At 58.6% G+C, this 56,967-nt stretch overlaps 1 protein-coding gene across 4 annotated transcripts; it reads right to left on the minus strand.

The window, feature by feature from the left end:
• Positions 1-11,804: 11,804 nt before the first annotated feature.
• HTRA3 (HtrA serine peptidase 3) lies at positions 11,805-43,677 on the minus strand. 4 transcript variants are annotated; one of them, XM_036992577.2, is made up of 10 exons: positions 43,289-43,677; positions 32,725-32,824; positions 29,775-29,997; positions 27,170-27,364; positions 26,390-26,422; positions 24,608-24,722; positions 21,802-21,837; positions 16,022-16,070; positions 14,331-14,426; positions 11,805-12,893 (listed from the first exon to the last, which is right to left on the minus strand). In XM_036992577.2, the coding sequence occupies exons 1-10, from the start codon at positions 43,671-43,673 to the stop codon at positions 12,728-12,730; spliced, it is 1,398 nt and encodes a 465-aa protein (XP_036848472.2). In that variant the 5' UTR covers positions 43,674-43,677; the 3' UTR covers positions 11,805-12,727. The 4 variants fall into 4 exon arrangements, with proteins under 4 accessions (XP_036848472.2, XP_017497465.3, XP_036848473.2 ...); XM_017641976.3 differs by having other exon boundaries at positions 27,170-27,367; XM_036992578.2 differs by lacking the exon at positions 21,802-21,837.
• Between the last annotated feature and the right edge of the window lie 13,290 nt (positions 43,678-56,967).

Raw genomic sequence — 56,967 nt, forward strand, 5'->3', positions numbered from 1 at the left:
CACTCCCACCACAGACAGATGGAGGCAGTCCTTGGCTGGAGGGGCAGGATGGTCTGCAGGTGATCTGGTCAAGGGCTGGGGCTGGGGCTGGGGCCCCACTGCCCCTGCTCCTGTGGCCTCAGGCAGCCAGGACCCCCGAGGCCTCCCCCACAGCCTGCCCGGAAGTGCATTAGGTGAGCACCACGTGTCCAGGACCCAGGGAGGCTGCCTGACTCTTCCCCAGGCCCCGCTCCCCTGGGACCCTGAGCAAGTGATGAGGAAAACAGAGAGAACGGGGGTCCGAGCCGGCTCTGACCCAGCCCTGGGGAGGGGACAAAGCCCTGACTCACCGTCAGCCCCGAACCTGCCTGGCCCTGTCACCGAGGCTGGTAGTGGCCCAGGAACTCTTATTAGAGGCGGACTCTCAGTCCCTGTAAAACAGGCAAAGGCCCAGGCTTGAGGCGGGTCGCGACTCTGCAGGCAGATGCTCACAGCTTGACCCCGAAATCAGACAGACCCGGGCTCGTGTCTCAGCTCTGCCCCCTCCGTGCTGCGTGGCCGACTCACAGCTCTAAACCTCTGAGCACGCCCCATGTCTTCTTATTTGCAAAAGTGGGAAACAAGTCCAGTGACAAGGTCATCAGAGGATTTGATGACATCCCAGCCATGGAGTGCTGGGAATGGAGCCTGCTGCGCGGTGAGGGGTCAGCATGTGCCTCCGTGGCGGCAGGCAGGGCGACGGGGCGCTCCCTGCCCAGGGTTTGCGCCTGAGAGCAGAGGGTGCCAGGTGCCCCCCCTTCAAAAGCAGGAGCCAGAGCCTCTCTGAAGGGGTGACTGGGAGTGGTCAGAGTGACTAAGGGGTGCTGGATACCAACCACTTGGGGAATGAGATCGAGAGAGACTAGAGGGAGGTGGGGGAGGTGTGCGGCCACCAAGCCAGGTGAGGGGCTCGGAGAGAACCGCTCACGCACTGTCTCTCAGAGACACGGCACCAGCAAGCCTGCCGGAGGGGAGGACACAGCACAGTGCTGGCCCTGGGGCAGGGGGTCGTAGGGGGAGCCCTGGCCCCTGTGGAGCACGGGAGCAAAACACCATATTCCAGTGTGGCCGCCAGGCTGGGGCCTGCCCAAGAGCCTTCCTGCCAGGGCAGGTGGCCCCAGGGCGGGGGTCTAGGTGGGGTGACCTGCCAGAGGCTGGACTTGGGGAGGCAGCAATAGTTTTCTCAAGGTCTCACCCTCACCTGAGATTTGAAGTGTCTGCAATTCCCACGCTGTGAATTCTCCCCTGTATCTCTGTCAAGCTACTGATGTGACTCCAGTGACCACGGAGTTGGGAGGAGATGCACCTTGTCACGTCTGGTGGGTTCCACCCTGAGGCCTCTTGCTGGCCTCAGCCACCCTGGTGCAGCTGTTCCTGCTTCAGGAACCATCAGAGCAGCAGCTGGGCAGCTGGCACCTAATGCCAAGGTGGGCTCTCCTGGGGCTCGGCAGGTGTCCTCTCAAACAAGGGGCTTTGACTTGCATGGGGCTTCCTGTGGAGGGGGGGGCACCCTAGCTGGGTGGGTTTGTCTCAGGCCATCCTGGGCCTGCTGCACTGTGTGGCCAAGACCAGCCGTGACCATCCTTGGAGAGTCACGGAAAAACCTTCTCAGGCCGCTTTCCTCAGAGGAGCTCCATGAACACCAGCTTCCCCCTGCCTGTCACACATCCTCCCAAAGCCCCCAGGATAGATGGTTTCCTCATTTTACAGGTGAGGGAACAGGCACAGAGGGTCTTGCAAGTGCTCCCCCCACATTCTCAGCTGGAGCCCCGTCCTGAGCCCCAAACCTGCTGCTGGCCACACAGAATACCAGTCTGGGCAGCCACCTCTCCCAGACCTATTTTTGGACCCAGTTCAGCTCCAAATGCAAACACACTGTCAAAATAGTGGCCAACTTGGACCCCGTCCATGAGCAGGCCCTCTCGAGACACCGAAACAGAAAACGGCCCTACTTGTGGATGACACGGTCTGTAGGCAGAGACAGAGGCTTCCAGGGGATGGAGGCCGGATTGCGGACCAGCCCTCGGACGACCTGACACATCGCTGCTTCCGCCCCAAACACAGCATAAAAACGCACATAGAAGCATCTTGAAGTTACTCTCGCAAAAAAGGCAACTTTGTACTGTGGCAGACCATGGTGCCAGGGAGAGAGAAGGCAGATCCGACTCGCTGGAGTGAGTGTGCCCGGGATAGTTTGTTATTGTTGTCACTACTTCTCTGAGCTAGAAAGGCATTGGCTGTGGAGTTGGGAGGACCGCTGGGACCATCTTAGTAACGCAGGAACCGTACTAGCCCCACGTCGCTCGCCGTGTGCTCGCTGTGGGCGGGGCAGTGCTATTCACCTGCGTCCTCTCCTGCTCTCCAGAACCACCTCAGGAGATGGACGCACTAGTGTCTCATTTCACAGATGAGGCTCACAGAGGCCAGGTTATTTGCCCTGCCAGCTAATAAGGAGGAAACCTTGCATTTGAATTTAAGTCTGTTGAACCCCAAAGACTAGAGATTTAATTTCTCCATGACCTTATTCTACCTCTTGCAGAACTTCCTCCTCCCATTCATCTCCCCACCGGCCAGCTCCGATGCCCCCTCGTCTGGGAGGCACGCTCTGCTCGCCAGGCCATGCCGGGTGCTTCCTCTCTCAGAGCAGTGATAACACCGAGACGCCTTCTCTGCCTGACGGAGAGTCCCTTGAGGCCAGGGACCACTGTGGTGGTCATCTCTATGATTTCTTAGGCCCATCTAGACAACTCACTCAGGAGAGACTGGGTATGCAGTGAATGAATAAAGCTTTTCATCCTCCGGGGGAAACTGAGGCCCAGGGGGGCTGGACAATGTGGTAGTCAGGCCTTAGGTTCCAGGGTCAGAGGCCGGGACATAATTCTCACGCTGCCACGTTTGATGGGGAGCCGGGCGGTCCATGCACGTCCAGGGATGAGGCCAGTGCGCCCATCCAGGGTCACTGCGAGCAGCACACCGAAGCCCAGGCGGCTCACGCCCCCACCCATGGCTGGAGGTGGCCAGGGCTCCGCACACGACTGTCTTTACTGACGTCAGAAAGCAGAGCACAGTGCCACACCCACCAGGGGCAAACAGATGGGTCTTGTTTTCCTGCACAAAGGCTGTGCCAATGTGCCCAGAAGAGTTCCCTTTTAAAAGTGGGACAAACACACATAACATAAAGTTTACCATTTTTACAATTAAGATTTTTTTATTATGGTAAAGTACATAAAATGTGCCGTCTTAACCATTTTTAAGTGCCTGGGTAAGTGGCACTGAGTACGCTCACATCTCTGTGCAGCCACCCTGCCTTCCCTCCCGAGAAGTCTTTCCATCTTCCCCACCTGAAACGCTGCACCCGTTAGATGCCAGTCCCCACCCCGGCCCAGCCCAACATGCACCGCCCTCCTTCCTGTCTGTCCTCAGCAGCTCCTCTAGGGGCCTGTGTCAGTGGGGCCGCATGGTCTGTCCATCGGGCACTGGCTCATGTCACCCAGCATCCTGTCCTGCAGGCTCACCTGTGTTGAGGCCTGGGTGAGAATCTCCTTCCTTTTTAAGGTTGTATATATCCCGCTGTGCAGACAGACCCCATCTGGTCTATCTGTCCCTCCGTGCATGGACATTGGGGCTGTTTCCAGGATATGGTTCTGTGAACCTCTCAGGGAATCAGCAAGTCCATGGAAAGGTCATGACAAGCGACTCCTGAGATGAGCCTGCCAGTGAGCCTGGGCCTGGAGCTGCCGGAGGAAGCCAGTTGTGTGCAGGTGAGGGGCCTCAGCAGGCAGCAGGGGCCAGGCCCAGCGGTGGTGCCGGGCCTGGGGCTGACTGCGGAGTGGATTTGTCCAAAGCCGCTCAGACACGCAGTCACCCAGGTGCCCGGTGGGCCTGCATGGGGAGCAGGGGAGGCTGGCCCAGAAGTCTGGGGAGGAGCAGCCCCAGAGGGATGCTCCTCAGCACCCGAGTCACCGCTGTAGAGCTGGGCAGGCAGGAGGGTGGCAAACAAACCGATTCCTCAGTCACATGGTGATTTGGGTCAAGGACCTTCTATTTATCTAAAAGACCATCTTTACTGCTTTATTTCAGTGAGCACAAAAATATACAAAGGGCCTCTCTCCGCCCCCTTGCCTGCAGTGGCCTGCAGCTTGCTGGGCTTGGGCTCTTCATGTTTGTGTCCCTAGGTGGGGGGTGTGCGCAGAGCTCAGCCCAGGAAGGTGGGGGGAGCGTCTGTGGGCACGTTCCCCACGTGTATGAGTGTATCTGCATGTAGCGGGGAACTGCCACTCAGAGACTCCCAGCCCAGCCTGCGGGAACGGTTCCCCATGCCTACGTGAGGGCTAGGAACCCTGGGAAAGCTGTCAGCCGAAGGAGAACCGAGGAACAGAGGGTCCACCTAGAAAGAATTTATCTTCTGAACCAGGAGTGGGGACGCAGAGCTCTGGGGTGCCTGCTGTGAGCTGGAGCCTAGCGCCCATCTGTGCACTATGTCGCAGCACATGGCCCACAGCTGGACGGTGCGACTCATACTCCAGGTCCGAGTAGATCTGTGTATCTATGACTGTAATTCCTGGGAAATGGCAGGAAAGGGTCTTAAGGAATGAGCGGCTTCTTCTAACTTCACCAAGATCTGCTCTGGGTAGAGGAAGGGTGGTCGGGTCGCTGTTGCAACAGCTCTGTGAGACGCATACCAAAAGCCCCCACCCACTGAGGCTCAGAGAGCTCACCACCCTTGACAGAGCCAGGGTTTGGACTAGGTCCTCCCGGGAGTCCGTGCCCCCCCCCTGCCCTGTGCCTTCTCCCATGGTGTCCGGCAGATCCTCGGGGGGCCTCCAGTGAGACATCTAGAAATAAAACTAAATGCCTTCTTATTTAAGAGGCCATCCTGGCGTGCGTGTGTGCCTCCCTCCCCTCCCCTCTCCCTGTCCCACAGACGGGGCAGCAGGGAGGTGCCTGGGGAAAGGATACGCAGAGCTGCTCGGGCCTGAAGGGGGTGCACAGACGGACAGGAGATGCTGACACTCTGCGAGTCACTGGAAGGCAAACTCAGCTGGGCGTGGAGGGGCCGCAGCCGACGGAAAGCAGAAGAGGAGCCGAGGTGCCAGGAGGGCCGGCCCCCCGCAGGGCCACCTGGGGCTGCAGGTTTGGGGCCGCAAGAGCGGGATGAATCCAGGGGACGGGCCCGACCCCTGCTGGCTGCTGACCCGAGCCAGCCAGGCGTGTGGAGAAGCCGTCCAGCAGCTCTGGGGACGCCGACCGGCTGCCGCTGCGGGAGGGACTGGCACTCCGCAGGGAGGTAGGTGCTCCGCATTTTGTCTCCAGGCCGAGGAAGGCAGCTCTCTGCCGCGCCCCCCTGCACACCCTCAGGGAAGCCTGCCAGTGGACGCCTCTGCCCTGCACCCACAGATCGAGGTCAGCTTCACTTTCCCGGAGAGGCTGGAGCTGGCAGAGGAGACCCATGTGGTGTGATGTAGCCACGTGAGTTAGTGCAGCCGCCACAGCACATGTTCCGGCAGACAAACAGGGCCAAGCGGAGGGGAAGCGGCCAGGCCAGGGGAGGGCCGGGCCGGGCGAGCAGCTGACCCGCAGGGAACCGAGCTCAGTGCTGTCAGGCCGGCTTAGGGGCACTGATCGTGAGCCCCACAGATCTGGCATCCAGACCACAAAGACGGGTTACTACAAAAACAGCAAAAGGAGGGGCAGCCTGAGAATAAGATTTTATGGAAAAGATACACAGAATGAATGGGACGAGTCAAGGAAACCATCCCTAAGTTCTGAGGCCAAAGGCAAAGAAGCTGGGAACCAGGGATTAATAGGCCACAGCTGATGACGTATTTTGAGTGTGCATCATATGCCAGGCACCGTTTAAAGTGTTTTGCTAATCAATTCCCAGGTGGGAATTATGATTATCTCCGCTTACAAAGAAAACTCCATTAATACATGTCTGTTCTTAAATTCTACGAACATTTAAGAGAAATGATACCAATCTTATGCTAACTTTCCAAGAAAACAGAAAGGGTAGGCACTGAGCAACTCATTTTATGAGATCAGAATAATCTTGAGGACAAACGTCAATGTGATCATTAGGAAAAAGGAAAATTACAGATCTGTTGCACTTACGAGCCCAAAAATCTCAAACAAAATATTAACAAGAATATAAAAAAAGATAATACAGCATAACAAAATTACATTTTGTCCAGTAACTCGTTTGTTAAAATATTCCAAAATCAATGTATGTCATTATATTAACAGAACAAACGAGGAAATCATTTAGTCATTTTAGTAAAAGCTGAAAAGTCTTCTGTTAAAATTCAAAATTCATGCATAGCAAAGCTCTTAGCAAATCAGGAATAAAAGGGGCCTTTCTTAAGCTGATAAAGGGTAACTAGAAAAAACCTACAGCAACCATTATGCTTAATGATGAAATATTGAAAGCTTTCTTTTGAGATCAGGAACAAATTTAAGATATCCGCTCTCATTTTTACGTGACACTGAGCTAGAGGTTTTAGCCAGCGCACTAAGGCAAGAAAAAGCAGTAAAAGGCATTAAGCTTGGAAAGGATTAAATAAAACTTATTATTTATAGATGATGTGATTGAGTATGCAGAAAATACAAAATAATCTATAGATAAATTGTAAGAATTAACAAATGATGTTGGCAAGGTTGCGGGATATAAGGCCAAGTGTTAAAAAAAATCATAGAAGAAGAAGAAATCACAAAAACAAGTCTACATATCAGCAATAGAAACTTACAAAATTCAAAAGATACTGTTTATAAATCAAACATAAGCTATCTACACAAGGAACTATACAACATTATTGGGAGAAATGAATGAAAATTTAAATAAGTGGGGGAATACCCACGTTCATGTATTAGAAACCTGAATATCATAAACGTTACCTCTCTCTGAAATGATGTATAGATTCAATGCCATTATAGTCAAGTTCATAAGAGGTGGGACTTGATGAACTTATTCTGAAATATATGAGGAACAAAAAAGAGTCAAGAATAGCTAAGCACCCTTGAAGGAAAACCACCACGTGGATGGTTTCCCTGTACTCGATAAACAAATCATGTCCCACAGCTGAAGTGATTAGGACTGTGTGGCCTTGGGGCAGGGACAGAGAGAAGGTTGAGTAGGAAATAGGAAAAACGAGTCCAGAAACGGACCAACACATATATGGGGGCTTGGAGGAAAGAACTGCCTTTTATATAATGGTTTATGGATAGTTAAATAGCCATACGTCCACAGGGGAAAATAAAACAACCTCTCCTTTGCACCACTCGCAGAAGTCAAATCCAGTGGACTGTATATGTAAATGTAAAATGTTAAAGAATAAAGGCTTCCGGAAGGTAACAGGGAGGCAGGGTCCTAAGGCAGGAAGGCACTCTTTAAGTCAGACATGAAAAGCACTAGGTATAAAGGAAATGATTGGTAAACCGGGCTATAAAACAAATGTTTCTATTCACCAAAGGACACCATCTGGAGAGACAATGCAAGCTTCCTGGAGGGAGAGGTATTTTCAGCACATTAAACTGAAAAGTGGGCATTCCTACCACAAGTAGAGAAACTACCACCGAATTTTTAAAAAGGCAAATCAAGAGAGTAACAGGCAAGACTTGGAAGGAACTGCACAAGAGATCTCAGTGACAATAAATATTTGAAAAGGTTCCCGACCTCACAGTAGTCATGGAACTGCAAACTGAAATCAAGAGCCGTGGCTCCATGCCCGTGGAACCCTGGACTCCAGGCTGACCACAGGAAGTGCCGGGAGGGCTCGGGGCCGTGGGAAGTCTCGTGCGCTGCTGGGGGGCGTGCAAACTAGTACAACCACTTCACAGAGCTTCTATTTCTGCCAAAATGGAGTAGACATGCACCCAATGACTCAGCTGTTTCACTCCTAGAAATACACCCACGGAAATGAGCACAAGTCACTGGAGACACATACGCAGCTGCTCACATCTGCACAGAGGCCACCACCCCAAGCTGGAAACAGCTGGATGTCTGTCTGTGGGGGACAGGCGGTGCGTGGACCGGATGTTACACAGAGATGGGAGTCGTCAGACAACAGCCACACTCGGCGATGCTTCCCACGGGCACAACATTCAGCCCAAGAAGCTGACACAAAGGAGCCCATTACACTTGTCAGCTGGTGCCCAGAGGTGCAGGCGCGGGCGGCTAACCGTGAGGCGTGGGGCAGTGGTTTCTGCAGTGAGGCAGTTGGTGACCTCACAGGAGGGCTGGGGGCATCTGGGCCCCGTCAGCCGTGTGTTTCCCGACTTGGGGCCGTGATGGGGCTGCTTTCTAACACGTGCAGCTGGTCAGTTTGGACACCTCTGTGTATGTGTGTCACACTTCACAATAAAAAGGACTGTCAAAAAGTAAAGATGCCTCCAGCATGTCAGCTCTCCGTTCACACCCCTGTGCCCCATTGAAAACATTTACTTGAGGAAACATTTCAGACAAAATGAGAAAGAAATTTATAAACAAGGAAGACGTTGTACCCAAGAAAAGTGGGTGTAGCCCTGACTTACGGAAAGAAAAATGTTGACAAGGACCCATGTGTGCAGCATATACACTTGTGCGTGTGTGCATGCTCCAGGGTGCGGTGTGTGTGTGCACATGTGTGTGTGCTATCATATCCTGGGTACACTTATACCTGGGCTTGGAGGGGCCAGGGCTGCAGTCTGGGGGATTCGCACAGGTCAGCTGGGCATTCTACAGCTGGCCAGCCTCTGACCTCTCCGCTGGGCCTGACGAGGTAGAGGGAGCTGTCTGGGGACAGCTCGTGACCCCCTGCAGTTTGTGTCCACTGTGTGAGGGCATCAGAGTCAGTGCCACTGGCTAGAGGCGAAGTGTGGGCAGAGCCGGCCCCTCCTGGATGCCCCGGGGGGACCACTTCCTCCCCTTTCCAGGGCCCTGCTCTTCAGTCCTTCCCTCCTGTCTGCCCAGCTGTGGCTGCCACTGTGAGCAAGCATCTGGCCCTCCCACCTTCCTCCGATAAGGGTCCACTGGGCCGCCCAGGAGAGCCCATCTCAGGATCCTTTGTGTGATTACGGCTGCAACGTCCCTTTGGCCACGTGAGGTGACATTCTCAGTCCTGGGTGTTATGCTGTGGATGGTCAGTGGGAAGACAGCCGGTGCTGGGCCGGGGGGTGCTCCAGGCAGAGGAAGCGGGTGGCACAGGGGTGGGGCTGCAGAAGACAAGTGGTGGGGGGGCAGCCTGGAGCCTGAAGACCCGCTGGGCACTGGACGTGGGCCCAGAGCAGGCGGCCTCAGGGCGGTCACTTCTCCATGGGCGCGGAGCTGGGGCACTGTGGGTGGGCCCAGGCTCCCCAGGGCACGGCTGGAGGCTGGCATCATGGTGCTAGGGGCCCTGCTGCTTCTCGCAAGTCTAACCCACTCCAGAATGCCCTCTTGGGTCCCCGTGCTCTGGATCCAGCCATCCCCCGGGGGCAGCGAGGGACTCCGGAAGGTAGATGCCATGGCTCGCAGGCCTGCCACCCTAGGGTGACTCCCCTCCTGCAGCTCCTGGCTGGGCCCCAGGCGCTCGGGCAGCACACAGCTGTCCGCGCCAGCCCAGCCTGCTCCCCAGGAGGCCGGCCACCGGCTCCCACGTGACCCCCAGTTTCCAGTCTGGGCCTCAGCTCCCGCCTCTGTCCTGTGGGGCGTTTGGACTCCAGCACGTGTGAGGCTCCTTCCTGCCCCGTCCCAGGGCCCCAGTTGTTTATGGAGAGACCTCCCAGCCGGAACAACCTGCTCCCCGCTGAGCGCACTGGCCCTATCGGCACCCCACGCACAGTGTCCAGGACACAGAGCGGGGAGGGCTGAACACCCAGTGGGGAGGACTGCATCCTCAATATCGTGGGCAGCTGGCAGTCTCTGAAAAAGTTGCTTTTCACAGAGTACAGCTGGAGGAGCAGCTGGGGGGCTAACTCCGCCCAGCAGGGGGTGGGGGGGCTGGGGGAGGTGGCTGGCAGAGGACAGGGGCCTTGGACACCACAGAGCCCACTGCCACCTCTGCAGGCCCAGCTGGGGTGGGCAGGACAGCAGCCCCCAGCGTCAAGTGAGGGGTCCCTCCTTCCTAGGAGGTGGCACCTCAGGCCTCCCTGGCTGCAGAGCAGAGGCCCCAAGGTCAGCCTTAGAGGGCAAAGCCGAGACCTCAGCCCGGGCCCGGCTGTCTGCCGAGCTCAGAGACCTCACTGCCCACCTCCCGTTTCCCATGTGGACACCCTGGGGCGGGGACCTGGTCATGGTCACTCAGGGGCTGGTGGCAGGGAGTGAGAAGATGCAAAGTGACAATTTGGGGGATCTTGGAGGCCAGGCGCTGAGTCAGGAACGTCCTTGTGACGTTTCTCTCAGCACTTACTGGAGCCAGGCAGGCCCTGGCACATTCACCTTCAGAGAGGAGATGGGTCTCAGACTGGGCTCCTTACTCGGAGGTGGGCCACGAGGCCGCTGAGTACATCCTCAGGGCAGCCAAAGAGGGAGGGGCAGTGGCTGCATGTGGAAGGCAGAGGGCCAGCAGTGGATGGACTTCAGGGAGCGTGACTCTCCTAGACCCGGGTGCAGCTGGCACAGGCCGGTTGGGTTTGGCCCACTCTGGGTGGGAGCAGAGGGCTGGGGGCTGGGGAGGTGGGCAGCCCCACGGTGTGGGCCAGGCTCTGACTTTTGCAGAAGACGCTGGCAGTGGGGTGGGCTGTGAGAGGAGGGAGGGCACACGACGGGAGGTCTGCTCGGGATCAGGGAGGGCCGGCAGGCCAGTGGGAGAGGACCCTGGCGTGGAGGGGCCTCTGTGCCGGGGCCCTCCTTCCCCAGAGGTGCCTGGGTGCGGCCAGGGTGTGGGGAGCGGCTCAGCTCATGTGATGATCCGAGCCCTTGAACTGCAAACCTGGGTGGAGGCCGTAGCCCGGCACCTTCATTAAAAGCTGCTTGTAATGGTTCGCGGTCCCCTTTCAGGATGCCGGCTACTCTTACGTCGGGTTCCCCACTCTAGCCAGCTGGCCGCAGAGCACAGCATCACCTGTGGTGCACCCCTGGAAAGGGCCCTAGGGACCAACCGGATGCTGCATGGCCGTCTGAGATCACCTCCTAAAACCGACCTAAAAGGAGACCCGTGGAAGCTCAGGCCCAGAGCCTGGAAGGATTTGAAGTCCCCCAGTTCCCCCGCCCATCCCCCGCCCCCAGGGAGAAGGTGCCGGCACAGCTGCCCACAGGCCACCTGGCAGGGGCCAGACTCTGATCCCCAGCACAGGCTGGGCCCGGGGCCCTGGATTCTTCCAGGCTTGGTGGCCCAGAGCACAGGCCTGGCCTCTTCCGCTCAGCCCTGGTGGCTGAGCCCACTGCCCACTCTGGGAACCAGCCTGGGCAAGCTCCTAGCCCCCGGGGCTCGGCGTGCAGCCCTCCCAGCAGAGTCCCTGGGCCCAGCTCCGTCTCTTCCGGCCTCATTTCCCCACTGCTGGGTGACACAGAGCAGAAGCAGAGAAGCTTTATCGCGGGCCAGGCACTGGCAGAGGCTCCCTGCAGGTCAGGCGCCTGACTGCTCAGGGTGGGCAGCGTCAGCCTGCACCCCACACGCAGGGAGAGGCCTTGGCTGGGGGAAGGGAAGCGAATTACCCGAGACCCCAGAGCTGGGAGCAGGTGGCGGAGCCTGACCTGAGCCGCTGGGCTGCGGATGGTGGTGAAGTCCCTGTGCTCAGGGCCCTTGGTGCCCACAGACGTGAGGGCCCCGGGTCCCAGGAGAAGCGGTGGATGGCAGGGGTGAGCCACCCCAAGTGCCCCTGCTTCCAAGGACCACGTGCTGGTAAACTTTAATTTCCATACAGTAGAGAAACGTACAGTACAAGCAACACGGGGATGGATTGTACAGGGAAGCTCACAGATACACATGGAGACACTCGTGCTCCCAGCTGGGAGAGGAGGCGCCTTCCCCTGCGGCCCTGGGGGGGATTCCGTGAGAGCTGCTCTGCCCAGGACACAGCAGAGGTGAGCCGGTCAGTCCCTGCAGACTCCTCCCCGGAAGGCCCCTGCTTCCTCTGCCTGCTGCCCCTGGTCCCCTCCGGGAAGAGAAGCAGAGACACCCCCTGCTGCCTGCGGGCTTGTTCCTTGCCTGGGGAGGCGGGCCTCATCAGCAGCAGCAGGGCTCGGCTGGACAGCCAGGGGACCTCCCCTCAGGGTCCGCGCCTTGGGGGCTCAGACATGGTCTACCCTCCAGGGGCTCCGGGCAGATGGCCCCGGGCATTCAGCATGGCGGGCACTGGGTCCAGGGGGCCAGGGAGGTATTCTTGGGAAAGAAGGGGCTTGGGAGCTGCCATGATCAGGTGAGGTCGAAGTGGAGGGTGGGCATTTTGGACAGAGGTACGGACAGGTGCAAAGGCAGGGAGAAGGAAGAGAGGGCGGGACTTCCGGGGAACTACAGGAGGCTTCCAGGTACCCCGAGAACTGGGAGCATTCGTCCGAGGGGACGTTGGGCTACCTCTGTGCGCACTGTGGTAGGGGAGCTGATGCTCCCCAAGACTGAGATATGGACTCCTTCCCAGGCCCAGCCTGGGGCTCTGCCCCTGGACGGCCAGGAGGAGGCCGCTGGCTCTGCTGAGGACCGACTGTGGCCCTTCGTCCTGACCCCGCGGGAGGTGGCAGTTCCACACGGAACCACTCAGCTGGCACCTGTTCTTGGCCGCAGGCCCTGGCATTGGCGATGGAGGGGGGGCCCCACCCTCACAGGACCACTTCGGGCACGATGCTGAAGAGCAGGTCATCGTTCCCCCTCCGCACCTCCAGCAGCAGAGGGGACTCGCTCAGGACGGCCTCCTGCAGCTCGCTCGAGTCTGCCAGGGGACGCCCGTTGACCTTGACAATGATGTCGCCATCTTGGATGCCCCCTCTGCCAACAGGAGAAACACTTAGTCACCACATGCCCTGCGGGGCCCCAGCCGGGGTCGGGGAACAGTTCAGTTTAACAGCAGTGGTTTAAGAAAAATCATTTCAGGAGGTAAGGACAGCACCCTGACTTCCAGGCTTTCACCCCAGGTGAAAACCAGTGTCCTACCACGGGCCAGCGTGCGCCCTGTCTCCTCTGCATCGGAAGGGCTGGCTCCGAGTCCTGGCTGCAGCCTCCCTAGCTCGGCCACCTCAGGCCAGGTACGTTGCCCTCACCTGCAGTCCTATGTGGAAGATGCTTTGCAAATGACAACATGGTCCAGAGGGGTGGTTCTAAGCCTGCTGCAGTTACTGAGAATTGCTCGCTGGGTCACGTTTCCTTCCAACCTGCCTTGCTGTGACCTGCCTCTCCACCCGGAAGGGAGGCAGGGGGCGTGGTGGTTAGATGCAAGGGTGGTGGCACCGAGACCCACAAGTGCTGGCTGTGTGACCTCAGAGGAGCAACTCAGGGGAACGGGGTGAGGCTGAGGTGAGGATGAACCGGTGCACCACTGGCCTGCTCTCGGTAGCCCCTGCTGGGTCAGCCATGGGCAGCAACCAGAATAAAAGGCCAGAGTTTGGGTAGCTGTTGTTTGTCCACAGCAGGGGGACACAGGGGACCTGCATCTCCCAGCACGGCTGGAAGCAGCGTGGCACATGAAACAGAGGAAGGGATCCCCTCGGGTTGAGGGGCCGAGGGCGCCGGAGGCCGGCCCACCTGGCTCCGCTCCACCTCACACCCTGCGCCTGTCCCGATCCACCCCAGATGCCAGGGTGGACTGCCTCCAGCTCCTGCGGCTGGGTTAGAACCACTGCTCTGACGCAGGCCGTGCTCTGTGCAGATGGAGACCGCCGCAGAGGCGGGGCGGGGCTTGTTCAGAGTCCTCTGACGGGCTGGGCTGGCCACGGCGGGGTGGGGCTGCATGTGCTGCGGCCCTAGCTCACGTGTGACAGTTTTCAGCTTTCCTCTAGCAATCAGCGGTATCGAAGGAAAGAGTGCTTTATCTCAATGGATCTTGCTAGTCTTCCAGGGGTCAAAAGGGTCGGCTGAATCGTGTCCATTTTGCAAGGAGGAAACAGGCCCAGAGAGACCCAGGCCAGCCCCCGGGGCTGGTAAGTCAGGCTGGAGTGGGGCTGTTCTGGGGGGCCTGCCTAGTCTGTCTCCCCAGACAGGAAGGAAAGGACTTTCTGTGCCAAGGAAGGGTATAGCCGATGCTCTAAGAGATCCTTCATCTCTCCGGCCTGCCTCTGGCTTAGACCACAGGCCAGAAACTCACCTGCCACTCCCAGGTCAGATCATGTTGCCCAGAAGTGAAAGGTCATACGAGGTCAGTGAAGCAGGCCCAGCCCAGGCCTCATGCCCACCCAACCCACCCTCCCAGCTTCCTCTGATGGAGCGTACCTCTGAGAAGGTGAATTAGGAACAACTTCTTGGACATAAATCCCGCTGCTGACCACCGGGAAGTCTGGGTTGCTGGCCTTTAGCTCGTCCACCAAACTGAAAAGGCATTTCCGCTGTGAAGGCCCTTCTTCCGAGCCTTGAAGCTGATTCCTTGGTGCACATCTGCCCGCTCCTTCCCTCCACCACCCAGGCCAGATGAGGAGCCTCCTCTGGGCCCCCACGTGGCCCTGCCCTGCCACCAACCACTCTGGGATGTCTCTGGTTCCTGTCTGTGTCCCCCACTTGACATGGGCACCTAGTGAAGGTGCATGGTTAGCTGTGTGGGGAGGGGAAAGGGACGGATAGATGGGAGGGTGGGTGGGAAGATGAGTGGCAGGAGGAACGAAAGGTGGGGGGACAGACGACCGGATGGACACAGGAAGGGGGTAATGAGTGATGGATGTGTGGATAGATGAGGGATGGACAGACCCTCAGTGAACGATGGAATGGATGCACAGAAGACGGGATGGGTGGATGGGTGGATGTGTGGATGCTGGATGGACGTTTGGGTGAAAGAGAAAGAAAGAGGACATTTAAAAGGTAAATTGGTATATTGGTCTTGATCACAAATTGCTCTCAGATTCAATCCCTAGATCAACAGTTGCTGAAACAGGAAGGAGGGTCGTGTCAGGGGCTGCATGGGTTTGGGGGAGCCAGCCGAGCGCGCCCTAGTTCTCCCCAGAGTTCCCTGATGCAATGACCTCTTTCTTCTTCAAATCCTTGGACTTGACTCTGCATTTTCTTGCGTCTCTGCTTCCTTTCCCTCTTCCTCCCTTCCCCACCCACTTCTTATTTCATTCATTCAGTATTTCCAGGCACCCACTCCACTGCAGACCTGGTCCTGGGGTGGAGCAGAGGGGCGGGTAGGACCCAGAGCCTGCCCCTAGGGAGCCCACAGCCAGGGTCGGGGTGGCGCGCAAATGGCGATTCTCACACGATGGGAGCAGCGCAGGGCTTGGGGGCAGGCGTGGCTGCGCGAGCAGAGAGGGGTACCTCCTCCCTTGAGTGGCCTGGGGAGGTAGAAGAGAGCTCTCCTACCCCAAATTCATGCCTGAACCTTAGAAGGTAACTTTGTTTGGAAACAAGGCCCTTGCAGGTGTAATAGGTTAAGGATCTCTATAGGATGTCATCCTGACCAGAGTGGGCCCTTTGAAACAGAGATCTGAAGCAGAAATAAGGTCATGTGTCACTGGAAACAGATCAGAGTGGTGTGGCTGCAACGCAAGGAAGGCCTGGAGACCACAGAAGCTGGGAGAAGAGGAAGGATTCTCCCCCACAGAGCCTTCAGTGTGAGGGCCGTCCTGCTGACACCTTGATTTCAGACTCCTGGCCTCCAGAACTGTGAGAGAATGAGATTCTACTGTTTTAAGCCACCAAGTTTGTAATTAATTGTTATGACAGCTACAGAAAACTAATCCAGGAGGCTTCCTGGAGGAGGGGTCCTGAATGGAGTCCTGAGGGACCTGAAGGAATCAGCCAGGTAAAGGGGGAAGGATAATCCAGGCAGAGGGACTTGCCCGAGAAAAGGCTCAGAGGCCTGAGTGTGTCTAGTCTGCTGGAGCACCTGCAGGTGGCTGCATATGGCTGTGAGGAGGGCGGCGGTGAGGCATGCGGATGGGGGGTCCAGGGGGCAGCACCCATCAGACACTCACCTTGGCGTGATGGTCCGCATCCGTATGCCGATGAAGCGCTTCTTCCAGTCTGGAAATCAAACGTGACAGGACTCAGCCAGAGTCTCTGGAAGCCTCTGCCCTCCCCAAGGGCCCAGGCAGGGGCAGAAATCCTCCCCTGGAGCAGGAACCAGCAGGAGCGTCCTGCTCGGGCGGCCCAGCCCCCACGGGCCAGGCATCCGGAGCGGTCCCTCTCCTCTCGGCTGCTCCCGAGGGGCAGGAAGATGTCCTGGCTCTGACTCTGGCTTCACAGCCACTCTCACCCTCAGACTCCATGCAGCCGTGTCAGCCGTGATCCCTGCCCTCCTGCTGGACTCCACACTGAGACCCGATGGCCAGCGGGCCTCTCCTCTCCAGCCTCCATCCCACAGGTTCTCCAGGCTTCCCTTGCTCGGACCTGAACTTACCACCTTCCTTTGCCTTCCCCCAAAATAATAATGGGAATCAATAATGCCCAGGGAGCACCAGCCATGCACCAGGCGCTCTGGTTGGTGCATCATACACATAACTTGCTCAGGTGGCACCTCTGTTCCCCCCGGCTGCTCCACTCTGTGACTGTACAGGTGTCTGAGACCCAGAAATAACATTTACCTATTTTGAGCCATAAAACAAGTCTCCGTACATTTTAAAACGTTGTCTCATAAAAACATGCTCTCTGGCCGCAGTGGAATTAAACTAGAACTCAATAACAGAAAGGTATCTAGAAAATTTTCAATAACTTAGAAACTAAATAACATATTTCCCCATAACCTATCTTCAAAGAAGAAATAAAAAGGAAAATTAGAAAGTACTTAAAATTAAACAAGAATGACACTACATCAAAATTTGTGTGACATAGGTAGATCGATATTTAGAGGGAAATTATTAGTATTAAAGTGCTGATGTTAGAAAAGAAAAAGTCTCAAAACCTCAGCTTTGACCTTAAAAAGTAGAAAAAGATCAAATGAAACCCCATGTGAGAGAAGAAAGGAAATAATAGGGTAGAAATCAATGAAATAGGAAGCAGAAATACTAGAGAGAAAATAAATGAAAATCAAAAGCTGATTCTTTGAGATCAATAAAACTTATGAGTATTTAGGCAGATTGATCAGGAGAAAAAGAAAAGACAATCATCCATGTCAGGAGTGAGAGGTGACATCACTACAGATTCTACAGGCGTTAAAAGGATAATGCGCTTATCGTGAACAACTTGATGCCAATAAATTAGACAACTTAGATAAAGTGGACACATTTCTTGAAATTTCCAAACTGCCAAAACTCACTCAAGAAGAAATAAATAACCAGAAGAGCCCTGCATCTATTTAAAAAGTTGATTTGTAGTTAAAATCCTTCCCACAAAGAGAACTTCAGGTCCAGATGGTCTCAAAGGAGGATTGTATCAAATGTTCAAGAAAGAAGTGGTATCGGCTCTACACAAAGTCCTCTTAAAACTGAAGATGAGTAACTATGACACTATAATTCATTAAAAAAAAAATTTGGTCTTTGTCCATGATTCCCAGCATATAGCTCCTAAAACTTTTTTATTTCCCAAGTGATAAGAGCTATGGGGGCACCTTTTGTCCTCAGCTCCTGAAATAGCTCCAGAAGTACAAAGGTGAAGTTGATTTTCATTATTCTTAACAAGTGCCTTTCAAGCACATCTGACTGTGTTAATGAAGTGACTTTTGGAAAGCCTCTGAGGATGGGGGCTCGTTGCCAGGGGAACCGACCACATAATTAGAGGCTGGAGATTTCAGCCGGACTCCCCCAGCCCACCTCTGAGGAGGGGAGAGGGGCCAGAGGTTGAATCAGTTGCCAATGGCCAATGATTTAATCAATCATGATGCGACAGTGACGCTTCCGTAAACACCCAGAAGGACACACTTGGAAGGCTTCTGGTCGGTGAGCAGGTGGAGGTGTGGGGAGAGCGGCGTGCCTGGAGACAGCATGGCGGCTCTGCGCCCTTTCCCCAGACCTTGACTGCGCATCGATTCCCTTGGGCTGTTCTAAGTTATATCCTTTTATAATAAACTGGTAACCTAGTAAGTAAACTGTTTCCCTGGTTCTGCAAACCACTCTAGCAAATGATCAAACCCGAAGAGCAGGTTGCGGGAATCTCCAATCTACAAGTCAGCCGAAGACGCAGGTGAAAACTTGGACCTGCGACTGGTGTCTGAAGGAGGGGGCTGAAGTCCTGTAGGACTGAGCCCTTAACCTGGGGGTCTGAGGCTGTCTCCAGGTAGATGGTGTCAGAACTGAGTTAAACCACAGGATTCCCAGGTTGGTGTGGGGAAACCCCACAAATTTGGGGACCAGAAGTATCAAAGTAGTGCTGTAGTGGAGAGGGGAGGGTACAGGAAGAATGTTTTTCCTAAACATCTCAACTCATTGCCCTGAAACCAAAACTGGAAAAGAAAACTAGACCAATACCCCTCATGAAGATATTTGCAGAAGTCTTTAAACATGTTCAACAAATCAAATTCAACAATATATAAAAAGTATGATACATCATGACTAAGTGAGGTTTATCCCAGGAATGCAAGGATGGTTTAACATTAAAAAAGGAGCCAATGCGATTTACCATATTGGAGCTAAAAAGGGAAACCATCATCTCAACAGATGCAGAAAAAGCTGACAAAATCTGACATCTATTCCTAAATAAAAACTAGAAATAGAAGGTAACTTTTTTAACCTCACAAAGGACATCTATGAAAAACCTTTAGTTAGCATTATACTCAATGGTGAAAGACTGAAGATTTCTCCCTAAGATCAGGAATGAGGTAAGGATGTCATTCTCACCACTTTTATTCAACATTTTATAGGAGGTAAGAAAAAAAGGCATTCAGATTGCAAAGGAAGGGGCCAAACTGTCTTTAGTCACAGGCTGCATAATCATCTATGCAGAAAATCTGATGGAATCTACAGAAAAGCTGCTAGAACTCATGAGTTATCAAGGTTGCAGCATCTCTTATGATCAACATACAAAAAATGATATTATTTGTACATTCTGGGAAAAACAATCAGAAATTGAATTTAAAAGAATATACCATTAATTACAGCATCAAAGTACTTAGGAATAAATTTGATGAAAGATGTGTAAGACTGTAAGACCCGTACACTGAGAGGGACAAAACATTGCTATATAAAAAAATCAAAGAAGACCTAAATAATGGGAGACACTCTGTGTTCATGGGTCAGAAGATTCAATATTGTTAAAAATGACAATTCTCCTCAAATTGATTATAGATGCAATGCAACCTCAATCCAAATATTGGCAGGGGTTTTTAAGGTAGGAAATGAAAAAAATTCACATGGAAATGCAAAGGGGTCTAGAGAGACCAAAATAAGTCTGAAAAGGTCTGAAAAGAAGGACGAAGTTGGAGGACTGACGCTGCCTGATGTCAAGACTCATTGCAAAGTTACAGGATCAGGACAGTGGAATGTTGGCATCAAGACAGACAAATAGACAAGGGGGACAGAAGAGGCTCGCTTTAGTTTTGGCAAAGGAGCAGAGAGTTCAGTGGAGGAAAAATAGTCTTTTCCACAGACGGTGCTGGGACAGTCGGGTACCCAAAGCAAAAAAAAAAGAGACTTTGATTCATCCTTGCTATTATTTTAAAAAATTAATTCAAAATGCATCATAATCCTAAATCTAATACCTCAGGAAGTAAAACTTCTAGAATAAACTGTAGGAGAAAATCTTTCTGACCTTTGGTTAGCAAAGATTTCTTAACTACAACACCAGATATAAGATCAGTTAAAATATTGGTAAATTTGAGTTCATCAAATTCACAAAACTTCTGCCTAAAGACACTGTTAAGAGAATGCAAAGCCAGCCACAGGGGAAAATATCACAGTTCATTTACGTGCTAAAGGGCTCTGCCCAGAATGCATAAAGACCTCTCAAAACTTAATAATGACACAAACAACCCAAGTGTTTGAAAGGGCAAAATATTTACACAGACATTTCACCAAGAAGATTGGTGGACGGTAATGAAGGACACCGTGGGGGAAATGAGGTCAGAGCAGGCGCAGAGGCCTGGGCCCATGGTCTGGGGGTTCAGGGAAGGCTCTGGGGTTCACCCCCTGTGAGGTGGAGCACATGGGGCCACCGGTCAGCTCTGCTGGTAACCCTATGGTCCTGGTCGTGCTCAGAAAGACGAGGAAACCGCGGCTCCCTGCACCTGAGCCCAAGCAGTTCCCGGGAAGGGTCGCCCTGCAAGCCAGCTAGGAGCACCTCTGGGAGCAGAACCCCACTCCCCACCCACCTGCCCAGAGCCATCAGGCCCAGCCCTCACCCAGGTCTCTGGAAAGCAGGGCTAGTTTGGGGTGCAGGGGGGCCTGGCTGAATTTCTAGGTCGGCAGAATCGTAACTGCGAACCCTACAGAACGCGTGTCCCACAGGCTGGGCTGGCCGTCAGGCTGGAGGGGGGGTCTCACCTTTCTTTCTAAACATGCCACAGAACCACTCTGGGCCAGATGCCAGGCAGGAACTTCAGTGACGGTAATGAAACCCAGCAAGGTGGGGAGGGGGAGGCACGGTGCAGGCTTAGCATGCAGGGCAACCCCTTTGGGGGGCGGGGGGCTCACAACATGGGGAAGGCTCTGTGACCACTGAGGCACACTTCAGCGTATGTGAACTTCATCTCGTCACAAGACCAGAACCAACAGCGAGAGTGAAGCCCAGCCAGGGCTTCTCTGGCACCTGGGTGACCTTGATTTGAGCCCAAGCCCACCCCAGGAAATGGCCCTCTGCCCCCAGGTACTCAGGTCCTTGTGACATCAGCTCCTCTCCTGAGATATCCCACCTTCCAGCGAGTTCTATTGGCTCAAGGTTCGAAATAGATTCCTGGACCAAGTACTGCTCACCCACAGCCGCCGCCACCCAGAGCCAGGCCATCAGGGAGGCCGCTGGCGCCCTGATTGTCTCCCGTCCAACAGCCGGCAGGATTCTCTGAAACTGACCCCTCTACTCTCAGTACCTTCCGAGGCCCCACAGCACTTGGGCAGAACCCAGCGTCAAGGCGGCCCCCTCGCTGCCCTGCTGGTCGCCCTGGTGTCCCTGCTCATGTCGCCGCTCTCGTGCCCCCCGTGCCACCAGCTAGAATGAAGGCTTAGAGAGCACAGCCTGCATGCTCGGCTGGCAGCGTTCCGGAGCCCACAGCTCAGAGTGGGCGCCCCAGCAGGGGCTCAGGTGGCTGCGGCCCCTGGACCCCGTCTGCAGAGCAGAAAGCTGAGGCGGGCACGGACGGGGCCCAGACCGCACTCCGGTTTCAGGGCACTAGAGCCTCTGGCGCCTTGACGAAGGAGCAACGGGAGAGGCGTGCAGGGCACCCAGCAAAACTCTGGGCCCACTGGGCCTCCTGACACAGGCCAGCCCCGCCCTGCCCTGCTCCCACGCCTGGCCTCTGCCTGCTCCCCCAGCTCCCTGGGAATGGTCCAGTGCTCCAGCGCACGGGCTCCCTGGCTCTGCCAGGGACCCCGAGACCAGGGATTGTTGCCATGCCCACTCCCAGAGCCCCAGGTAGCTCGCCCTTGGCTCGCAGGCCACAGAGACCCCCTGGGTCAGGACATGAATGAAGCTTTCTGCTCCCCAGGCTGGAGGGGACCTCCGAGGGGCTGTCTCCCACAGGTCACAGAGAGGCAGACACCCGTATCCATCAAGCCCATGACCTCAAACACCCCTGTGGGCATGCAATCTAGCACTAAGGCTGACTGAACCCCAAACACTCTTGGGGACCCAGACCAAGGCTCCCCTGGATCTGCATTTTAGTTCCTCTTACCTTGAAAGTCCCCCAGAAGCCTCTGAACCCCAAACCCTAGATGGGAACAAGAAGTGCACCTTAATGTCTCCTTGGTTTAATAAAAAAGATGGTTTGTTTTATAGAACTTTAGATTAACTTGGCTTGGATAATTTGATGTTTTTATTTTAAAAATTGCAAAAGTGAACAATGTTCAACTTCAGGAAGATTTTAAATGACGGATTCAGTCATTCAGCTAAGATTTACTGCACATTTGATGGGTGCACATGACCTGGGGAGCTGACAGCTCTGGGGACTGAGCCCTGCCCAGTGGTTTGGGTGGGGTGAGCACCGATGCGTGGTGGTACCTGTACAACAGAGGGTGAGCCCTGGCCCCTGGTAGGTCCTTGTCTGAGAGAGGAGAAGAGAGGCAAGAAGGGAGAGCATGCTGTCTGCTCATTTCCAATAAAAACCACCTCAACTCAATCTGCGTGAAATGCAGCTTCACTGCTCGCCAGGCCAAGGCAACGGCACCATTGGACGACAGTGTAATCATACTGGAAAGGCTCAGTTACCAGAGAAAAGACCAAGGCTATGACAGGTACAAAGGCACAGGCTGGGCTAAGTTCTGAGCTTCCTAGCAGCCAAGGGGAAAAGGGCTCAAGAGATTAGACAGCCCTGTCCCACAGAAGAAGGCTTTAGCTTCTTCAGGGAAGACTGGCTCTACCCTGGATGCAGGCTGCCTCCTCAGATGGGACACTGATGAACAAAATGGAATCATCCTTGGTGGTTCTACATGTGACTGGTCCCCAGGGCATGCATGCTTCTGGTGGGGTTATAGAGGATAGGGCAAGCATGGAGACCCTGCTCTGGATGGACTGCTGGTGGGGTGCTGGGAGGAGACAGGGAGGCAATTGGCAGGTGTGAGTGCTGGGCTGAGTTAGGTCTGGGTGCTGGAGGTGGACAGGGGGACAGAATGGCAGGAGGGAGAAGTTCACTCGGGCTGAAATGAAGAGTGGGAAGGTCCTGGGGTCACCAGTGTGACCATCATTTGGAAAGTGCCTGTGACCATTTACTTTCAGGAGGTGGTGGGCATGCCTTCACTGGGAGAGTCACACGTGCCTCGTCCAGCCCTCTCCCAGGCGGATGCTCATGGTCATCCAGGAGAGGCGGGGTGGGTTGGGCATCCCTGTGTGGATGCCAGTGAGCAGACAGAGGCTGAGGGGTGAGGCACTCCCACGGACCCGGGGCTTGGGCACCTCTCCTCTGGAGCAGAGGCGGCCCTACTGGGCTGTATGCAGCCCAGCAGGCTGCCGGAGGAGTGGGCAGATGGGTGGGAGGGAGGGCAGTTGTAAGGAAGAAAAGAAGGAAGAATGGATGCGTGGATGGATGGATAGATGGGGGGTGGATGGGTGGTGGGTGGTGGATGGGTGGTGGGTGGGTGGAGGATGGATGGTGGGTGGATGGATGGGCGGTGGGTGGTGGATGGGCAGTGGGTGGTGGATGGATGGTGGGTGGATGGATGGGTGGTGGGTGGTGGATGGACGGGCGGTGGGTGGTGGATGGTGGGTGGTGGATGGATGGGTGGTGGGTGGAGGATGGATGGTGGGTGGGTGGGGGATGGATGGTGGGTGGTGGATGGGCAGTGGGTGGTGGATGGATGGTGGGTGGATGGATGGGTGGTGGGTGGTGGATGGATGGGTGGTGGATGGACGGGCGGTGGGTGGTGGATGGTGGGTGGTGGATGGGCAGTGGGTGGTGGATGGACGGGCGGTGGGTGGTGGATGGTGGGTGGTGGATGGATGGTGGGTGGGTGGAGGATGGATGGTGGGTGGATGGATGGGTGGTGGGTGGTGGATGGTGGGTGGTGGATGGATGGTGGGTGGGTGGAGGATGGATGGTGGGTGGATGGATGGGCAGTGGGTGGATGGATGGATAGTGGATGGATGGATGGGTGGTGGGTGGTGGATGGATGGGTGGTGGATGGACGGGCGGTGGGTGGTGGATGGATGGTGGGTGGGTGGAGGATGGATGGTGGGTGGATGGACGGGTGGTGGATGGACGGGCGGTGGGTGGTGGATGGATGGTGGGTGGATGGATGGTGGGTGGATGGACGGGTGGTGGGTGGTGGATGGTGGGTGGTGGATGGTGGGTGGTGGATGGATGGTGGGTGGGTGGAGGATGGATGGTGGGTGGGTGGAGGATGGATGGTGGGTGGAGGATGGATGGATGGATGGATGGATGGATGGATGGATGGATGGATGGGTGGATGGACGGGTGGATGGATGGATGGACGGGTGGATGCATGGATGGGTGGATGGATGAGTGGTGGGTGGTGGATGGTGGGTGGTGGATGGATGGTGGGTGGGTGGAGGATGGATGGTGGGTGGATGGACGGGCGGTGGGTGGTGGATGGTGGGTGGTGGATGGATGGTGGGTGGGTGGAGGATGGATGGTGGGTGGAGGATGGATGGTGGGTGGATGGACGGGCGGTGGGTGGTGGATGGACAGGTGGGGGGAAGGAAGGAAGGGAGGGAGCACTGGGTTCTGACAGCTGTGGAGCAGCCCAGACGAGAGGAGCCTCGGGAGCCCACACAGCTGGGGGGGAAGATCGGAGATGCCCAGCCAGAGGCAGTCTAGAGGGGTGCAGGGTAGATGTGGCTCTGAAGCAAGGCAGGTAGGAAGGCCTGAGAGGCCAAGGGGGAGCTGCCCCGGGGTCCCAGGACGTCGGGCCGGGCAGGGGCAGGCAAAGGCGGCCAGCCCCAGGGTGGGCTGGGCGCCAGCTGGAGGCTGCGAGGCCTCTGCCCGGACAGCGTCCCCTGCCCCAGCCCCTCAGGGAGGCCCGCACCTTTGACGTGCTTGTCCTGGAACTCCGTGAGGAATCTTGTGATGCGGTCTGAGGGGATGGCAAAGGAGATGCCAGCTGCAACCTTGAGTGTGTTGATGCCAATGACCTCGCCGTCCTGGGAGGACATGGAAGTGGCCAGTCACTCAGGGAGCCCCGGCAACCGCAGCCCTCGACTGCAAAGCACCATATCTGTGACGCGGCTCCCAGATGTGACCTGGCCACCAGCGCCTCTGCCTGGGCCCCACACTGTCCTGAAAAGGTGGCTCTCAGGTTCACTTCCGGGTCAGGGACCCCCCCCAGCCCCTCCCCCACCATTTGTCTCCAAACCTGACTCCCTCCCTCACTGGAGAGTGTCTGCCCCTCACGAGCAGTGCCCCCAACCGAGGACACCCCCAGGCAGCATCCTGAGGGGCCAAAGCAGAGAGAGGGGTATGGCATGGGCCTGGGGGACCAGAGACCCTCTTCCTTCTAGAGGCTGGGCGGGGGCAGTGGGGCCAGGGGACGCCGTGTCCTGCTCTGTCCCTGCAGCTGGCCTCCCACCCTGCCCCCACCCGGGCATCACACCAAGGCTGGTGTGGCTTGGGCCAGATCTGCCCCTGCCACCCAGGAGCCTGCTCTGGACCCACTCCGGGAGGAAGCTCTCCCCCAGCCCTACATGCACCCCAGACCAGCTTTCTTGGCCACCAGATGGTGACAACTATACACAACATCCAGGCCAGGGGCCAGCCCTCCAGGGGCCCCCGTTGGGGCCTGGGGCAGGGCTTCAGAGCAGGGTACACATCATCGGCCTGGTCTCCTGAGCACATGTCCCCACCTGGTCCCCAGGAGCTTCCGAGGGAGGACCTGCTAAGTAGAGGGTCCAGGTGACCGAGATTTCAGCAGTGGCTTCGTGTGCCCATCCCACCACCTGGACACGGGGAGTGGCCTCTGGCCTCGGCACGAGACCTCCCGTAGGAGCTCTCTCGGTCACCAGAGCAGTGGCCTCCACCCTGCTGGGAGCCCGCAGAGCCTCTGGGGTGCAGGCGGCACTCCATCTGTGGGCCCGCCAGCCTCCTCTGCCCTCTGCCACCCTGCTTCTGCCCCGGCCCTGTGCCCACCCTATGTCCTCTCCCTGGAATAGCCTTCTGCATGGCCTCCTCCACCCCAAACCCTCAATCTCCTCAGCCCAGGTTAGATGCTCCTGCCTCCAGGAAGCCCTCCCTGCTCAGCATCCATTGAGAGCTCTCTCACATTGTACTTCGTGTGTCCACACCTGACCCCCATGGACCCCCAGGGCTGGGGACTGCAGCTGACAACTGTCCAGGCTCAGGAGCTGAACTGATTTCAACTGATTTTGAACTTCTGACTTCTGAACAGAGCCTCTGATTTATCCTGGAAATCGTCGCTGGGATGAGAATGAGCCCAACACTGGGGCCCAGGACAGACCTGTGGGAGGGTGGCTCGAGGACAAGGAGAGGATGCAGAGGCCCCTCTCACCCCACACATACATGGAGGATGAGAGGCCCCAGACCTGCCCCTTCCCTGGCCCAGGTCCGTGGTGGGCATGCGGCTGCTGTTCCCAGGTCACCTTTATTCCTCTGACAGTGCCAGCACCCCAAGGGGCTCCAGGGGACCCAGAACAGCATACACTTGGGGTCACGTCCTCCTTCCAGAGCTCCAGCCCAGTCATCGGGCATGAAGATTTGAGGGCCATATTCTGGGTCCCATCTCTACCTTGAGGCTGTGCCCCCATGTGAGCAGAACCCCAGACAACTAAAGGCCCCTGCTGTAGGGGACACTTACCAGGTTCACCAGCGGTCCCCCGGAGTTCCCGTACTGCAAGGGGAAGACGGGGTGTCAGCTGTGCCCCATGCCCCGAGCTCTCTCCCCAAGATCACTGTGGTCAGCAGAGGCATGTACAGACATGTACAGGCATGTAACCGAATTTGATCCCCCAACAACCTGAAAAGCCTCACTGCTGCCCCCATTGTGCAGGTGAGAAAACTGAGGCCCATGGAGGCAACTGTTACCTGGGTCTGACCTGGGCCAGAGCTTTCCTCACACACCACAGGCTCCCCCAGACTCCTCCACGGTCTGCGCCACTCGCAAGCTGGGCAGCAGCGGGCCGGTGCGGGCTGAGGCAGGGTGGGGCACCACTTATCCTCCTCCTGGCCTCAAGGAGGCTCGACAAAGACTAACACCTCCAGAAGAGCGCCCAGACCATGACAAGCCCGGAGAGGCGGGAGCTGGGGCATGTGGGCCAAGTGCTCTGTGCACGCCAAAGGCCCCATCGAGATGGTAATAGTGACAGCGATAGTGATGGTGAATGTCGTCGCCGGGGTGTGTGATTTGGGAAAACACGTTTCAGGGCAAGACTGTGCGTCCACATCTCTGAAGGGTGGCCCTGGGCCAGGGCAGCAGCCCCTAACTCCCAGGGCAGACCTGGCACCTGTGGGTGGAGGTCACAGGGAGTCAGAGCTCCACTTAATGTAAAGAACGAACTTCCTAGTGACGGGACATGCGGAGTGCCAGAGTGGGCTGTGGGGCAGGGAGCGCCTGCCGGCGGCTGCCGCCAGGACTCACATTGATGATGGCGTCCGTCTGGATGTAGTCCATGTCGGAGTCCCGGAGGCCCAGCTCCTTGCCGTCCCTCTGGGCTGAGCTGACGATGCCCGTGGTCACTGTGTTCTGCAAGGCGAATGGGCTGCCGATGGCCACCACAAACTCGCCAGGCCGCAGGTCTGCCGAGCGGCCCAGCAGCAACGCTGGGAGCTTTTTCTGCTGGACGAAGGGGGAGGACACGGGGAGAGAGGCTTGGTGTCTGCCTTTGGTAGGGCCTGGAGCCAGAGCCCCAGGGAAGGTAGGGGCGGCTGTACGGAGCTGTCAGGGGCAAAGGCGGAGGCAAGTCACCAACCCTGACCCAAGCCAGGCCAGGCTCCGGCTGACCATGGTAGGAGACACCCCAGCTGGAGTCCTCAGAACAGAGACTAAGCCCTGCCAGCAGCTGCACATCTCCTCCGGTGGGCCACAGGGATCCCTCCCAGGAAGAATGCCCAGAGGGTCCCGCTGGGTGTGACCCCTGAGGTCATCGAACCCAATGGGTCAATGTTCACAGGTCCCTCTGAAAATTGGACGTAAGCCGTGGACACCGCCACCCAAGAGCGCAGCACACACAAACTGGTGCATGTGACTGGGAGATATGCGGGAGCCCTGGTGCCCGGCTGAGGACCCAGAGACCTTGGTTTGGGAATCTCTGGTGCAGCTCAGCCTGATCTCGCAGTATGGACACATGGGGAAACTGAGGCCCAGAAAGGTTACAGTGACTTAACGGAGCTCTGCCATCTCCCCTGCACACCGAGCCTCTGCACAGTCAGAGCCAGCAGAGCCTGTCTGTCTGTCTGACTCTGCCACTAGCCTGGGGCCTCGGAGGGCCATGCTAGGGCCTGTGGAAGATGGCATGTTCTGGAAGCTGCAGGGAGGTGCCCTGGAGCGCCTGTCGGAAGGTGCTGAAGGGTGCGCCCGTGCACGTGGATTGCTGGGAGCTAGAGCTCTGTGAATGTCCCAGTTTCAGTGTCGCCCACTGTGTCAGCTGTCACCACTGTGGCCACCAGGTGCAAAGCTCCTGGGCCTCTCAGCCCTGCTTCTATAGCTTCCTGTGGGTCTGTGATAATTTCCAAATAAAAGCTTCATAGAAAGGTGCTGGACGCAGTCATGCCCAGGCCTCAAAGCCTCCTCCAGCTCGGGAGCCCAGTGGGTTCAGGAGGTGCTGTGCCACATGCCCACGTGGGGGGCGAGGGCCTGGCTGTGCTATTTTCTGTGTTGCTGAGGCTGCTGTAAGGGCTCAGAGGGTCCCGAGTGGAGGAACCAGGCCGTGCAGTGGGAACTGCCTCTCAGCCCCTAAGTTCTGCAAGTGGCGTCAAACTGCGCTTTGGGGGAAGCTGCTGCCCCTCGGCCTGCGGAAGCACAGTGGGGGGGGGGCTGCGTCAAGCCCTCCGGCTCCCGTGACCATGGGGCCTGGGACGCTGTGATCCCTCCCTCTCTGCCTGTCAGTGATGGGAGGTGCTGTCTCTGCCTCCTGTCCCCAGGTGCCAACCATACCTGCAGACACCTGAGCCTTACTAATTCTACCACATCGGGGACCACAGGGTCGGCTGGGGCGTGCCCTCCGCCTCACCTGGCACTCCACACAGTCTCTGGAAAGGGGTGGACCAACCCAGTGGCAGCCAGACCCGGGGTCCCGCCTGGCCCTGCCTCACCCTGCAGGGTCCTCGGGCAGAGCTGCAAACTCTAGCCCTTGGGCTGAATCCAGGCGGTCAGACTCGGGCTCAGCAACTAGGCGAAAGGGCTCAGAGGTGGGCAACGAGGCACCGGTGGGTAATTTCGTGGAGCTTTTAAGTCCCTCTCCCGTGATCAGGCAAGAGGAAACCTCCTTGAAAGACTTGGCATCATGAGTGCCATGAACCTTTATTCAGAGAGAGCAGAAGCCAGACTCAAGCTCAGCCAAGTGGGACTCACCAGCACAGACAGCTCCACAGTGCCAACCTCCCCACGGGGACGGCCACAGCGGCTCTCGCTGAGGCCAAACTACAGCACTGGACAGAAGAAACCCGCCATGGGCCGGCGCCACCCTGGTTTAGTGTGCCCTGGGTGGTTCTACCATCTCCAAGCTTCAGTTTCCCCTCTGAAACAACCCTGACATCCCTGGGACACCGGGGCAAGGTTGGCACGTGTGTGCAGGTGCAGTTCCAGCCCACAACAGGGCCCCTGGAAACAGCTGGGGAGTGCCCAGAGGAGGCTCCCAAGCCGAGGTGGGTCTGCCAGCTCAGCTACTGGGGGAAGTGGATGTGGGGATGCAGGGCCTGGGGCATATGCCCCAAATGCTCCCCTCTGGCCTCTGTTGCCCCCATGGGGACAACTGCGTCCCCTGGAGTGGGTCTGGGAGGGACATTGGAAGTGTCTCCGGGCCTTGGGGGACTGGGTGGGAGTGACTGTGGGCAGCCCGTTTCCTGGCAGCTAGGGGGAGCGCAGGGAGGGTGTCCAGAAGCCCCATACCAGTCAGGTTTGAACCATGACCAGGAGCCCAGGGCCAGGGCCCCAGCTCTGGTCCCTCCAAGTGTCTGAGGGGGAAGCTGGGCATCTCTGAGCCCTGTGGCCTGGGCAGGTGTCCCCCGGCCCACTGCCCACTCACCTTGGGGCGGATCTTGATGGTGGCAATGTCTGACTTCTTGTCAATGTCCTTGACGGTGGCCTCATAGGTGTCCCCGCTCTGCAGCTGCACCTTGAGCTGCTCCCGGCCTGACACTGCGTTGCTGCTGGACACCACGTGGGCATTGGTGACAATCAAGCCAGCCTCTGACATGATGAAGCCTGAGCCACTGGACAGGGGCACATTGCGGCCAAACAGAGGGTGCCTGTGGGGAGGCGAGCGCAGGTGGGGGTTCAGGGCGGGTGGGGACCCAAGGTATAGGTCGGCCCAGCCACGGGCCGGCTGGGGAGGGCGGAGCCAGGGTGGGCTGGGGGAGTATGTGTCTGGGGTTCCCTGGGCCCGGTTCAGACCTCGGCCCTGCCACTTACCAGATGTGGCCTTGGCCGGGTCACCTAAGTCTGGGTCCATATCACAGCCGTAAAGAGGGGACAATGACCTCTGACTTGCAACTGGCTGGGATGAGACCGAGGCCCGTAAATGTCAGAGCTGTGACCACGTGCAGGCCCTCACTGCCCTGACAACACAGGCCGGAGCCAGACGACCCAGGGCGCTCATCCCGGTGCTTACTATCCGTCTGACACGGCTTGTCCTGGTCACCGTCTGGGAAATGGGGTCCTACTCCTCTGAGTGCTGATGCCTGGAGACGAGAAGTCACTCGACAGACTGGGCTATTATTGGCATCAGGGACACGCACTAATGTGCAGGCAGCATCCCCTGGGACTGTCGCACCGCAGGTCCCCAGGAATGTCACTGTTCCTAGGGGCAGGGGCAGATCACTTTCCCAAAGAGGTAGGGGACCCCCTCACAGACACGAGGCGATGCGGGGCATGGGAGTCCACCTCTGTGGATGGGGTAGAAGGGCCCGGGGTCAGTATTCACCTCCGGGGAGCCCCCTGACTGGGAACCACAGCCCGCTCCCGCATGCACGCAGCTCGGAACCTTCTCTGGGGTGGGTCACCTCTGGGACCCTGGGGTGCCAGGAGCAGGTACTCAGTGTCCAAGGCTGCTGAGCAGGGATGAGCGAGGAAAGGAGCCCCCAGTACTCGTGCAGGAGAACGAACAGGAAGGCTCAGGGGCCATGACAACCGCTCATGCCACCAAGCGCTCCCTCTGAGCCAGGGACAGAGCCATTTGATGCTCGTGGCCACCTACAAGGTACTTGGGCCTTCCATTTACACATGGGGAAACTGTGGCCTGGGACATGAGGTACTTGCCTGGGCCAGGCGGGCAAAGGGCAGAGCAGGGTGTGAACCAGGCAGCCTGGCCCCCTGGCCCCTTGCAGGGTGGCCACAGCATCTGTCCCCTCATATCCGTGGCCAGCTCCCAGCCCTCCTGAGCTCCACACGGGCCAGCAGGCAAGGGCTGCACCCGATTGCCTCTGGGCACCCCACGCTGCCTGCCCCGCCAGTCGGAATGCGTAGGAGTCAGCCCTGGAGCCTCCTCGCCCAGGTCAGGGGTCACAGCCAGAGGTCCCAGTGCTCCTGGTCATCTCATCTGTGTCTGGAGTCTCACCCACCTTGGCCTCACTGCCCACCCCCCCCACTCAGACATTGGCCTCCAAGGTCGCTTGGAGTTGCCACCTGTCTGCCGGGCAGCACTTAGCACTTAGCTGGCTTGGGGCCAGGTGCCCAGGGCCTTCTGGAAAGATGTGGTCCCATCCCAGCCATCCGCAAGGCCAGGGACATGCCACTCAGCCTGTCTAGCTGTAATTTCCTCAACTCTCGGTGTGGGGCCTGCAGAAAGGGCAGTGAGGAGTCGGCGTGCGGCAGAGGGATGGGCCCCGCTCTGGGGCTGTGGAGCCCCGGGACAGACCCCGACTTGGCACTCAGCAGCAGCTCTGAGAGCCTGGGGAGGTCCCGCCTGCTCCCAGAAAGTGGGCCCACGCTACCCCCTGTGGTCTGTGGGAAGACGCATGGTGGGAAGAGGGGACCTCAGTGCTGAGCCGCGGGCTACGCGGTCTGGGCTCCTGGGGCGGGTCCCACAGGCACAGGGCTCTCCCCAAGGGACGTGCACCCACCAGGGCTGCTCTTGAGAAACGTCTGCAAGGCAGCCGACAGAGCGCGGAGCACATGGCAGGTGATCGAGGGTGCTGCTTTTCTGGCAGCAAGCGCACCCTGTGGAGCGTCTCTGGGTGAGCACTGTCTCTGCCCTCCTGGGATGGCAGCAGGGGCGCCCAGGGACAAGGGCTCCCACCGGAAAAGCTCCATGCCCCCGCATGCAGGGAGCCCTGTGCTGGGCCGGGAATCAGGGCATGGGCGCTTCTGCCCACACCCAGGGACCTGCAGTCCACCTGGTCCTCTGCACCTCAGGGTTGGCATGAGGCTCTGGACAGCCTCCACTGCTCAAAGGACAGTGAAAATCAACAAGGTCCTGGCCCGTGGCCCGAGGCCTCCCGGTGGCTGTTCCCTCGGCACGTGAGCCCAGCCCCGCCGGTTCCCGTCAGGACGGAATGGAGTTCTGACCCTGCGCGTCTCGTCTGGGCTGTTTGCTGGCCCTTCCACGCAAGGGGGCCAAAAGGTTAAGAAAAACAGGCAGGAAGAACACTTTAAACCTGAGAAGTCATGCTGTTCATGTCCTCTCTTTGGGGAGTGCAAGTCAGTCTGGGAAGCCCCCAGGATCCCATGTGAGTGATGCGTTTGCAGGGCAGCAGCGTTTTGAGGGCATTGCTTCCCAGAGCCAGCGCAGACAGTGGGGGCACCACAGCTGCCACCTAGTGCACTCCTGCTTAGCACCTACAGTTCCTGAGTGTGGGGTCACTTTCCATCTCCCTAGGTGAGGACGCCAGAGTCAGAGTGGGCATTCTCAGTCCGGAGGTCTGCGTGCGGGCCACCTGACCACGCACCTTCCCGGGTCCCTCCTGCTGCTGGAAGGGAGTCTCACGTGGGCTCAGCAGACGGAGGAGGCGCCTCGGGGGCAGGGGGGCCTTACACACCTCAGGAAGAGCTCTATGTGCACCACGGCAGGCGCGATCTTCTCCACCACGTCAGCGATGAAGTTGAACTTATACCTCGGGCTGGTCAGCTGGTGGAGACCTGCACTGGCAGAAAGAACCGGGCCCATTAGTGACCCTGCCAGTGGCCCCAGAGCTCAGCCCCAGGGGAGGGAGGAGGAGGCTCCACCGGGAGGCCCTGGGCTCAGGGCCCCGCAGGGACGTCCCACACTCAGCAGCACAGTGACACCCAGATGTTTGGGGAGAGGGGTTCCCTCGCCCCAAGAATGGTTAGCACTGAGCTTCCCCACTTTGCCTCTGGGCACTGCCAGGAGGCTAGAGGCTCAGAGAGATTAGGACACTTGCCCTGGCCTGCACAGCAGGCAGATCTTGGGTACCCGGACTGGTCCCTTGCCCTTTCTCTCTCATACAGCATTGCCCCGGCACAAGGACACTGCCCCCTCTCGTTGCCAGCTCTGACCCGTCCCTCTAGCCCCTGAGCTAGTGTCCTGACTGGTTAAGGACACAGCAGAAGCCCCAGGTCATCCCTCTATGCTGCCTCCACTTTGGCCGCAGTGCAGCCCCCTCGTGGGCCAAGCCAGGCTGCCAAGATCTGAGTCGCCAGGGCCCCCTCTCTGCATCCAATGTGGCCATGCCAGGTCGGCCTTGCCAGGTGCTTCAAGGACTTCCCTGCAACCTTATTCAACTCAGATTTCTGCCGCCATCAGCAGCGGGGCTGAGCCTGCCAGGACCACAGGCCTGCGGCATGTGCGGGGCATGAGACTCACACGCCTTTGGTCTCTGTACTCAGGCATGCACTGAGGACTCCAGGTCCATGCCAGAGACTGGCACTTCCAGGAGCTCATGCTACCCAGCATTGCTTCTAAGTAGCCAGATGGGTCAGTGGGTTGGGAGCTATGTATACCTCGGCTTGCCAGGCACTGCCACCTCCCAGCTGTGTGGCTTCAAGTAGATTACTTACTCTCTCTGGGCCTTGACTCCTTGTCTGAAAACGAGACTGAAGATAGTCCCCACTAACTGTGGGGACTAGACGTGAATGTGACTTGTGAACGGCTGCCTGCCCAGAGAGCCCACCACCCACCTGCCACCCTGAGGTGGGAGAACAGAGGGCTGGGCCTGTGGAGTCCAGTTTCACAGCTCATGCTTCTCCTGATGCCCTCTGGGAAGTGACCGAGCCTCGGGGTCTAGTGAAACTCTGCTGTCCAAATGGAGAGGGGTACCACCCTGAGTACAGCTGCAGGGGCAGGGCGCAGGCCATAGTCGGGGCCCCATGAACACCTGTGGGCAAATGGCCATCCCAGATAACCTTCCAGCTGTCCAGGAAGGCAGCCAGCACAGGGCCATCGCCCCCACCTTACAGGTAGGAAGACTGAGGCTCAGCAAGACAAGCCCTCCTGCAGGAAGACAGCCCCTAGTTAGAGAAGAGACCAGGCTCTGAGTGCTGGCCGGTCAGCTCCCCTCCCCGGGCCCCTCACTCCCACCCAGGCTCACCAGGGCCCGAACTGCCCGCTGAGCCTGAGCCGGACCACGGGACCCAGAGGACAGCTTGCCCTTAGGCTCTGAGGTCGAGGGTGGTGAGCACGACCAGGCCCACCGCTCCTGTGACATTTGCCTCCCCACCAGCCAGCAGGGCCCGGCCACAGGGGGCCCATCCTGCCTCTGTCAGCCGGAACCAAGGGCCGCCTGTCCTGGCTGGGAGGCGCGGCCCCTTGCCAGCCACCTCGGGCTCCTCGCTGATCAAACCGCAGGCAGCCAGGAGCCGCCACGCCCCAAAGTCCCGCTCCTGGAGGCAAAACCCCTAAGCGGGGCAGGGCCTGAGGTCCGGAGGGCACGTCAGCAGCTGACCCGGGGGCACTCTGGGCCGGAGCCTGGGCTCTCAGCTTACTGCAGGCACTCAGCACATTTATTTCCCTGTGGGATTGCTGATCCTCCCTGGAAATCTGGAGGTGACGCTGCCGGTCAGCTGTGGGGGCTGAGCCCACCCGAGGGCGGGTTTATTTCTGGCCAGGCCGAGGGAAGGAAACCGGCCGCCGAGCTTCCAGCCCCATTCGCGTTTTGTTCCCAATAAGACCCTTCTCACCAGGAGATCACCCTAGCCCTGGGCCCACAGGATCCCAGACCTGGGCCCTTCTTCCTTCGCAGGGGGATCTGGCAGGGTCTACAGCTCTCCCTGTGGGCCAGGGCTCGCGCTGTGCAGGGACGGACACTCCCAGGAGCAAAGCCAGGTGTCACCTCTCCTGCTGTGTAACCCATTGGCCATTTACCAGGGTCTCTGCTCCATCACCCACCACTCCGTGCCTCTACCTGCCTGGACCACTGCCTGCTTCTCCCTACCAAGATGTTCCAGCTAGCCCTGGGCTCACCTCAAATCCCACCTCTTCCAGGCAGGCCCCCTGCAGGCATCTTCCAGTCAGAATGGTCCCTCCCTCCTCGGGGCTTTGGGCACAGCTCGTGGCCCTTGGCCCTTGCTTTCGTGTGGTATATTCAGGCCATACATCCTGAGTGCCTTCCCGTGTACAGCCCCTGCTGGATACAGGGAAGAGACCAGCCAGCGGTGAAGGGACACAGGAAAGCCCAGAGGCAGCCAGGATCCAGGTCCTGGAGACTTCGGAGCTTGAGCCCTTCCTGACCCTGGGGCTGGGGGCTCCCGGCTCCCGCGTCAGCCAGCTGGTGACATGGGCTGCAGCAGATCCTGTCCCTTTAAGCCGACCAACCATGGTGGGCGGTGGGGAGGCGGTGAGGGGCGGGGACAGCGCCTGCTTCCTGGTCCTCCTCCCCACGCACAGATGAATCACCCCTGAGTCAGCTGGAAAGGAGGACGCGGTTCCCACTGCCTCTTTCCGCATGAAAACCTCGGGCCCCATGGCTGGGAAACGGACTCTGTTTATTTGGGGGTTTTGACAACCCCCACCCCCGCCTCGTCCTCCAGCCAAGGTTCTGAAGTCAATAGTCAGTCTCAACCAGATTCAGCTGTTAGCATGTATTTTTTTTTTATTTTTCAAAAATAAACTGTAATTCACAGGCCGTGGAAATTTTAGTCGGTTGGAACTTGACACAGCAAAGCCATTGAGGCCAGGTGTCTTGTGGCACTTCCTGGGACAGGAAGGGGCATGGCCAGGATGGAGAGAGACCAGGGAGGGGATGGGGCTCTACCTCCAGCACTTCTGCATGGCAGAGCTTCCAGGAGGGCTGAGGGACAGAGGCAGACCCAGAGCGAGGACTTACTACGTGCTCTGGATAGTCGTGACTGCCATGGAACAGGTAGGGAAACCGAGGCCCAGACACCCCACAGGGCCACACAGGTTGTGGGCTGCGCAAGTCCAGAACCATTATGAATGAAGATCACAGTGTGGCTAGCTACCCATGGAGTTGTGCAGTGCACAACCTACCCAACTGTATATGTACTGCTCCAGCACATGACGGGCAGAGCCAGGGCTGAGACCTTGACCTGTTCCTCTAACTCCAAGGTTATGGCCTCTTCTAAGACACCCCCCTCCATCACCCAGAGGTTAGCTGTGAGCTAGGGATGGAGGGGTCATCAGCAGATGACCACAGGGTCCTAGGCTGTGCCCATCTGCCCAACACTGACCACAGCCTGCAGACCAGATGGCAGCTTCTTAGGGCATTCAGGGGCCCAGTATTCAGGTCCCGTGATGTCCGCAGCCTTGCCTACTGCTCCTCTCCCCTCTGTACCCTGGCTCTGATTCCCAAGCCCATAGACTCCAAGGGTTCCCCCTGCCTTTGCATGGGCAGTTCCCTCTGCCGGGAATGCCCCTTTCCTCATTCCTCAAGGCCCGGGCCCACACACCTCTTCTGGGGAGCCCACCCTGATTCGGCAGGCTCAGTGACTGCCCTCTGCCCTCTGGGACCCACAGCACTTTGTGACCCTCCCAAGGTACTTGTCCCTCTGGACTGTCCCCACGGCCCGGGCACCCCTGGCCCACAGCACAGAGAATGAGTGACTGAGCAAGAGGCTGCCTGGCTGTTCTCCAGGCCCAGATGAGCCACGCTGGGCCCCCACAGCCCCAGCCTCCATCCACAGGCTCCACCCTACCCGCATCTCAGGGGCAGGCGCTGAAGCCTCAAGCCGCCTCCTGGGGCCAGTAAGTTCCCAGGGAGGCTCCACATGTTTTCCTTTCTCTTGAAAACTTGCCTGTCCCCAAGTGAACTATCTCCCCTGAGCCAAGAGCAGTGGCTTCAGACCCCACCACGGCTCCCAAGGGGGCGATGCTGCTGCCTGCCACCCTCCCCCCAGGGTTCCTGTCCCTGGAATGCACAGCTGGGGCACCCCGAGCTCGCTCCACTGGCCACGCCCAGCAGCCACGGGCTGGGCTCTAGGCATTAGGACTTCATTGAATTCTAGAAGCAATTCTTCAATTCAGGAATCTTCACCCATTTTACAGGCAAGGGAAAAGACTGAGGAGGTCATGAGATGCGCCCAAGGCCCACAGCCAGGCCCCTTGACCCCTGCCCCCAGGCACCTCCCCAGCTCTGTGCTGGCCCTTGGCCCAGCCTTAGCCCTTCCTCAGCCGAGGGCCAGCCTGGCTTCTCTGCATGGGGTGTTCCTCCGGGGCTACGACCAACCCCGTGAAGGAAGCGGCTCTGCCACCAGCTTGTTTGCACTGTGTCCAAGGGGTCCCACAGGCCAGGCAGGACCCCAAGGTGCCCACAGGGCTGCCCAAGCCACTCAAGCCATGGACAGCAAGGCCCGCTCAGACCCTGACCCTCCTCTCACGGGAAGCCTTCCCTGCCCTGGCTGGACCATCAGCTGCCTCCTCTGGGCTTGTGCCCCTCAGCTATGGCATAGGGACTAAACAAGGCCACCAGAACTCCCTGGGGCACGCAGCAGCCCATCCACCCACACTACCTTCTGGCACCTTCCCTTCCTCTCCTCGGTGTCACAAACCTGGGTCAGGTCAGAAACACCTGCTTGCCAATATTTAAGTCTGTTCACACTGACGTTTATTAGCCCTGACACCGCAAAGCACTTTGAATTCATTATCTCCTTGATGGCGGAATGACCCAGTGAGGAGCGTGCCCCACTGTTATCCCCATTTTACAATGAGGAGACTGTGGTAGGGAGAGCTTCAGAGATTTGCAGGGTTGCACCACAGAAGATGGGAGAACTGGGACTCACCCCTGAGCAGCTGGATGTGGGGAGCAGAACTGTGTCTCAGTCCTGGGTCTGCCCATTATGCATTAGAGGAGCTAACGCAATGCAGTTGAGCAGGTTGCACACTGTACACGTCCAGGGGCTCACCTGCACCCCCTTGCACTAAACCTGGTGTCTGATTTGAGGCTCACACATAACATCCTGGCCGCGTCTTTGCTGTACTGAGGACCAGGGGTCTGTGATCTTATTCTCTTTCCTGCTTTATCCCTCGCCCTTATCAAAACCAAGCAGGAAGGCCACTTCCTCAAGGTGCTGAGGTCTGCCCGGCATGCAGATGGAAGATCAGGGCACCCAGGCTCAGGGCAGAGCCGTCCCTCCCCACCTGGGGCAGCCCACCGCATCTTGCCGAGCCCTTTCTTATAAGCCATGAAAGAACACCCAGATGATGTGTGCTTAAAGCTTTGTGCGGCTGGAGCACCAGCCCAGTTTCTCATCCTTGACTCTGGTCAACCCGGCGACTTTTCTCAAAGCAGGCCCTGACAGTGGCAGCACTCAGCCATCTGGCAGGACACACCGGCACACTTGGCCAGCCATCGGCCCACTCCCTTGTCTGGTGAGAACAAACCCCAGGCCTCTGGTGAGGCCTTGCTTTCCCCAGGGATCCTAGTGGCTGGGGACCTGGTAGACCGTGGAAGTCAGGCCTGGTGCACTGCCTTCAGGTGAGGCCCCACCGTCCATTTTATCCTGACACTCCCCATTCCAGCCCCATCAGTCCAGAGACCCAATGTCCCCAGATCCTGCCCCCTCAGCCACCTCATCAGCTGTCCCTTCCCATGGCACTGGCCTCCCACTAGCTGGGCCCCTGTGCCCGCTCAGCCTACCTGTTACCCATAAGCCCTCAGGAGCCCCTCATCTGCTGAAGATGGGGAGCCCTCACATCTATCTGGCACTAGCCCGGGGTCAGCATTTCCTGCCATCCTCCTCTGCACAGGCTCTCTCTGGGCCCACTTCTCCATTGACTGTTTTCATGCCACCTTCCCCAGGAGCCTGCCCTGATCTATCCCTATTCCAATTCTGGAGGTGGATTTCCCTTGCCTGGGTTCCACGCAGTCATCTGTCCATCACAACGCGGGATCAGGGATCTGCTGGCAGCGGTGATGGTGGGCAGGAAACAGAGGCCAGATCACACCAAGCCCGCAGGCAGCATCAGAAGTCTGTTCTTGGTCCTGAAAGCAGGGGACCCATGCTGGGCTTTTGGCAAGGGAGACTCGAGTCTCACTACGCTCCCTCCGGCAGGTGCATGGAAAGGGGAGAAGCCTGGCAGGCCACCCCACAGGGTGCTGTGGGACCCCAGCAGCACCTCCAGGCTGGCTTAAGGCCAGGGGCAGGAAGGATGGCCCACAGCGCCCTGGGTCTTTAGCTCCTCTCTGAATGGGCTCCCCGCCTCCGGTGGCCTTGGCACTGAGGCAGCCCGTGGGTCCTCAGGAGGTGCCAGGTGCTGCAGCTCAGCCCTGCCTGGGCAGTGGGGGGAGGGGGCAGAGGAGGCACAGCACTGCCTGATTAGTCCCGATGCTGCACCCCAAGAATGCACAGCCCCGGGAAGCTGCTAAGAGGTTAAAATCAAAAGCCGACCAAAGCTTCTAAGTAAAACAGAGATGCTGTTGGAACCTGCTCTGGGGTCGCACAATAAATGCTGATCATTAAATGCCATGTTGTAAACTGCCCAGGGGCTCTAAATGCTGATCAATTGCATGCTCAAAAGCCTATTTGTCTGCAGTTGTGGGGGAAGAGGCTGCAAGGGTCACAGGGTCCTGGTTACGTGAAAAGGAAACCATGGAGATGGGAATATGCAAGAGCTCCTGGATAGGGGGTGAGTCCCCCATCATTGGGGGAGTGCAAAGGGGTACGAGGGCCACAGGACATTCACACATCGCATGGATAGTCCATTCATTCCACAGCACTTACTGTGCACCAGGCACTGGACGATGTCCCCCTCCGGGGAGGCTCTGGCCTAGTGAGATAGATGTAAGGCAGAATACATGAGTCAAGCAGGTGGTATGGGTGTCTAGAGGGTCCCCAAGGTGTGCTCATGAGGTTAATGAAGGGGATTACCTGGCATAGCAATCAAGAAAGCAGTTCAGGTGATAGGACCCCTGGACCAAGACAGGACGATGACCTGGCTTGGAAGGTGAGTGAATGGGAGTTTTGGGCGGCACGCATAGCTTGGCAAAGGCCCTGAGGTGGGAAGGAGCCCGGTGCGGCTGGAGCACAGAGGACGAGACTGTACTGCAGGCGTTGGGGAGGCAGGTGGTATAGGGCCTTGTAGGTCAGAGTAAATGGTGGGGAGTTTTTGAGGGATCCCCCTGGTGAAGGGCAAGTTGGATTTATCAGGGTGATCCTGGCTGCTATGTGGACAAGTGACGGGAAGGAGGGAGAGGGTGGTGGGGAGTCAGGGGAGGCCAGCATTGCTGGGGCAAGTAGGAGTGGTGGCTAGCACAGGGGACATTTCAAGACTGTGCTTGTGGACAGGAGGTGAGGAGTGAGGGGAGGGGACGACTAAGGGTGACAGACGCTCCTGACCTGAACTGGGTCCTCTCACCTGAGGACACGAGCAGCAGGGACCCAGGGTTCCAGCCCAGGGAAGAGACACAGCTGGAGATAGGACCCCTGTGTTGTCAGGCCTGTGTGTGTCTGAAGGCAGGCTCAGGGGAGCACAGAGCTGGCAGGACTCCGTAGGAGCGTCCGGACAGGCAGCGCCCTACCCTCACAGCGTGTGGACACCACCCAGTGACTTCTGGCCAGGCCTTCAGGGGGCAGAGGTGGGGACACTGCCAAGGACACTCTCTGGAGGCTGAACCACTGGAGCTGGAGACCCTGACTCCAGACCTGGGGACACTACTGCCCCTGCCTGCAGAAGAAAGCCTGGGGCTCATGAGACGGCAGTTTTCAAAGCCAGCCAGTGGTACAGGCCTGGCTCAGGCGCTTCCTGGACAGGTGACCTCCAGCCATTCACCTGACCTCTCCCATTCTCATTGACCGCACCTGTGGTGTATGACGGGCCAAACTCACGGGCAGTAGGCAGTGTAGGCAGCAGACCCTAGCGCTGGCAGGTTTCCCGCAAGGACGTGTTTGCATGTGCGGCCCTGCAACCTGGGTGTCTGAGGTCCCTGTGCCCTGGGGTGGGGCCACACGGACCACAAGGTGGGGCGCTTGCAGACCCCTGGGCCCTGTTCGCGCCTTCCCTGCACCAAGGCCTCCCGTCTCTCTCCAGCCCTAGCTCCCCACCGAGTACCTGGGGCTGTGGCTCCCATGGTGGCAGGGCTGGTGGGATCCGCACCCACGGCCGTTCCATCCGCTTCTGCTTGCCCCTGTCCCTCTCGGCTCCCCGCCCTTTGGCTAGAGGGTGCCCACCCAGCAGCCACAGCTCTGCCCAGAAGCACCCCCGACCTTGCAGATGAAACAGAAATGGTGGTGGCCACAATCTTAACAGTGACAAGGACTTGAGAAACAATAAACAGCCTGTTGGCTGCCTGCTGGGGACGTGTGCCTACACACCTGGCTGATCAATCCCCAGCAGTTCTCCCTGGCAGGGGCTACTGCCACCGGCGCCCACAGCACAGAGGAGGAGACTGGTGAGTGCCCGGTCAAGGCCACACTGTCGGTAGGGACCTGCCAGCTGAGTGGCCTCTGCACCTGCCATGGTCATTCCCTCTGCACACCCTCCCACGACTCTCCCGACCGTCTGAGCCTCTCAAGGGCAAGATGATCTGTCTCCTGGTGGTGCCCTGGTCACAAGCCCAGGGCCAACTGGACACAGGGAAGGGACGTCAGAGATGTGGACTCCATCAGTCAGGAATGAGGGATTTGGAAATGCTGGACCACGTCCCCGCCCACCCCTGGGCCCCAGAGCCTTGGCCTAGTAGCACCCCCACAGGACAGGCAGGGCAGGGATGCAGACAACCTAGCTGCAGGGCAGGCCAGCCCCCCACCCCCCAGCCCCTGCCTCTGGGCCCGGCAGCACCCCGCAGAGATGTGCTGCCCTGAGGGGGCAGAGGGGACAACGGCCATCTCAGACATCCTGTGACACCTGCTTTCATCCCACAGTCTCCTGGGCCCAGTCTGACTGTAGTGTCTGCACTTCCCTTAAAGCGCTTCAGTGGCTCTCCCTAATGATCGTATTCAATCCCAGATGATTCCCAGTCTGGGTCCCCTGGAGCCCCCGTGTTTTGGGAGGAGGTCATGCCTCTGTCAGGAAAGGAGCTCTGTTGAAATTCTCTTAGAAAGCCCTGGGCGGGGGTGGGGGGGTGTTTTTGTGTGTATGTGTGTGTGTGTGTGTTTCTTGCTGCCAGTTTCTCAAAACCTCTGATAGACTCGAGTATAGTGTGAACCCTCACTGCAGGGACTGTTAGCTTCCCAAGCTATTGGGGCCACAGGACACTCCTTTTCAGAATACCAGGCACAATGTGGGGAGCCCGGCCTACAGAATGGAAATGTGAGCTGTTGGCACAACGTGGTTGCACAGCACTTATGGCCATGTGTCATCCCATTCCTGCCAGCCTGCCCAGCCTCAAGTGTCTGTCACACGCACTCCCGTCCCCTACATGCCAGCTGCTCCCAGCTCAGCTCCCCACGCGCAGCAGACCTCCACCCAGAAGATGCCCCTCGCAGCGATGGCTTCCTGGCACCTGGCACCTCAGGCAGCCATGTTCCCCTGGTGCCCCCGGGGACCCTGGACCTGCCCTGGGGCTAGCAGCTCTCCTAGCTGCAGGAAGCTGACAGCATCTCTGCGAATCGGGGGCTCTGCAGGTACCTGTTGAATCAAGGTGGCAGCCCGCCTTCCTAAGAGGCCCCCCTAAACAGAGGGACGGCGGGGTTTTCTAGCATTTTCTCCCATGCACAAGGTCAACATGTATGGCAGGAAAGGCCAGGGCCCGCAGCCCGTCCCCACGGGGCCCCCAGGAGCCCACAGACCCCACATCTGCTCTCACTACTCCCTAATAGCCCTCTGGCGTTGTGCATTTACATGCAGCTAGAAAGGAGACATCTCTCAAAAGGGCACCTGGACTGGGGATTTAAGGCCAGCAAAGACGGCTTTCCACCCAACACCCTGGCAGAGTAGGGGTACTCCACCGGGGGGACGGGCACCCAGCAGGCCGTCTGCGATGAGGCCAGAGCTGGTGAGCCCGGCGCGGGAAGCGCCCGTGGGGTGGTCAGGAGAACACCGGCTTTCACTTCCGACTACTTCTGTGCCCCTGGAAATGCAGTTTACCTGTCTGGGCCTCAGCTTCCCCACCGGGAAGGCCGGTGGGCGGGTAAGATGATTTCTAAAGGGCCTTCCCCTCGTGCCAAGGAGTGGGACCTCGAGGCCAGCTTCCCCAGGAGAACGCTCCGCTCGCACCCCGCGCCGCCGCCCGGACCCAAGCGCTTGCTTACCCGACGGGCAGGCGCCCTTCTGCAGCTGGCGCACGGGCGTCCCGGAGAGCTGCAGCGCGCGGCGGCTGGCCGCCTGCAACGCGCACACGTTGGCGTAGGTGTGCCCGTCCGTGCCGCACACAGCGTGCGCCCAGCGGCAGCGGCACACGCCGCGCGCGCACTCCAGGCTCTCCCCGCACGGCGAGTCCAGGGCCCGGCCGCACGGCTCGCCCTCGCCGGCGGCGCACACCAGGCAGCAGTTGCACAGGTCGGGCACGTAGCCGCCGGGGCAGCGGGGGCTCGGGCACCGCGACACGTCGCAGCGCGCGGGACACGGAGCGGCCGGGGGCTCCCGGGCCAGCGCCAGCGCGGCCAGCGCGGCCAGGAGCAGCGCCCGAGCCTGCATGGCGGACCAGCCGGCGGCGGGCGGCAGCGTGGGGGACCGGCCGGGGGCACGTCTGCGGAGGGACGGGGAGGGGGCGCGCGCGGCCACACGCACCGCGGCTCGGGCTCGGGCGGGCGCAGGGGCGCGAGAAGGGCGCTCCCTAGGCCGGCTTCTTCGGGCCGCGGGCCCCGCCGCATTTAAAGGCGCGTCCGGCCCGCCCCCATTGGAAGGGGGCGGCCCGGCTCCGCCGCCTGCCCCGCCCTGGCCTCTGCAGGCCCCCGCGGCCTTCCAGGCCTGGAGGAGCCACCCGCAGGCGGCGGAGCTGGGTTCGCCTGGTAAGAGAATCCTGAGCAACGATAACTCCAGGGAGCTCCAGGGATGGGGGCCGTGCGGGAGGAGAAAGCAGAGCCGGGGCCTTGGGCACCCCAGAGCCCGCTCCAGCCACGTCCACCTCTAGGGTTCCAGCGGCCTGAGTCCCCACGGAAATGGCCAAGTTCAGATCTCCCGGCGCCCCACCCAGCAGCAAGCCTTGGGCAAAGGGATGGCACAATGCCATCAGCGGTATGGATGGAAGTCACCCCCAGACACTGGGGACAGACCTTCAGGAAGCACCCACTTTGCGCCCAGGCTCCCATTCCCAGTCGCCAGCACTTGGAGGATGTGATCTCCCAGGCTCTGGGCAGATCTGTCTGGGGTTCCAGTACCAGCTCTCTGCCCTCTGCCACCCGGAGGGTTGTCCGCTGCTCTGTGCCTGAGTTTCCTCTTCCGTGAGGAGCAAATGTTTGCTCCCTCACAGAAGTGCTGGGAGACCCCACGGAGGGGATGGTGGAGTAAAGCTGGCAAGCGCTTGGTGCTTGCATGCAGTCAGCCCGCATGACCTGGAAGCTGCTTCCACCCTCATTATTCTGCACACGTTCTCTGAAGGGCCACCTCAGGCCCAGGGCCCTGCCCTGAGGGGCCCAGAGCCCAGTAGCATTGCTGTCATGCCCGTGTGATGAGGGCTGTGGGCTGCCAGCAGAGAGGCCTCTCTGAAGGTGAACATCAACGTGGCAGGCTTGGACATGCAGCAGTGGGCGTGGGGGCCGTCAGGGCCACACCAGGAGCCCGTCCCTGTCTGCTCAGAGGCTCCGGAAGCACGAAGAAACTGGTGGCGGACCATTCAGCGAGAGGAAACGCTGATACGAACGTGCTGGGGCTGGGGCATCTGCCCCCTTTTGTGTCCTGAGCCCCTTTGGCCCCCTGGTGAAGTGTGGGGGACCCTGGCAGAGCAATGTTTCTAAATGCATGAAACAAACTGCCCAGCATTACAAAAGGAAACAGTGCTATTGGTACAGTTATTAAAATATATTAAACAACAAATTCAGCATGCATACACAGGCTACTCTGTGAACACAGTAAACAGCACCTGGCCCACAGCAGGATGCCAGCTGAGATGCCCAGGACAGCAGGGCGGAAGGGATCCTGGAGCGCCTGCAGCAACCGCATGTGGGTGGGAGCACCTGTGTGTTTTCTTGGTGACAGGGTCACAGACTGTGGCTCGGACCTATTTCACCATGGAAGAAATACGGACTTCATGGGGAGGTGTTCCTGGAAATGAAGCCGGTGTCTGTGTGCATCCCAGCTTTCCAGCACCCAGGTTGAGACCTCTGGCTCAGAGGATGGGGAGGGAGCTGGGGGCTGGTGCTGGGTCCGTGAAAGATGGCCCTGCCAGGGATCCGGTGGGGTGTGGCCCTGCTAGAGGAGGTGGCTCAGATTGGGGCACCTGGAGCGGAGCACCCCCAGGAGCTGGGCGAGGCAGGGGCAGGGGCAGGAAGGGCAGCAGGGGGCTGGGCTGTGGCGGAGGCAGCAGGACGTGCATTTGGGCCTCGAGAAACTGGAAGCGCATTTTGCTGTGAAAACATACAGACTTGCAGGCCTGTCTTTAGAATGACCTTGGATGCCAGGGGCTGGGGATCCCAGGGCTGGGCTGGGCTGGGCTGGGCTTCCCCCAACGCTGGGGCTTCTCATCTCCTGCAGAGCAAGCTCAGGCCTGAGGCAGAGGAAGGCCCCCTGGCCCAGGATCTCACGGAGGGCACGATGACCCAGAGCAGACTCTTCGGGGGACCACGTGGTGCTGTAGATGCCCATCCCTCAGGGCAATGCTGTTGCACACCTGGATTCTTCAGTGCACAGAAAGGCAGAAGGGCCAAGAACTCATTCTTCTAAATCCTTTGTCTACAGATGGGGAAACTGAGTCTCAGAGAGGTCCCAGGGCTGGCTGCTGCTGCAGACAAGAGCTCGCATGGCCGTTTATAGTTTACAAATGACAGCAACTGCTTCTTGGGCCCTGAGGCTGTTCAGATGCTCTGGGTACATTGTGTGACTCAACATTCACACCAGCCGGGAGGTGGGTATTCTGATCCTTGGGAGGAGGCTCTGGAAGGTGAAGGCAGCCACAGCATATGGCAGGCTGGCACTGAGGCCTGGGTCTCTCTGCCAGTCCAGTACAGCCCTTTCCCTGGAGACCACACTGCCTCCATCGGTCACCTGGTTTGGCCTTTACAACCTCCTGGCAAAGAGGATGTTTATTCCTCAGATGGGGAAACTGAGGCCCAAAGTGAAAGCAGTTTCCTTTGACCCCCAGGAAGCCAGAGGGCAGTCTCCTGGGGTCGCCTTTGTTCTTCATGACTGGGCAGGCCTGGCGCATGGAGGCTGCAGTGCGCTTGGGCTGGCCTGAGGCCCAGAGTGCTGTCAGCTTGAAAGGGACTCCGTTTCCAGATGTCAGAGGCAGCGGTGGGGGATGGCGGGAGCAGGGCCCTGCAGCACAGGCAACCAGGACGCACACAGGCGCTTGCTGGTCTGCCATGGAGGTGCCCTGCTCCTCCCGGGGCTCAGGGCTACTTGAAGGCCTAGGCTGTGCCAGGTGGTGCTTTAGGGAAAGTCAGGACTCAAGGGAGGCACACCGCCACCCGCCCAGACTTCAGATTCGGGTCTGCTGCTGGGTCCGGGCAGCTCGCCAAACCCTCTCTCACATGTTGTCACAGTTCCTTCTCCAACAGATGCTCGGAGGCTTGTTTTATTTATGTACATTTATCATTTATTCATTTATATTTACTCCCCTTCGTCCCCTCTCTTAAAATATTTGAGGCTTTTTACAAATAAGAACAAGATAAAAAGGAGGGAAGGGAAATAAAGTTAAGTAAAAAAGAATGGTGGAAAAGTAATGGGAAGCCAGAGCCATGTGTTAGTATACAAATTCTTGTCATGAAATGATGTTTTTTAGTGTGCGCCCATCTGTTTGGCTCTGAGCCTCCTGGTAGCCAGGGCAAAGAGGGACACATGAGGCCCAGGTGATGGACACAAACCACTTTCTCCAAAGCAGCCTCATTCTCCTCGCTATCAAGAGGAGAGGCGGGCTCCCCAGGGAACCTCAGAAGGAAGGAGCTCTGGGATGTTCTGACAGCATCCTCCGCGGCAAAGTCCCACGTGTTCCCCATAAAAAGTTCTTTGTTGGGGACCAGCGGCAAGACAGCCTGTGGCCCTGCAGGAGGCCCTGCACGTGTGATTCCAGTTTTCCTGGGGAAGGAGCTGGGTCAGCAGCAGTGCCTGAGCTTGGCAGAAAGCCCTAGAAGGTAATTCAGAGCAGGGGCCTGCACTGCCGGAGGGGCCGAGAACCCAGGCACCCACTCGTGAGAATGCCTTCCCCACGGCCGTCCTCCCCCATGTAACGCACCTCCACAGGCAAGGAGCTCCGCGAACCTTCATGCACTGGTGGACTTGGGCCAGCCCATGGGACTCGTGGCACACAACATAGCAGGGCAAGAAGGTTCTAGAAGATAGATGAGGGTTGTGAAGACTAAAGGTTGTCAGAACTGTGTCAGTGACGCTCTGCTTTGGGAACCACTAACAAAGAGTAGGCCAGGGGACAGAGGCATTCTCCCAGCGGCCAGGCATCCTGTGGGCTCTGGGGGGCTGCCCAGCATGCCAGCTCTCATCCCAGGGGACTGGGCATGACTGTGCAGGAACCGAGGGCAGTCATGCCCCTGCACTCCCGCTTATTTGTGAGCCAATGAGAAGTGCCCCAAATTATTGGGCAAAGGGGATACACTCCCTGGGCTCAGGCTCCAGCTACAGGTAGGAGCTCCGGATGTAAAAAGTGACCTAGCTCCAGGTTGCAGTTATGACATGGTCACCCTTTAGCTTATGGCCGACCCCACCCCAGATGGCGGCCCCTTGCGGAGAGGGACAGGGTCCGTTTCCCCAGCACTGGTGCACTGGGCGTTGGCCACAGTTGCTTACACTGATGGGAACAGAACTGAGTGTACCCAGGCTGGGCCAAGGTGGGCGGGGTCTGCCTTCCCCAGGGGCACCCTGTCCTGCCCCCCACACCTCTGTACACAGCTGGCAGGGGGTCTGCCCTTGTCCTTGGGTCAGGCCCTCCAGACACGGGGCAGGCTCTGCCCTTTTACCTGAACCTTGTCCAGGCCCGGGCGTCACAACAGATGAGCTCATCACTGATGTCACTTTGGGGACCGCGAAGACTGTCCCTGGCCACACCTCAGCCTGTGATAAGACTCATCAGTCCACATGAGTGGGTGACTCAGAGGGCGGCCCCTGCTCAGGGCTGGGGTGGGGGCTGTGACATGGGACACACTGTCTGCAGCCCCTTCCCCTGGCAGTCACCATGCTTGGAGGGAGTGACTCCTCTGAGAGGGAGGTCCCCCTCCTCACACCTGCCCCACCCAGCTTCCTGGCTCCCCCACACCCCACACACCCTCTCTGGGCCTGGCTGGGCCAGGTCTCCAGCCCCGAGGGGCAGAGGTAGCCAGAACAGCAGCAGCTGGCATGCATCACTGTGCTCGGGGGCCCTGTGAAGTAGGGGCTGTTATGGACCCCATTTTGCATATGGTGAGGCAGCCGAGGTGCAGAGAGGCGGAATGACGTGCCCACTGTCACACCGCCTGCCCCTGGCAGAGCCGAGCGAGATGGGACTCAGGCTGTCCGGCTCCAGGGGACACATCCACAGCCAGTCCTCTGTGCTCCCAGGACAGTCACACCATGAGGGCATGGCAGTGCGGGGACAGAGGGCAGCCTGGAGCAGGACAGGTGACACCACGGGCTCCGAGGAGAGGAGGCCCTTATCCAAACGGGTGGCATAGGAAGGGGCTCTGACGGCGAGGAGGGGTGTGCTGGGCAGAGCGGGAAGACGGGGAGCCGGAGCAGAGGTCACAGGCATGCTGAGGAGCAGTGGGGCCCCCTGGGAAGGGGGGCCAGCACCAGGACGCGGTCGGCTGCCTTGGGACAGTTTGCTCTGGCCATGCGGAGGCATGGGCTGGCTGGAAAGGGGTGCACAGGGGGTGGGGGACCTGGGCAGGGGCACGCTGCCGGCATCCAGGCGCAGGCCGAAGCCTTGGTCCAACGGCATTTGAGGGTAAGTGACGGAAAGAAAGCTCAAGTCAAAGCCGCTTCAGCAGAGGGGGACTGGCGCACCTGCCTGCCAGGCCCACAGTGTCCCATGTCAGGTGCGGCCTGTGCAGGGACTCCCCACTCCGCTGGCCCGCCTGGGCTCTGCTCCTTATGGTTCTGGCTGAGTCCTCGGGCGCTACGATAGCTGCCGGCAGAACCAGACGCCACCTTCCGGGGGACCTTTGCCTACAGTCCCAGCAAGTGTCCATGCATTTTATCAGCTCTGATGATTGTCACGTCCAACTCTGGCCCAATCACAGGGCAGCAGAGTCCGGGGCCCCCAGCCCACCTCTGATCACCATCTCTGGGCTCAGCAGATTTTGCCTGGCAGGAAGGGGTGTCTCAGAGGGTGAGCTGAGAGAAGCTGCCCAGCAGCTGGGCATCCCCCAACAGGCTCCCCGACAGGCCAGCCAGACTCTGTGCATACCTCTGGGGACGGGGAACTCACCCCCTACCAAAGCAGTCCTTTCAGTTGGGAGAATGCTCTTCCCTCGACTGAGCCAGATTCTGCTCCTTAACTCCCACCTTTGGACTCTGCTGGACCCCGGGAGGCTGTAAAGTGTGACTGTTTACACAGGAAGTCCACGAACATCGGAGGCCGGTCCTGCTGGTTTCCTCTCTAGTGGTTGCCAGTGAGTTCTTGGGCCTCAGTTTCCCAAGAAAAGTGAAAAGAAAGGCATGGAGAATGAGAAGAATGAAACTCCGCCCAGGGGGGCAGCTGGCAGGATGCTGAGACTCCTGCCCCCAGCCCGCCCACCTGTGCACACCCTGCATGGCTCCTGGCCCCTCACGTGTGGGTGGGTCTGACCTAATGAGGGGCACCCTGGGAAGGGACTAGGCCCTCCCTGTAGTTAGAAGCTCCAAGTGCTGAGAGCTTGGAGGTGTGAGGGGTCCACGGGTCGGGGGGTCACAAGAGAAGGACCTGGGGGTGACCTCCAGGAGGTGAGTGGCCCCCATCCGACAGCCAATAAGCAAACGAGGATCTCAGTCCTACAACAGCAAGGAGATGAATTCTGCCCCCACAGGAGGCTCCTGAAGACCTCACTCTTGCTGAGCCTCTAGCCAGGGATACAGCTATAAGACCGACACTACGGGAGACCCTGGGCAAGTACCAGCCAGGGCGCACCGGGCCCCCCCTGCCCACAGGCACCGGCGACAATAAACAGGCGCTGTTTTAAGCCACTAGGTTTGCAGCAGTTAGTTCCAGCCCAGGAAACAAATCCAGGAAGTAGTGACCGAATGAGAGCACGGCTAACTGAGTGGCGGAGGGAGCGAGTCAGAGTGCCGCGTGGGGGCCAGGCCTGGGGAAGGGAGGGAACCCCTCGCACCATGGCTGGAGGCCCAGTCCCGGGAGACGGCCACTCTGCACTCTGCTCTGCTGCCCAGCTCTGCCCATTAGTGGCGTTGCTTAGGTTCTAGGGGCAGCACCATGAGGGGTGCTGCTTAAACCTATTTCATGGGTGCAGAAAATGAATGAGAAAACGAGTTTCAGTGGCTCTCCCCAGGCCCCTGAGACCTAGGTTATGGACTCATGCTTAGAAAATAGTTGTTCTGTGTCCAAGGTATGTGCTGGATCCCAGGAGCTGCCCTGATTTACCATGTCCATTTTATAGAAGGGGAAGCTGAGGCCGAGGAGAAGTGAATTGCCAGGGCAACCAGGCTAACCAGGTATGAAACTTGCCTTGACTGAGCCCCTACTAGGCACCAGCACCTATGTGTCTAATCCCACCACATACTCTGAAGGAAATACCGTTACAAACATGCCCAGGGACTGATGGACGTAGAACACAGAGAGGTTCAGCAACTTGCCCAAGGTGGCACAGCAAGTGAGCCACAGAGTCAGGACCAGAACCCAGCCAGCAGGACACATGCCTCTCATGCGGAAGCTGGTCTGGAACCAGTGGGTGCCGAGGCTCAGACAGAAAAGCCAAACACCAGGGAGGGCTGGGCAGCCACTTAGGGGGCCTGGCTGATGAAAATCTCACAGTCAGGCCACTGGGCTGAGCGCATTGGTCTCTTTTTTTAGAAAACAATCCTCAGCTTTGACTGTCTGCAGCCCAAGCCCTCCTGGAAATCACCCCACCCGGTCCCCAACAGGAGGAGTTGGACCAGAACCTCCCACTGGACCAGAGGGCCTCCCCAGTCCTGGGACGGTAAGTCCTGTCTATCCCATCTGGCCAGGAGGCCCTCTGGGAACGCATCCCCCTCCCCCCACCCCGCTCACAGGGCAGCTGCCCAGGAGGCTGCTTGTCTCCGCCTGCCCTCTGGGGAGCCATCAGCCGTTCAGCAGCAGCCGTTGAGGCCCTTCTCCTCCCCAGCTGGAGCCGGGCAGTGGGGGGCGGGGGGCGTCCTCTGGAACACTCAATAGCTGCCCAGTGCGTCAGGAGTGGACCAGCTTGGCAGCAGTGACGGGTGGGGTGGGAGACCCTTTCCCCTCCCCACGGGCCACGCTGCTCTTTGGGACCCCCGAGCCGTGTCCCAGGGTACAGCTGGGCCAAGGATGAGCCAGAGAGGAAACACTTCAGAGCTGAAGATGAGGAGGCCCTGGTGGCCCCTGGGGGTTCCCTCTAAGCGTTGCTGCTCTAATGGGACACAGGTGCTCTCAGGTCCACCCCTCAGTGGTCCAATGCCAAGCCCACTTCCTGGGCAGCTACCATGCCCTGCACCCAGGGGTGGTTCCCGCCCATGGTGACCCTGCAAAGGAGCCCCTGGCAGCCCTGCATCACAGGAAGAATGCAGAGGCTCAGAGAGATAAAGAGACTCCCCCAGGGTCACACCGCCAGGGCATGGCAGACCTGGGCACTGACCAGCAGGCCCACAGCCAGGCCCTGGCTTGTGGGGTGGCGTGGGTGGGAATATTTAAGGTGCCTAGCTGAAGGCTGGGGTCATGCAGTGACAAAGATGCAATGCTCCAGGCCAAGGGGGCCTATAAGAGCCGGGAGGCCCAGCTGGCACTCCTTCCCAGCGGGCTTGCACACACACTTTCAGGGGTGGGAGCCACCCTCGCCCGCCAGGGCAGCCTGCCCGGTTCATTCCTTGAACATTTCCATCTGTTGGCAGAGCCTCGCACCCACGTTCCTCCTGCCAGGCTGGGCTCCACACAGCTACCTGAGCCTCTCAGCAGGAACCCAGGGCACACCTCCCACTGCCTGCCCTGCAGCCGTACCAAGTCTGGAGGCGGATTCTAGGCCTTCCCAGAACTCCCCATTTTCCCAATCAACAGGAGCCTGGGTTCCGGTCCTTGATTATGAAACTCAGGTGGGACGGAACCCAGCACCCATCAGGAGTGAGCCCTGATCGGCAGAGCCGCCAGCACGTCCCACCTCTCTTCCACAGTGGCTGGTTCAGGGTGGGTCCTTTGACCCCCCCGGCCTGCTAAGTGTGGCCCCGGCTCCCTACCCAGGCCCTTCTCTCCCTCCACAGCAACGCCACCTCCTCCCATATCCTAGGGACTCCTTGCCCTGAGATCTATAGGCTTAGAGGAAAGCTGCACGAATAACCCAAATGCTGTACCCCAGCACCAGGCTGTGTCTCTCAGGCCCACACTTTCTCCTGAACTGTTTAGAGGGGGCTGCAGGCATGATGCCCTCCCCCCTTAAATTCCTTGGTGTGCATGTCCCCAAAACACCACGATGTATCTACAGCATGGTGATCAAAGCCAGACACAGGGCTGCTGTTGGGGGACCCAAACTAAGGTGGGGTGAGGGGAGAGGTAAGACAGGTCGAGTGGCCAGCTGAGGCTGCGGGCCTGGGCCGGGAGGGAGCTGGGGAGCCGGGAAGCCCCACAGCCTTTCTGCGGCTGCGGTCTCTGCCGAGGCCACCGGCTCACCATGGACTCGGTAGCAAGGCTTAGGCAGGCGGGACAGTGGCACTGCCACCCACATTGGGGCCCAAGACGGCAGTGAGAGCTGCCCCCAGGCCTCGTGCCTCCAGTCCGACTGCCCCCCGGGTGGGCTGACAAGCGGTGAGTCTGTCCCCGCCCTGCTCCCTGCCAGGTGCCGGCAGGTATCCTGTCTTGTGGGCTCCAGGGGGCTGTTAATTATAAGTGTGGTCCTGGGAGGAAGCGAAGGTACAGAGGGACAGAGCCTCTGCCCAAGGGGCAGCAGGACAAGGGCGAGCCCACTGCCTCCCAGGACTCTGAGCTCCTGGCAGAGTGGCTGCACTGGGCCTGCGCTGCCCTGGACTGGACCCGGGTCCAGGTTGGGTTCCTTTCCCAGGCCTGGCCAAGGGCACCAGTAGTGGCATGTGCCCCCCACCCCCAGCACCCACCACCCCCTGAATGTCCCACTCCCAGGAGGAAGGGACAGGGACCTGCTGGGAGGGAGGCGGGGCAGGAGCGGGAGGTAGGCCTTGGCCAGCATTAGTGTCTGTGGCCAGAGTGTGGGCAGGGCTGTGGGAAGGTGGTGCTGGAGAGGCGGGCTTGTGTCAAGGACTCCGGGCCTCGGTGGGGAGCTTGTTCAATCCCAGGTGTGACTGGGCTGCTGGGGGCTGGAGGCTGAGTTGGCACATGTCCTTAAGTGTGGCCGCCCCTGGGTTCTGTGTCCCTGCAATGCCCACAGTGGGTGTGGCACTTGGTGGACCCTTGAGTTGCAGATAAGATGCCCTTCAACCCTCACTCCTGCAGCGGACGCGCTCGCTGAGAACTCTGCCAGGCAGGACACGGGCTCGGAGGACGGGGCCGGCCCATCCTGTGCATGGCGAGGAGCCTGTGATTTGCCTGTGTGCGGGCAGGAAGTCTCAGCCACGCAGCCGCCGTGGCTCCCTGCCCCAGAGGCCCCCCTGCCGTAGCCCCGTCCCGCCCTGACTTTCTGCAGACACAGCGCTTCTGCTCCTGCTCTGGCCGCAGGCCTCTCTGTGACCTCACCCCCGAGGCATGCCCCTTCCTCACCCTTTCCGGGCAGGCCCTCTCCGTGTGGGGCTCTCTTCCCTCCGTCTCCTGGGCCCCCCAGCCCTGATTCTCTCCCTGCGGTGGCCTGTGTCCCGCTGCCCCCAGGCCTGACTCCTGGGCCCGCTCCCTGGATGTCCTTTCCACTCTTCTTGGCATCAGAAATTCTTCCCCGTCTTTTCGTGGTGTCAGGTGTCGCCTCCCCAGCTAGGTCGGGCATCGCTGCTGAGCTCACACTGCCCCCGGGTTTCCCTCAGAACACCTCGCACGGCAAGCGCCACAGGCACTTTCCCAGGCCACCATAACGGGGACTAAAAAGCCACCTCATTGTCCCAAGCCCTAAATCCACATTTTGCTGATGCTAATGTGGCCCCGCCTCCTCCCCTGTCCCCCTTGCCCCTGCGTGTTTCTGGAAGTCTCTGGGAGGTGGCTGGGGACCTGGGGACACACGTCAAAGCCAAGCCTGAAGCCCTGTGTTGGGGTCTGTGTGGCTCACTCCTGGCTGGGCACTGCGGGGGGAGGTGTCACCTGAGCCCTGCCATGGCAGATTAGGCCCGTCTCTTTTGTGTGTGTGGTGGGGAGAGCACCCGAGTTCGCCCAGCACTTTCCAAGAACACAGTACAGGCTGTGGCTCTGCCAGCAAGCTGGGTGTTAGGGCCCACAACTGACTCCTCTGCCAGCCACAAGTTTGAACTTTCTGACCAACGTCTCCCCGTTTTCCCCACCCACAGCCCCTGGTAACCACCACTCAGCTCTCTGTTTCAACAAGTTGGGCTTTCTTAGATGCCATCTGCAGGTGACATCATACATATGTGCCTTTGACTTACTTCCTTGGCCTAATGCCTTGAGGTCTGTCCACATTGAAAATGGAAGATTTCATTCATTCCCACGGCTGAATAATATTCGTCTGTATTTTATATGCACTGTGTCTTCTCTATTCATTCACCCCTTAATGAACACTTAGGCTGTTTCCCCACCTTGGCTATTATTGTGAATAATACTGCAGTGAACGGAGGGGTGAAGATGTCTCTTCGGCATCCTGTTCCCATTTCCCTTGGGTAAACACACAGAAGTGGAACTGCTGCATCATATGGTCTTTCCATTTTTAGTTTCTTGGGGAGCCTCCGCACTGCCTTCCACAGGGGCCGCACCGCTTGGCGTTCCCACCGACAGTGCACGAGGGCTCCCTCTTCTCTGCGTCCTTGCTGGCACTGATCTTTTGAGTGACAGCCCTCTGACTGGCAAGAGATGATATGTCATCAGTTTTGATTGACATGTCCCCGATGACTAGCCATGCGGAGAACCTTTTCATGTACCTGTTGGACATCTGTATGTCTTCCTTAGAAAAAATGTCTATTCAGGTCCTTTGCTCATTTTTAAATCAGACTGTTTGCTGCTGAGTCGTATGAATTCTGTATATGATTATAAAGACGCAACCCCCAGTGGGACGGGCGGTCTGCGGCCAGTGGCGGCCCGGGGCGGTGTAGGGTATTGCCGTGTGGAAGCTCAGATGGGTGTGGGTGCTGACAGCCCCAGAGTGTGGCCTGTGCTGGTTACGAGATCAGTCTCTCTGCTCCAGGCTCAGCTTCCCCAGCCTGCCTTGTGATGCTGGGCTGGCGCTCTGCAAACCAGGTTTCTGCTTTAGCATCTCTGAAGGTCCAATACAGAAGATGATTAGACAATGGATGGAATTTTGAAGGGAAAGCATCACGTCCTCCAAGAATTTCATTCCTAATCAAGTTCCTTTTGTGTGTGAAGGAAACATACAGGCATTATTAATCCTTGAGAGCTCAGAGCATATACACCCATCTACTTTCCCTTAAAAAGACTACTTAGAGATGAACTGTGGCTGGAGGGATGATTCAAATGGTTTGTGTAACAGTCGGGAGGTTTTCTGGCAGCCACCTTGAAGGTGGTCAAACACAGTCAGTTTAAATAATTACACACTGAGCTATAAAATAACAAGTGTCAAAGTTATTTTTAAAGGGAAGACAATGTAACTGATTCATTCCTTAGATCAATAAACACTCCCAGACCTACAGCAGGCATCGCAGACCTTGGGCTGTGGGACGAGCAGCGCGAAGCCCGGCTCTGTGCGGCTGGTATTGCCTGGCACGCAGAGAATCAGCGAGCCAGCCCACGAGATACCTGACGGTGATCAGAGCCACACGGAACGCAAGGCCAGGCCCGCGGGAGGGGGTGTGCGGGGACTCATGCTATTTGGAGGCAGCCAGGAGGGCCTCACTGACGACGGGACATTGAGCCCTGGCCTACCGGAGTGGGCAGAGGGAGGCCTGCAGGCTTACGGAGGGGAGGGCTCTGGGCAGTGGGAAGAGCCCCCGCAGAACCGGGATGCTGGGGCCTGTCAGACGCCAGAACCCGGTGGGCGAAGGGGGCAGGTCGGGCCACAGCGTCTCAGGGCATGGAGGGCGTGGGGGCAGCACTGGGGGTCCGAGCAGAGGGTTGACATGATCGGGCTCATGTTCGCAGGCCTCCCTCTGCTCCTGTGTCAGAGGCTGAGGCTGAGGCAGGGAGGAGGCTGCTGTGGTGACATAGGGGAGAAGTGGTGGGGGCTCAGGTGGGGGCTCAGGTGGCGCGGACACGGCTGGGGGAGACAGATGGCGGGCTCTGGGTCTGCGCTGCAGCTGTGGGGTGAGAGGACAAAAGAGGTCAAGTCTGACTGCGTGATTCTGGGCTGGACCTTCTGGAAGGTTCCAGCAGTGGCAACTGAGATGAGAAATGGTAGGCGGGGCGCTGAGGCTCAGGCATCCCGTGTGAGAAGCCTGTTGGCATCAGGTAGAGCCGCTGAATGGTGCAGGGGAGTGGGAAACACCCGAGCAGGGCCAGGGCACGTCACCCACCCACGGAGTCCCGGGTACAGAGGCAGCGCTTAGATTCACCAGGCGGGATAAGTTTGTCCAGGGAGTTAGTGTAGACGGAGAAGATCCCCGGGGACTGCGTCGGGGCCCCACTGGCCGAGGCTGG

The sequence above is a fragment of the Manis javanica genome, chromosome 5, assembly GCF_040802235.1.
Source record: "Manis javanica isolate MJ-LG chromosome 5, MJ_LKY, whole genome shotgun sequence".
NCBI classification, from domain to species: domain Eukaryota; kingdom Metazoa; phylum Chordata; class Mammalia; order Pholidota; family Manidae; genus Manis; species Manis javanica.

What these genes read in the sequence shown, in the direction of transcription:
- HTRA3 (XM_017641976.3), bottom strand. Translation starts at nt 43,673, where the DNA reads ATGCAGGCTCGGGCGCTGCTCCTGGCCGCGCTGGCCGCGCTGGCGCTG. An exon ending in GAAGGGCGCCTGCCCGTCGG is followed by an intron (nt 32,825 to 43,288) that starts GTAAGCAAGCGC and finishes CTGCCAGTGCAG; the next exon opens with GTCTCCACCAGCTGACCAGC. An exon ending in CACATAGAGCTCTTCCTGAG is followed by an intron (nt 29,998 to 32,724) that starts GTGTGTAAGGCC and finishes GCCTCCCCACAG; the next exon opens with GCACCCTCTGTTTGGCCGCA.